Source organism: Loxodonta africana, chromosome 24 (assembly GCF_030014295.1).
Source record: "Loxodonta africana isolate mLoxAfr1 chromosome 24, mLoxAfr1.hap2, whole genome shotgun sequence".
NCBI classification, from domain to species: domain Eukaryota; kingdom Metazoa; phylum Chordata; class Mammalia; order Proboscidea; family Elephantidae; genus Loxodonta; species Loxodonta africana.
Window position 1 is genome coordinate 6,657,152 of NC_087365.1, and position 72,089 is coordinate 6,729,240.

A 72,089-nucleotide genomic window follows, 5' to 3' on the forward strand; every position below is an offset into this window, starting at 1 on the left:
TCATGGCCCAGCCAAACTGATACACACATTTTTGGGGGGACATAATTCAATTCAATTTTTTTTTAATTCAATCCATGACAGTTGTAAATCCTATCACTATGATGTTAATGAGACGGATTAGCACCAGTTATATTGATGAGATCTACAAGATTAGTGTCTAAAGCCAATCTCTTTTGAGATATAAAAAAGAGAAGAAGGCAGAGAGACATGGGGACCTCATACCACCAAGAAAGCAATGCTGGGAGCAGAGCACATCCTTTGGACCTGAGCTTCCTGTGCTGAGAAGTTCCTAGACCAAGGGGAAGATTGATGACAAGGACCTTCCCCCAAAGCCGGCGGAGAGAGAAAACCTTCCCTTGGAGCCGACACCTAAATTTGGACTTCTAGCCTACTATACTGTGAGGAAATAAATTTCTCTTTGCTAAAGCCATTCGTTTGTGGTATTTCTGTTATAGCAGCACTAGATAACAAAGACAGTTTCCTTTAAGCAAACAAGGAGGACTCCAAAAAGGAAAACAAGAAAACAATACCATTTACAATAACCCCCAAAATGATAGAATTCCTAGGACTAAACCTAACAAGGGATGTAAAAGACCTGTATGACAGAAACTATAAAGCACTACTGAAAGAAACTAAAAGAGACCTATATACACGGAAGAACATCCCATTCTCACGGATTGGAAGACTTAACATTGTGAAAATGTCAATACTACCCAAAGCAACCTATAGATACAATGGAATTCCAATCGAAATTCCAACAACTTTCTTTACTGAAATGGAAGAACCAATCATCAACACTACATGGAAAGGAAAGAGGCCCCAAACAGCAAAAGCAAAACAGAAGAACAAAGTAGGAGCTCTCACACTTCCCATTCTCAAAACATACTATACTGCCATAGTAATCAAAAGTGCCTGGTATTAGTTCACTGACAGACACATAGACCAATGGAATAGAATTGAGAACCCAAAAATAAATCCATCCATCTACGGACAGCTGATTTTTGACAAGGGGTCAGAGTCCATTCAGTGTGGAAGAAACAATCTTTTAACAAATGGTGCTGGAAAAACTGAATATCCATTTGCAGAAAAATGAAACTGGATCCATACCTCACACAATACACAAAAACTAACGCAAAATGGATCAAAGACCTAAATGTTAAAGCTAAAACTATGAAGTTCCTGGAAGATAACATAGGGACAGAACTATAGGAAGTAATTTCTTCAGAAACAGATTATCAAACACAACCACAGAAGCACAAACAACAGGCAACAAATTAGATAACTAGGACCTCCTAAAAGCTAAATACTTATGCTCATCAAAAGGCTTTATCAAAAGAGTGAAAAGAGAACCTACAGACTAGCAGAAAAAATCTTAGGGCAAGACATATCTAATAAGGGTTGTGTCTCTAAAATATACAGAGAACTTCAGCAACTCAACAACAAAAAGACAAACAATTGAATTAAAAAATGGACAAAGGACATGAACAAACACTTCACCAAAGGGGACATTCAAGTGGCTAACAAACACATGAAAAGATGCTTGAGATCATTAGCCATTCCAAAACCAAACCCATTGCCCTCTAGTCAATTCTGACTCATAGCAATCCTATAGGACAGAGTAGAACTGCTGCATAGGGTTTCCAATGAGCAGCTGGTAGATTTGAACTGCCGAGCTTTTTGGTTACCAGCTGAGCTCTTAACCACTGAAGAGATTTAAATCAAAATTACAATGAGATACCATGTTAGCCCTGCAAAAATGACACTAATTAAAAAATAAAATAAAAAAATAGAAAGCAACAAATTCTCATGAGGTTGTGGGGAGATTGGAACCCTCATCCACTGCTGGTGGGATTATAAAATGGTACCACCACTATAGAAAACCATATGGTGCTTCCTCAAAAAGCTAGAAATAGAAATACCTTATGATCCAGCAATCCTACCCCAAGGTACATACCCTAGAGATCTAATAAAAGAGACATGTAAGACATATGCACACTTATGTTTATTATGACATTATTCACAATAGCAAAAAGGTAGAAACAACCTAAGTGCCTATCAACGGATGCGCACTGAGCAAAATGTGGTACATATATAGAACAGAACACCACGCAACCATAAAGAATAATGGTGAGTCTTCGAAACATCTCATAATCTGAACGAATCTGGAGGACATTATACTAAATTAAGTAAACCAATCACAAAAGGACAAATATTGTATCATCACACTTTTATAAGAAGACAAGAATAGATACATATACATAAACCAATACTAATTGGTGGTTACCAGGAAGGTGGGTGGAAAGGAAGCACTATCGAGACAGTAGATACTTGTTACTTTTGGTGATGGGAAAGGTAGTATTGAATTTGGGTAAACTGCACACAGTTTAACCAAGGTAAACAATGTCACTAAGAGTGCACAAGAGAAAAGAATGTTTTGGTAAAGGATGTGACAAATATAATTTTGCAACAATGATATATAAATATATGAGTATGAATATATGGGTACATATGTGTGCACAAATAGAAGTATCTATAGGTGTGTGTGTACATGCATGTATATCCATATATAATAAACCACATAGGGGACACATGTGCAGATATTTCTTGGACATAACCAAACACCTCATGAGATTGATTTTCTGGGTTTGAAGTCTTAGGACCATAGTCTCATGGGACAATTCAGGTAATTGGGATAATATTTAGCTCATGGAGTGTAGGTTCTACTCCTAATGTGGTGAGTTGTATCTGGGGTCTTAAAAGTTTGTAAGTAGCCATGTAAGATACTATTGGTCTCTACTTGTCTGGAATAAAAAAGAAAGAAGGAAACCACAGACTCAGAGAAGAGAGTAGTCTATAGGACTAATAGTTGACACGAACCATGGATACATCTACCCTGAGACCAGAAGAACTAGATGGTGCCCGCTGCCACTACCAACCATTCTGATCAAGGCCACAGTAGATGGATCCTTACAGAACAGGAGAGAAATGTGGAACGAAATACAAATTCTTAAAAAGTTGACTTAAAACAAGACTAAATGGGCACAGTAGCCCAGGGACAAGGACAAGAAGGCAGGAGGGGACAGGAAAGCTGATGATGGGGAACCCAAGATCAAGAAGGGAAGAGTGTTGACATGTCATGGGGTTGGCCACCAATGTCACAAAACAGTATGTGTATTAATTGCTTAACAAGAAACTAATTTGCTCTGTAAACCTTCATCTAAAGCACAAAAAAAAAAAAAAGTTGACTCACTGGACCAGTTCTGACTGGAGAACTCCATGACACTATTGCCCTGAGATATACTGTCAACATTAAATGGAAATTATCCCTTGAGGCCACCTTTTAGCTAAATAACATATTGGCTCATAAAATTAAGAATATCACCCATAAGAAGTGAGCTTCTATAAGAAAAATCATTTATTGAAGACCAAATTGTCAAAAATTACTCTAAAGTGAAGATGAGAAGGTAAGTGGGCAGGGAAACTAGAGTACTGGAAATGGTACAACCAGAACAGAATGAATGAGAATTATGACACATTGTGAAAAATGTAACCGATTGGCCCTCATTGAAATTAAAAACTTTTGTTCATCAAAGAGTTTACAAAAAAATGAAAAGAAAAGCTACTGACTGGGAAAATATCTTCAGAAACCATATATTTGATAAGAATCTAATAACCAAAATATATATAAAACTTCAACAACTTAATATCAAAAAGACAACCCAATCATAAAATGGGCAAAGGACTTGAATAGACATTTCACCAAAGAGGACTTTCAAATGGCCACCAGACACATGAAAAAATGCTCAGCATCATTAGCCATCAGAAAGATGCCAATCAAAACCACAATGAGATTCCATTTCACTCCCATTAGGATGGCTAAGATAAAAAACAACAACAAAAACAGAAAATAACAAATGTTGGTGAAGATGTGGAGAAATTGGAACGCTTATCCATTGCTGATGGGAATACCAAATCCATTGTGTAAAACAGTGTGGCAGTTCCTGAAAAAACTAAACATAGAAGTACCATATGATTCAGCAATTCCATTCCTAGGAATATACCCAAAAGACTTGAAAGCAGAGAATCACAAAAAAAAAAATTGTACACTAATGTTCATTGCAGAACTATTCACAATAGCCAAAAGGTGGAAACAACCTAAATGCCTATCAACAGATAAATGAATAAACAAAATGTGCCATGCTACTGTGTGCATGGAGCTTGAAGGCGTTATGCTGAGTGAAATAAACCAATCACAAAAGGATAAACATTGTATGACCTCGCTTATATAAAAAAGACAAGAAAAGGCAAATGTACAGAGACCAAAGTTTATTAATGGTTACCAAGAGCAGGAGAGAGAGGAAAAAGAGGGGTTAACTGTGACGGAAAAATTGCATTGATTAAGGGTAGGGTTGCACAGCTGATTATTGTAATTGCTTTCAACAAGTTGTATACCTGTAAAAAGTTGAATTGGCAAAAGTTATGTGATAGATACATTTATAACACTGCCAAAAAAAAAAAGAGGCTGAGGCTGCTTATGTATAGCCAAACACCTCATGGGATTTTGTTCCTTGGTTTGGAAGTTTAGGGCCATAGTTTCACAGGATATCCCAGTTAATTGGCCTAATAATGTGTTTAGTGCTTCTGTTCTATCTCCTAGTTTGTTTGGTAGTGCCCGGGGTCTTAAAAGCTCGCAGGAGACCATCCAAGGCACAACGATTGGTTTCTATTCCCCTGGAGCAAGAGAGGAAGAAAGTGAGTCAGGAATAGGAGGAGGATATGGAACGTGTGGCTAATTGCCTCCACAAAGAACCACTTCCTTTGCCATGAGACCAGAGGAACTGGATGGTGCCCAGCTACCATTACTGAACTTTTTTTTTTTTTTTTATTGTGCTTTAGGTAAAATTTTACAGCTCAAGTTAGTTTCTCATACGAAAATTTATGCACACTTTATGTGACCCTAGTTGCTATCCCTATAATGTGACTGCACATTCCTCCCATTACTGAACATCTTGATCAAAGATTCCGTAGAAGAATCCTGATCAAAAGGGGGAAAATGCAGAACAGAATTCCATATTCCCATGGACTACAGACTTGCTGGAGTCATGGAGGGTAGATGAACTCCTGAAACTATTGTCCTGAGATAATCTTTAAAACTTAAACCAAAAATATCCTCTGAAGTCATCTTAAAACTGAACAATAGTTAAGCTTAACTAGTAAAAAAAAAAAAAGGTCTGCCTTGAGCATTATGCTCTTTTAAGATCTATATGGGATCAAATTGACAACAGCAACTTGAAAGATTAGATAGGAAACTTAGGGGGCAGTGAGTTTATATTAATGAGGGCGGAACAACTCAGAAAAGGACGGTGAGAATGATTGCACAACTCGCAGAATATAATCAATGTCACTAAACTGTACATGTAGAAACTGTTGAATTTGTGTATGTTTTACTGTGTATATTCTCAACAGTAGCAACAAATAAAATTTAGAAAAGGAATATAGCCAATGTAACTGAATAATTTGTGTAGAAATTGCTAAGTGGGAATCTAATTTTCTCTGTAAACTTTCACATTAACACAATAATACATTAATTTTAAAACAAAAACATACGGATCTCAGTTCTACGTATCTGAAACACATGGGATCGCCATAGCTGGAGCCATCTCCATGACAACAGGTTCACTGGTTACATGAGAGGCACCAACGCCAACCCAGAGGAATCTTGCCCTTCCCGGTACACTTGACTATTCTAGAGAAGGTTCCTGAGGGTTTGATGTGGATTCGGCACAGGGGAGATAAGGCTCTTCTGGAGCAGGTACTCTACAACATCCCTCCACTTGGACTGCTTCCAGCCCCATTCCTCAGTCCACCCCGACCATGCTGGTTAATCCCAAGACTGGAGGCCCCGGAGTGCCAACCACCAAGCCCATCCCCACCTCCTAGCAGCTCTCACTCCTTGTGTTTCCAACCATGCCTCTTCCCCTGTTTTGTCAGTGAAAATACTTCCTGTACTTTCCATCTGCCAGAAACTTGTTAGAGTCTCTCTTCGGCTCATCAGTTCCCCCTCCAGGCCTCTTTATTTTTATGAGTTTTGTCATGGATTGAATTAAAATAAATAATGTCCCCCAAAAATGTGTGTATCAACTTGGCTAGGCCGTGATTCCCAGTGTTTTGGCAATTGTATAATGTTGTGATCACTTCCCTGTTGAAATTTGATATGTGATCGCCCCATGATGGAATCTGCTGATTGGTACCGGCCAGGGTGTGGCTTGTACCACCTTTTATCTCTCAAGAGATAAAAGGAAAGGGAAGTAAGCAGAGAGTTGGGGACCTCATACCACAAAGAAAGCAGCACCAGGAGTGGAGTGCATCCCATGGATGCAGGATCACTGCTGCCTGAGAAGCTCTTCGACCAGGGGAAGATTGAGAACAAGGACCTTCCTCCACAGCCAGCAGACAGAAAGCCTTCCCGTGGAGTAGACACCCTGAATTGGGACTCGTAGCCTACTAGACTTTGAGAGAATAAATTTCTCTTTGTTAAAGCCATCCACTTTTGGTATTTCTGTTATAGCAGTACTAGACAACTAAGACAGTGCCAAGAGAGTGGGGTGCCGCTCTAACAGATACCCAAAATGTGGAAGACGTTTTGAAACTATGAATGCATGAAGTTGCAACAACGGCAGAGGACCAGGGCTGCAGAGAACGTGCAGATGCAGAGAAGCGGCAGCAGCAGAACCAGGAGACCAGCAAGAGATGACGCTGGAGCCAACCCAGGGAGCAAGAAAGCTGAGTGCCTGTGCACAGGAGGCTTCCTGGAGGACTGGGGCGCCTCTGGGCACTTCCTGGCGGAGCTACTGAGCTTTGGAACATTTGCCCCAGCAGGGCAGACGTGGGCATGAGGCCCGAGGAGCCAAGAGGCCAAGAAACCAGGAAACAGAGATGAAGAGACAAGAAACACAAGAAGCTGAGCAGCCTCAGTCTCAAAAGGTATGTCCATGACCTCAGGGGTTTCAAAGAGTGGAGCCATGGCCCCTGATGTTTCTAAGGGTGGAGTTGCCACTTGAGTGGACTAGGAGAATGGTGCGCCTACAGCCGAGGGAGTGGAGCTGCTGTCCCAGCGGGCCTGGAAGGCAGAGCTGAAGCCAAGGGCTGAGGGGCCTCCACTCAGAATCCGGAGAGTGTGGCCAATACCTAGAGTCGGGAGGGCAGGGCCATTGTGTGAATTGTCTCAGAGAACAGAGGATTGTTTTTAAAGCCTTGAGGGCTGATGTAATGTGTTCTGCTGACTTGCTTGGTCCCTGTTCTCTCTTCTTTCCCTCCAGTTTCTCCCATTTGTAACGGAAATATCTAGCTTGTGCCTTTTCTGCCATCGTACCTTTGGAAGCAGATAACTGGTATCCTAGATTTCACAGATGAAGAGGAATTTTTGGATTTTGGACTTGGAGTTAAGACTTTTGCTATGATCTGATGGGATGAATATATTTTGCATTTTGCAAGGATATGATTTTTGGGGGACCAAAGGGTGGAATGTCGTGGATTGAATTATGTCCCCCCAAAATGTGCATATCAACTTGGCTGGGCCATGATTCCCAGTGTTTTGGCAGTTGTATAATGTTGTGATCACTTCCCTGTTGAAATTTGATATGTGATCCCCCCTTGATGGAATCTGCTGAGTGGTACCTGCAGGGGTGGGGCCTGTGACGGCTCACCACCCCCTCAGCCTTCATCTCTCCACCTTCTGCCACCTACTTCCTTCCTGCTCACCTTGCAAATGTTGTTGGCTTGTTCTGGATCCAGCAGCTATCTCTTATCTGACCTCTGGTTCTTGAGACTTGAGCTGCCAGCTTACCTGTCTGTCTTGGGATTCACCAGTCCTCATGGCCTGCAAGCAAGAGTCCTGCTCCTCGATCTGCCAGTCTTGGGTTCACCAGCCCCTGCAGCTAAGTGACTCAGGAGAAACCTTGTGGTCTTACCTGCCAACCTTGGGGATTCCTCAACCATCACAGTCTGTGAGCGGGAGCCCCGCTCTCCCACCTGCTCATCTTGATTTCACCAGCTTCTGCAACTCCATAAATTGGGAAAGGACTCTATCCTGATCCAAGGACTTGGGATGTTCCAGCCCCTACAATTGCATGAGCTATTTCCTTGATATAAATCTCTCTCTATATATGTATACGTATTAATGGTTTTGCTTCTCTAGAGAACCCAGCCTAAGACAGGTTTATTTCTCTTTATTAAACATTTATTTCAATTGTATGTTGAGAGGCATAGGAGACAAATATATATGGTAGATCATTTCTTTTGATAAAAGGCTTGTGTGTGGTTAAGTAAAGCATACGAATGAATTTCCGTATATGTGATTACTTACTCCGATCATTAGTTATGATACCAAGCAGAAAAATTAGTGACAACTTTAAGCCCCCAAATGCTCACCTATTTGTCAGCAGATAGCATTATGAAAAACTTAGAAACATGAGTAAATAAAAACATTTCAGTACATTTTAAATCTAAAACACTGACCTGATTTATGACCTAGGCAACCCACATGACATTTATATTATCTATCTGCTAAATGGACTAATGATATTCATAAAAGTGACATGAAATTCAGGTACACTTTTAGTACTTTAAAATCCATTGTGTAAAAAGGTATTAATTCAAGAGAGACATTTAACCATTTGTTCCTGAAGATTTGTTGATTTTTTTTTATTGTATTCATAACTATGTTACCAGTTGTAGTCTAGTCGACTTCGGCTCGTGATGATCCCGTGTGTGTCAGAGTAGAACTGTGCTCCGTAGGGTTTTCAGTGGCTGATTTTTTCCAAGTAGATCGTGAGGCCTTTTTTCCCAGGTGCCTCTGGGTGCGTTCGAACCTCCAACCTTTCAGTTAGTAGCCACGCACATTATCTGTTTACACCACCCAGTGCCTCCAAATCTACATTAAAAAGAGAGTGAAAAGGAGGGGAAGAGACCGAATTCTTGTCTATAATATGAAACATACCTCTTTTGAATGCAGAGGGATTATATTAACTGGTGAGTGTTATGAAGGATAATAATAAGATGGCAAATTGGTAAAACTTTAGAGAAAATATTATGAAGCAGCATCACTTTAAAAGTTGGATTTCTCAGAGACTTACATCCAACATGGCACCGTAGAAGCACCATGCCGTCCCTCCACAGCAAAGACCCGAAAAACTAAGTAAAACTGAGACAAACGTCATTCCTGGAACTCAAAGTGTCAAATGAAAAGCTAAAGAACTCAAGCAAACACTGAATGGAATAAGAAACTGATAGAGAACAGAGAGCAAGGAAAGATACATGCAGAGGTTCCCTATCAGCTAACACAGCACAGATTCACCATCTTAGACTCTTGTTGGAGATCAGTGGACAGGGAGCACAGAAAAGCAGCATCACGGAACTCCCAGCAGGAGACAGAGCACAGTTTAACCAGTGATACGCCCTTTCCCACCCCCATCCGCTTCCTGCTGCTCTACCTCCATGCTTCCTGGCTGACAGCAGTGACTGGGAAGTGCAGCGGCTGTGCTGCTTGGATCCGCCCTGCCCACATCAGCGATCAGCAGACAAGGAGTGCAGAAAAGCAGCTTCACAGAGCTTCCAGGAGGAGACAGAGCACCCGGTAACCAGCAAGACACACTTTCCCACCCCTGACCCTGCCTCCCCCTTTCAGCCTTTGCTGCTTCCCAGCTGGCCAATCCGTGGCTTCCCAGCAGGTTGATTTATAGCTTTCCTAACTGCCACTCTTATTGACCCCAATTCAACCTCCTCTGCTTCCCACCAGCTGCAGTGTCTTGGCTGAAAGGCAACTGCTTCAGCGCTGGGCTGCTTAGATTTGCCCCGCCCACAATGGCCTGCTCCCTGAGTGTCATTTGTGTGTTGCTTATGTTGCTTTTTTCCGTTTCTTTTGGTTTCTTCCATACCTCCCACCACCTCCCCCACCCCTTTCTCTTGAACACCTGATGCAGTGCGCCATCTTTGTTTCTTCTTGAAAGGCTGTGAAGTGCTGCTCAACTGGGGAACCACTCCCCTGGCCCGCAACACCAAGATGGTGGGATCCCCAAGGCTTTTTTGTTTTGGGTTTTTTTTTTGCTTTGTTTTGTTTGTTTTCTTTTTCTTTTCATGCCTTGGGAGCCCCTTGTAGCCAGGCTGCATTGCACTGCTTAGGAGCCACTTCCCCAGTATATGCAGCCCCTGGGGGCACTTAATTTTTCTTTCTCTCTCTCTCTCGTTTTTTTTTCTTCTTTTTTCCTTTCTGTCTTTCTTCATTTCTCAATTCTCATCTCTCTATACTTACCTTTTTTCCTGTCTCCTGAATACCTGTTGCTCTGTGATATCTATCCCCCTCCAGCTAGGCTATACCGTTTTTAACAAATGGTGCTGGCAAAACTGTATGTCCATCTGCAAAAAAATGAAACAGGACCCATACCTTACAGTATATACAAAAACTAATTCAAAATGGACCAAAGACCAAATATAAAGCCAAAAGTATGAAGTTCATAGAAGAAAAAATAAGATCAATGCTACGGGCCCTAATACATGGCATTAACAGAATACAAACCACAACAAACAACACACAAACTCCAGAAGATAAGCTAGATAACTGGGATCTTCTAAAAATTAAATATTTGTGCTCATCAAAAGACTTCACCAAAAGAGTAAAAAGATAACCCACAGACTGGGAAAAAATTTTGACTATTGCAAATCTGACAAAGGTCTAATCACTAAATCTACAATAAAATTCAACACCTCTACAAAAAAAAGACAAATAATCCAATTTAAAAAAAAGGCAAAGGAAATGAACAGACACTTCAGCAAAGAAGACATTCAAGTGGACAGCAAACACATGAGGAAATGCTCCAGATCACTAGCCGTTAGATAAATGCAAATCAAAACTACAAGACACTATGTCACCCTGGCATTACTGGCACGAATCAAAAAAACAGGAAATAATAAATGTTGGAGAGTTTGCAGGAAGATCGGAAATCTTATGCACTGCTGTTGGGAATTAAAAATGATACAACCACTTTGGAAAACAACAAGATGCTTCTTTAGAAAGCTAGCAATAGAAATACCAAATGATCCTGCTATATCCTACTTCTAGGAATATATCCTAGAGAAATAAGAGTCATCACATGACTAGACATATGCACACCTGTGTCCATTGCAGCATTGTTCACAATAGCAAAAAGATGGAAACAACCTAGATGTCCATCAACAGATGAATGGATAAAGAAACTGTGGTACATACACACAATGGAGCATTACACAATGCTAAAGAATAACGATGAAGCTGTGAAGCATCGCATAACATGGGTGAATCCGGAGGACATTATGCTGAGTGAAATAAGTCAATCACAAAAGGACAAATATTGTATGGGACCATTACTGTACTGAAAAGGCTTACACACAAAAAGAAACAATCTTTGATGGTTACGAGGGAGGGGAGGGGTGGGGATGGGGAAACACTAAATAGACAATAGTTAAGTGGTAACTTTGGTGAAGAGTAAGACCGTACACAGTACTGGGGAAGACAGAACAACTTGTACAAGGCATGGTCGTGGAAGCTACGTAGACACATCCAAACTCCCTGAGGGACTGAAATGCTGGGCTGGGGGCTGTGGGGACCATGGTCTCAGGGGACATTTAGTTCAATTGGCATAGCATAGTTTATAAAAAAAAAAAATTGTATATTCTACTTTGGTGAATAGCATCTGGGTCCTTAAAACCCTGTGAGTGTCCGTCTAGGATACTCCACTGGTCTCACTCCTTTGGGAGCAAGGAAGAAAGAAGAAAGCTGAAGATACAAGGGAAAGATTAGTCCAAAGGACTAATGGACCACATCTACCACAGCCTCCACCAGACTGAGTCCAGTACAACTAGATGGTGCCTGGCTACCACCACTGACTGCTCTGACAGAGATCACAGTAGAGATTCCCGAACAGAGCTGGAGAAAAATGTAGAACAAAATTCTAACTCAAAAAGTAAGACTAGATTTCTTGGCCTGACAGAGACTGGAGAAACCCTAAGAGTATGGCCCCCAGACACCCTTTCAGCTCAGTAATGAAGTCATTCCTGAGGTTCACCCTTCAGCCAAAGATTGAAGAGGCCCATGGAACAAAACAAGATTAATGGGGCACACCAGCCCTTGGGGAAGGACTGAGAGGCAGGACGGGACAGGAAAGCTGGTAATAGGGAACCCAGATTGTGAAGGGAGAGCATTGACAGGTCTTGGGGTTGTTAACCAATGTCATAAAACAAGATGTGTACTAACCATTTAATGAGAAACTAGTTTGTTCTGTAAAACTACTTCTAAAATGCAATTTAAAAAATGTGAAAAAAAAATGAAAAAAGAATCTCATTATAAAAGCAATATCATTAAAGGATATTTGGAAAGGAAAATCATCACACTAAAAAAAAAGAAGTATGGTCACGAAAGGAGAGACTGGAAGGGCTTGACTCATTAGGGGGAGAGCAAATGGGAGTACGGAGTAAGGTGTATATAAACTTATATGCAACAGTATGACTTGATTTGTAAAAGTTCACTTGAAGCTCAATAAAAATTAATAAAAAAAACAAAGAAGTATGATTTCTCATGTTTTCATCCTATTTTTAAAATCTAACCTTATCATGTGTTAGAATGACTTTTTTTCTTTGTTTTGGTGAAAATATACACAGCAGAACATACACCCATTAGTCAGTTTCTACATGTACAGTTCAGTAACATGATTACATTCTTCACATCGTGTCAACATTCTCACTATCTCTACCCACATTGTTTCACCACCGTTGACTTAGACTCACTATTCCCTAAAACTTCTCATCTATGTGTTAGAGTTGCTGTTAACAATTTGATCTCATACAGAAAATTCTTCAAAAGAGCTCAATGCTCATGTCGAACATTTTTTACTAATCTAGCAGAATAGTTGTTTAAAGATGACTTCAGAGGATAATTTTGGTTTAGGGTTTGAAGATTTTTTCAGAGTGATAGATTCATGGGTTCCACCAATCTCAGTAAGTTCAGTAAGTCTGGATTCTACGAGAATTTGAAATCTGTTTCACATTTTTCCCCTTTTGATCAGGATTCTTCTATTGATTCCTTGATGTAAACGTTCACTAAAGGTAGTCGACACTGTCCATTTCTTCTGGTCTCAGAGCTAAGGAGACAAGTGGTTCATGGTGGCAGTTAGACCTGCAGACCATTCCTTCTCTGATTCCTGGGTCTCCTTCTTCCTGTGCTGCTCCAGGCAAATAGAGACCAATTGCTCTATCTTGTAAGGCCGGAGACAAGCTTTAAAGACTCCAGGCATTATGCACTAAACTAGGGAGTGGAACAGTAACTCTGAAAACAGTGTGAGGCCATTTGACTAGACAGACAGTCCGATGAAGCCATAACCCTGTACCTTTGAGCATCAGAACTAATCCCATGAAGTTTTTGGGTGTATTTAAGTAGTATCAGCAACTTTAGCCTCTATTTGTTATTGTTGTTGTTTGTTTTGGTCGCTGTTATTGTAAAATTATATATAACCCAATATTTGCCATTTCTCCCTTTTCATGATGTTGAACTTAGTGATATCAGTTATACTCTTCAAGTTGTGCAATTATCACCCTTAATTGATGCCCATTTTCCCATCACCATAAACTTAAACCCACTACTTTGAAGAGAATAATTCCCTCTCGCCTATCCCTTCCACCTCGGGTAACCAGTAATAGCCAATGGCCCCTATGTATTTACTTATTCTTGTCTTTTCATATAAGTGAAGTCATAAAGTATTTGGCCTTTTGCAATTGACTTATTTCACTTGGCATAATGTCTTCAAGTTTCGTCCATGTTGATGCATGTGTCAGGACTTCATTTCTCTTTATGGCTGAGTAGTATTCCATTGTATGTATGTACTACATTTTGTTTATCCACTGAGAATGACTTTTAATTAACAAATTGAGCTTTTTTTCTTTCAGTTTTCTTAGTCAATAGAGCATTTTAGCCATTAACCTGGGATGACAATTCACCCCAGAATCAGTAAAGAAATCACCTTTGGTCTATTTGATAAGGGCTGTCTCTTAGCAGGTGGGTGATCTAGCTAAGGTTGGAAAGCAGTGCCTACCTTCCTAATCAGGGGATCCCTGGAGGAGTTATTCCAGTCACTTCCAGGTTCATGAAAGAACTTTCTCTTCCTAGAGTCTTATGTCCTATGGTCAAGTTATCATGTTTTTTTAAAATAAAGATTTATATATCTGGAAGGAACCTGATAAGTCACCTCGTCCATGTCCTTCATCCTGCGACTCAGAGCAACGGAGGGATTTGATCAGCTTCCACAGGAGTTCGGCAGCACAGCAGGGCAGAGTCCAGACCACCACCTGTCTGTCTCCCCGGGTGCCAGTGTGGATACTTTGAAGGTCGATTAAGAGCTTTTTGAAAGCTGCCAAGTGGAAATATGTTACTGCCTCCTTGTTTTTCTGCTCTTGGATTAGGGCACATTGAGAAAATGAGCCTGGACATTCCAAAATGCAATCTGTTAACTAGATGATGGCAACGCACACAAAGGTAGAGCTATTTTGCCCAGCATAGTCTACAGTGAATGAGCTATCCATTTTTAAACTATGGGCTAGCACACATGGAAGCACTGAGTTTAGCCTCTCTTATCAGTTCCTGGATGGTTTTCAGTGCGTTTATAGCCAGGACTGTGTCGAGCTGACCCACACAATTTTAAAAGTTAAAATACTTTGTTTTTTTCTCCCATCATTCCCAAACCTTAATAAATTGTTGCTGACCATTTTGCAGAGAAGAAATCCAAAGCAGATAAATGGAGTGTGTCTCCTAGAATTTTTTTCAAACAGAGTCTCAATGTCATAAAATGGAGTTACTACACGCCTGGTCCAGGTTTCTAAGTTCAGGCTACTGTCTCTATTCTCCACTTTGGAGTAAAAAAAAAAAAAATTCTTTTACTTGCAATGCTTTTGATACTTTTATTGTCCCCAGAACTTCCTCAAGATCTCACAGGTAGTAAGAGGTAGAACCAGAGAGGCTAATGCCAGAACTCACATCTTTATACCAATGCTAAAATGCTGGGTGGAAGAAGCAATCATTTTTTATGGCAACCTTCTTTGGCAGGAAGTAAAAGACACAGGCCATTGGGATTGGGATACTGGTAAAACATGTTGGGAATTTAAGATGAAAAAAAAAAATTTTTTTTTATACCCTGGTGGCGTAGTGGTTAAGTGCTACGGCTGCTAACCAGAAGGTCGGCAGTTAGAATCTGCCAGGCGTTCCTTGGAAACTCTATGGGGCGGTTCTACTCTGTCCTATAGGGTCGCTATGAGTCAGAATTGATGACGGCACTGGGTTTGGCTTTTTGGTTGCCTATTAATCTTCAGTTAAGACTGAGAAACAAGCATTGCAAAAGCTGGAAGGGAAGATTGGAGCCAGGTTTGGAGAAACTTCAATGCCAAACATATCCATTAGCAATTGGATTCAGCAGCTATAACAAAGATCCAAATACAGTGGTTTAAATAAATTAGGGGATTATCTCTCAAGGAGAAGGAGCTGAGAGGTCAGCTCTCCAGGACTGGTGTGGCAGCTTCCAGGACCCAGACTCTGTCTGTTTTCTGCTTTCCCATCCTCAAGGTCACTTAGCAGCAGGAGTTCCAGCCATCCTGCCCGTGCTCTCGATGATCCAGCCTAGAGAAGAGGAAGAACAAAGGGTCAAAAGCTACATCCTTCTGGCTGAGTCAGCTCCCTTAAAAGACCTTCATTTTAGTTGCCCCAGTGACTTCCATATGTATATCAGAAGCCACCCCTGGCTGAAACGGAGGCTGAAAATGCCATCTTTACCTGGACATTTCTTCCTCAAATGCCGTCAGTGTTCTAAGACAGAAGTCAAGTATTGGGTAGGCAAGTGGCAGTCTCCACCTCTAAGGAGTGTGGCTGCTTTCTTCGGCCCTGGGAGGTTCGAGGTTTCTGAGGAGAGAGCTGAGGTGGTCAGGTCAAGAAGCCTAACTTGGCAGGAGCATGTGGGAGCAAATGGAGGGGAGCACACAGATGGCAAGGAGAAATATACTACGACCTACTCAGTCATATTGGAGGAACTGAGGCTATTTGATGGCACTTTTTTAAGAACTGTCTTCCCTGAAGCACTTGATGTAACAGGACTGACAGCTAACTGAATGCTTTTTAGGTTGAATATGGAAAACAATGTCAGCTTTCACACAATTAGCAACTTTATCTCATCATTACTCTGGGTGTCACATTTCTTCTTTAAAACAAATAATAATAATTCTATAAAGCTACCCTAAAACACTTTCTCCTATCCTCTGCACTCATTTTGACACTAACATAACATTTTACAATTTATTATTTCAAATTCTCTTCAAGTTGAACTATGTACAACTGGACTTGAAAATACTTGTCATCCTTAGCACACATTAAATTTAATCAAATTTGTAGTCACAATTGCCCAGTTATTTATATCAGTGAGATATTCACGAGCTTTAGGTTTTTAACTTGAAAAACAAATACCAATTACACAAAATAAGCATTGCAACAATAAATAAAGAATATGGACCGCTGTGCACATGTTTTACAATAAATCAGAAGAGTCCATTTTTGTTGATCTGCTGTGAGTTTTGAATACAGTCATTATAATGTTTACACACTTCTTTTAGATTTTACTTGGATTTGGAATGTTGGGATTTCTGAGATGTCTCAGGGATTTATGGAGACAATGGAATTAAGTATTTCAAATTAGAATTGTTCTATAAACGTCATTGGCTTCCTGCCTTGGCCATCCACATTATGAATATTTGAAATTGTAGGGTTTATGTTTGAAATGCCCAGGTTTTCTTTTATAAAGGGACATATAGGCAATGTGACCTCGTTTGTGGTTATCAGGCCTAGTTGTCGAAAGACTGGCACTCTAACAGGGAATGGTTTGAAATGGTGCGTTTCCAGGCCACAGAACCCTCCACAGACTCCCAGGGACATAAAAACAGGCAGCTCCATGTTGACCACTTAGAGAATGGCAAAGAATAAATAAATCCATGAGATCGCCCATGTTTGCCACCTTCTCGCTTCCTCCCTTTAGAAGGGCTTATTTGCTTTAAACCTCACAACACAGTGCTTTAAAACCTAGGTCTCTTGTGAAAGAACATAATTCCACTACCAAAATGCAGATGCTAAAAACTGATGTTCCCAACACAGGCATAGTGACTCTTCTCTTAGATGAGTTTTATTCTTAAATATAATTTTCCACCCTAAAGTCTGCATTACTTGCAAAGGAAAAAAAGCATCACGTGGCTATAAAATTCCACGTGACAGTACAGCATTAGTGATTTCATAACCTGTTTTTCAGGAATCACTTGATACGTTCCTCTTTCTCTCAATATAATACGCAAAGTCAATCCGTACAGCAAGAAGCTGTATCCCTTTATTTTGTCCCTTGATCAGAATTTACTTTCCAAAGGATACCAGATTTCTTGCTGCCATAGCAACTGTTTCTGCTACCTAAACCCTTACCAACGATACTGCCCAATGCTTAGGCGGGGCCTAGTGTTTAATGACTGAACATACCAAAATGCCACCAGTTGTTCTACCAGCAGAGGCTCCAGACATTGGGTCATCTCTTCAGCACTGTGTTTTTAAAATCTTTTTAACAGATCTCATCCTTCCAATCTAAACCGTAATCAACAGCTTTTCTTGACCCACGCAGAAAGCTTGGAAGTTGCAGAATACAGATAAACTCAATTCAAACCCACCAAACCAAACCCATTGCTGTTCAGTCTGTTCCGACTCATAGTGATCCTGTAGGACAGAGGAGAAGAATTGCCCCACAGCGTTTCCAAGTCTGAAAACCTTTGCTGAAGCAGATTGTCACATTTTCTCCCACAAAGTGGCTGGTGGGTTTGAACAGCCGGCCTTTCGGTTAGCAGCCTAGCACTTTAACCACTGTGCCACCAGGGTTCCTCAAACTCAATCCATGACTTCAAAATGTATTGCATTTACACTGTGGGGAAGAATTTTAGTTCAAATTGAGCCTTTGTCTTCTTTTTTATTTTCTAATTGCCAATATTAAATGTTTCTCTTTGTCAATGAGTTTCTGGCAAAACACCTGTTTTCATCCAGTGAACTACTGAGAATTATAAATTCCGAAATCTCTGCAGAACAGTTAATGATGTGATAAACATGGTTTCGCAGCCAGCCAGACAGAGGCAGTTCTATCGCAACAGCAGATGGGGAGGCAGGGGCTGGGCCTGGTCCCGGGGACTTATCAAAAACTGTAATAGTAAAAATGGCAAATCTTCATCTTACCTCAGAAGTGATTGTTATTCTCTCTAACAGAGATATAACCTGATTCGCCTGCAAAAATATTTAAAACAACAGTAGCAGAGGTCAAGTGATCGTTTAGTAGTTGATGGTCAAAGTCCCCTCTGGTTTTACGCTGTCCTTCCGCCATCATGACTGCCAAATTCTCCTATCTTCTGGGTGTCTTGTTCATAAGGAATGAGGGTGCCACTCCTTGGTACTTTAGCTTCCTTGTGATATCTATTGACCCTTCCGTAAAGCCATCCCAAATTAACATACAACCCAAATGAAATCAGGGGTGCTTGCCATACTAAGATAGCTCTAATACAAGCTCCTTAATCCCCCTTCCAACCAGATGGCTGCCCCTAAGCCCTGCCTGTGTGGAAATTTTGGATCAATCGCTGCTTAGAGGATTAAGTTTATCCCAAACTGAGAGAAAAGGCTTCTCTCTACATCACCACAAAGCTGGTACATGAACCTGCCTCAGGACCAGTCACTAGCAGACATCTGGGCAGCAGTAAGTCAATCGGCTCGCCTTTTGAAACCCAAACAGTGCCAGCTAGACTCTAAGAGCTTTTTCAGGTCACGAGCTGTTGTTTGCAGTGTAAGTGAAGAGTAAACCCTGCCTGAATCTGCTGAGGCAGCTAATGTAAAGGTTTGCTACCTGCCAGGGGTGGGCATCAAGCAGGGTAGTGGCCCAACCCAGCCCATGAGCCTCCGGCCTCAGTATCCAGAGGCAGGGCAAGGAATGGTTAATGTGGGAGATGCCAAGTAGACTTCCTCACCAACCTTCCCCTCGGTAAGTGGTGGCAGGGGAAATGCTGCGGTCTTTTCTGCAGTGAGCTCTTTGGAGAACAGTGGGAGTAATATACACAGGCAGAACCCCAAATACACGTGATGCATCTATTAGTCAACAAATACTAATTGGACACCCATCTGAGCCAGACATCCTGCTAGGTACGGGGTATACACTATGAATGGGAAAGGGCCCTTAACCTCCAGGAACTCATCGATGGAAAGAGGAGAGAGACGGCTGAACAGTGTGGTAAGATCAGATAAACCAAGGTGCAGCAGAAGCACTAAGCTGGGCCGTAGGAGAAGGCACATGGGCCTCTCAGTGTTCACCTGTAGCTGCAGGGGCAATTTCTAGGCACACTAACAGCTTCTTACCTCAAGCTCCTGCCTGCCTCTCCCTCTTCTCTGCCCTGAAGTGTCAGGCCCCCGAGGCAACATGGAGGTGAGTAAATGCCCTGATATCTTCCCTGCTCTGTGGGCACTTTCCAGGTGTGCTCCACATGGCCTCCCAGAGGTTCCCAGCAGGAGAGAGCCCCTTTCAGGAACTCAGTCATTGAAACACCATTTATTGACTTTTCACCTCACTTCACCCCTCCCTCACAGTCCTTGTTTCAGGCTCTGCCTTCAAGGAGAACCCAGGCTAAGGTAGATCTGGGACAGCATGACACTTTTGTCCACTGTTCCCCTGGAAGCTGGAGCCAACACCAAGGTGCACACTTGGCCAGTGGAGAGTGACCTGGACAGGATGCTATCCCCACTTGCTCCCTTGACCAGGCAACTTTGCCTGGGATTACATTAAAAAAAAAGTTTTTCATTGCAAAAAATAACATAAAGCAAGAAGATAATCACAAATACATTTGCAGCTTATATGTCAGACAAAAAGCTGATATTTCTAGTGTAGATAACCAAAAGTTGATCTAATAACAGAGATGAAAAAAGTCAACAACCCTGTACAGAGAGTTCACAGAGAAAGAAAGGCAAAAGGCTCTTAACCTTATGAAAAGATGATCAGCCTAACTCAGGAGCTGAGAAACGCAAATTAATACTGCATAAAACGTCCTTTCTCACCTATCGGTGTGCCAAAAAGAAAACACAACAAAACAAAAAGTGACAGCGTAATTTGTTGGTGATACTGTGGGTAAGCAAGTGCTTTCAAACATTGCTGATGGAAACCACAGGAAATGCAGAAAACTGTGCAGATCCAGAAATATTTAACTAAGATCCAAGAAAGAATTGAAGGCTTAGAAGCAGACTTTTCATAACCCACACTGCGTCTTTGGAGCACAGCCAGCTAGGAATCCACATTGTGCAATCTAGCACCAAGCTTTGACCCAGTATCTTCTGAGAAATTGGGCCATTTTAAACTCTTCCTACTGTTAACCTAGCTTGCATCCAGCTGTTTAAATTCCACTGTGGACTTTCAAATCATGAGGCTGCAAGGGATTAATCTCAAGTTCTGTGGTAATCTGTAGTTCCATGTGACGAAACATTTCATGATAAATCTCCAAAAATACCTGCTGCTTCATTAAAAGGAGATCTCTGTTTGGTGAGATATAACCCAGGCAGCTTAGGACAGGCATCCTATCCGGCTTAGGCACAACAAAGCTCCCACAGGTGCAGCAGTCGGAGCCCTTAAATGCGAACACCCAGTCCCTCAAAAGTGGCTTTATATGATTATGCCCCAAGAAGAAACAGATCAGACTTGCTCCTAGTATTGAGTCCATTTGTTTTCTTTTATTTTTTAATTGTACTTTAGATGAAGGTTTACAGAGCGAACTAACTTCTCATTACAAAATTAACGCACAAGTTGTTTTGTGACATCGGTTGCCAACCCCACACCTCAACACTCTCCCCTTCTCACCCTTAGGTTACCAATTACTTGCTTTCCTGTCCCCTCCTGCTTTCTCGGCCTTGCCCCTGGGCCTGGTGTGACCATTTAGTCTCGTTTTGTTTTATGGGCCTGTCTGATCTTTGGCTGAAGGGTGAACCTCAGGAGTGACATCATTACTGAGCTAAAAGGATGTCCTGGGGCCCTACTCTCAGTGCGTCTGCAGTCTCTGTCAGACCAGTAAGTCTGGTTTTTTTTTGTTTTTTTGCATGTGAGTGAGAATTTTGTTCTACATTTTTCTCCAGCTCTGTCCGGGACCCTGTCTATTGTGATCCCTGTCAGAGCAGCCAGTGGCGGTAGCCGGGCACCATTTAGTGTGCTGGACTCAGTCTGGTGGAGGCCATAGTATTTGTGTCCATTAGTCCTTTGGTCTAATCTGTCCCTCGCGTCTTTGGTTGTCTTCCTTCTCCCTCGCTCCCGGTGGGATGAGACCACTGCAGTACCTTAGATGGGTGCTCACAAGCTTTAAGACGCTAGATGCTACTCACCAGAGCAGAATGCAGAGCGTTTTCTTTATAAACTATGTTATGCCAATTGAGCTAGATGTTCCCTGAGACCACAGTCCCCACGGCCCTCAGCCCAGCAGTTCAGTCCTCAGGGAGTTTGGATATGTGTATGGAGCTTCCATGACCTTGCCTTCATCAAGTTGTGCTGGCTCCCCCAGCATTGTTTACTGTCTTACCCTTCACCAAACTCAGCACTTATCTATTGTTTATTTAGTGTTTTTTCCATCCTCATCCCCCTACCCTCCCCTCCCTCGTAGCCATCAAAAATTGTTTCTTTTTGTGTGTAAATCTTTTAATGAGTGTTTATAGTAGTGATCTCATACAATATTTGTCCTTTTGTGATTCACTTATTTCACTCAGCATAATGCCCTCCAGATTCATACGTGTTGTGAGGTGAGATGCTTCACAGGTTCATCATTGTTCTTCATCGTTGCGTAATACTCCATTGTGTGTACGTACCATAGTTTGGTTATCCATTCATCTGTTGATGGGCATCTGGGTTGTTTCCATCTTTTTGCTACTGTGAATAGTGCTGCAATGAACATAGGTGTGCATATGTCTATTTATGTGATGCTTCTTCTTTCTCAAGGATATATTCTTGGGAGTGGGATTGCGCAAGCATATGGTATTTCTATTTCTAGCTTTTTAAGGAAGCACCATATCATTCTCCAAATTTGTTGTACCATTTGCGAGAGTCCATTTGTATTCTGTGATTATCCACTGGATTCCTGGACACTGCAAACATTATCTACTTTTGGTGGACGTAAAATAGGCAAATAGGAATGGGGAGCATAGTGGGTCAGACTAAACCCAGCCACAGGCATGAGCAGTGACTTTGCAGTGAAGCTCTTGCAGTTGAAGACCACAGAGGCAAGGACTCCGTAAAGAAGGAAAATGGGTCAAACATTCAGTATTGGCTGACTCGCCTGCCTTGTCTTACTTCACTGCCTTCTAATTGGTAGTTCCTGGGGTAAACTGCTTACACTAAATGTTTTTCCCAGGGTTTGCTTCTCAGGGAACCTAATTAAGACAGTCCCAGAGATCCACAAACTCTTCCGAGCCCAGCAGTACGTGTAGGAGGCAGCTGGACTCTCTTCCCAGAAAGTCATGCTGGAAGCTGCGTTAGTGCCACCAGAACTGTGAAGACAGAAACAAGAAGGCCAATCATAACCTGGTGGCTGGGTTCTGCTGAGCCAGTTGCAGACGGAAATGGAGACTGCACATGACTGCAGGTGCCCGAGCGAGCCCAACAGAGATTGGCTGAGCCTGGCTCGGATTGACAGAACTGTAGACTCCTGAGCAATAACAAATAGTGGTGGCTTTGGCCCCTAAGTTTTGGAGTCATTTGTTACGCGACAATAGATAACTGCTACATGATCCTTGCTTTCTAATGTCTCTTTTAAATAACAGGAAAATAATTGCCACTTGGTGTCACCAAATAAGACTAGAAAACTGTAGAAGGATAGCACCATTGCTTCAAATGAGATAGAGAGTAGGGGAGGGGGATTTAGAGGTCTGCAGTTTTTAACTAGAAGCATAAAGGGTTCCCAACATCTGCTCCAAAGCCTTTATAAAGAGCTGTTGGTTGTGCTGGCAGAGGCTCACCTGCAAGTACCAGGCAGCACATTCTCTGTGATCCGCCCCAAATCTGCAGGCTGGGGTCCTGGGCTATTTAGGTAACTGTGTCACTGGCTTTAGGTGGAGGGTGAAGGCGGCGTGTGTAGTATCCAGGTAATGCTGGCACTGCACTGTGTGGCATATACAGGGCCCCAAAACCCTTGAGGTCAAATTCAAGGTAACCTGATGCTTCCATCTTATTGTGGTAAAAAGAACCAAAGGAAGTCTGGCCCGGAAAGGCAGCTCCTAAAACACCAGTGACTCCAGAATGAAAGACACCAGGCTGGCGGGGCCATCTGCACCCTCCCTTCTACGCCCCGGCAATATCTCCTCAGGTCTCAGAATGCATCAAGGTACAGAATGGGAGAAAATATTTGCAAAGCATATATCTGAAAAAGACTTGTATCTAGAATATATAAACAACTCTTACATCCCAATAATAAGACAAAAAACCCAATCTAAAAAATGGACAAAAGATTTGAATAAGCACATCACCATATAAGATTTAGAAATGGTAAATATACCCTTGTAGAGACGTTCAACATTATCACTCATTAGGAAAATGGAAATTAAAATCTCAATGAGATACTACTCCAAACCCACAAAAATGGCTAACTAGAAAGACTGACCATACCAAGTGTCAGCAAGGATGTGGAGCAACTGGAGCTATTCTCTACTGCTGGTGAGAAGTGTGAGATGGTACAAGCACTTTGAAAGACACTTTAGCAGTTTCTGAAAAAAGTTAATATACATCAGCCATATGATTTAGCCGTTCCGCTTCTAGGTATTTACCCAAAAGAAATAAAACCGTATGTCCATACAAAGGCTTATACGGCAAATGTTTATAGCACCTTTATTTGTAAAAGCCCCAAACTGGAAAACAGTAACAATAAATGTCCCCTAACCAGTGAGTGGATAAACAAATTAGGGTTATGCATCACTTAACGTCCATGATACATCCTGTGATGTAGGATGTCATTTGATTTGGGCATTGTGTGAACACCATATTATATACAGACAGTCCCTGGGCTACGAGCTCCAATTTACATATAACCTGTAGTTAGGAGCTAACACCTGTGGAGCCTATTATATTAAAAATCTGGGGTACATTCAATGGTTCATGATAACAAATGGGCACTACTTTGTGGTGTGCATCAAAGCCATATGGGATACCGTAGTGTACCTGTACTGTTGCTTGTGGGAAGCTGTGGTGTTCACTACATCCAGTCACATCCGCCATGTCCCGTTCTCCTGTTGGGATATTTGAATTCTATTATAACTTTATGGGACTGTGGACATATATGAGATCAGATGTTGCCTGAACAGGTGATATGTGGTGTATGACTGTGTAGTATACCGATATAATGAAATACTACTTAGCAATAAAAAGCAACAAGCTACTAATACACACAGCAACAGGGATGAACCTTAAAATCATGTTGAAAGTTAAGATGCAGCTGTACTGTACACACTACATCCTGTTTTCATGTTTCCACTTGTACAGAACAGTTGTTGTTAGTCACTGTTGAGTCAGCTTTGACTCAGGACCACCTTACTTAGAACAGAACACTGCTTGGACCTGTGCCGCCCTCACAAGTGTTAGTATGTTTGAGCCCGTTGTTGTAGCTATGGTGTCAAGCCATCTCAGGAAGGGGTTCCCTCATTTTCACTGGTCCTCTACTTTACCAAGCATGGTGTGTTTCTCCAGCAACTGGTCTTTCCTGATGATGTGTCCAAAGTAAGCCGGAGGAAGTCTTGCCATCCTTGCTCTTAAGGAGCATTCAGTTCCTCCAAAACCGATTCGTCTCCTCTTCTGGCAGCCCATGGTATAGTCAACATTCTTTGCCACCATCACAATTTGAATGTGTCGATTCTTCTTCTATCTTCCTTTTTCATTCTCCAACTTTCACATGCACATGAGGCGATTGAAAATACCATGGCTTGGGTCAGGCACACCTAACCTGTCAAAGTGAATCTTTGCTTTTTAACACTTTAAAGAGGTCTTTTGCAGTAGATTTTCCCAGTGCAATAAGTCATTTGGTTTCTCGACTGCTGCTTCCGTGGACATTGATTGCTGATACAAGTAGGATAATATCCTTGACAACTTCAATTTCTTCACCATTTATCATGATGTTGTTTATCGGACCAGTTATGAGGATTTTTGTTTTTCTGGGAAATGCAAAATCTGCTGTGACTGGAGGGCAGGGAGAGGGGAGGATTGTACGGGACATAAGGGAACTTTTGAGAATGATGGCTGTGTTCATTATCTTGATTGTGGTGATGTTTTCATGGGTGTATACATGTGTCAGAACTCATCAAACTGTATACTTTAAAAAAATAATGTCTCTTAAGGAAGATACAGGGGTGTAGCACCAGACACTTTCGGTGGTCCTGTTCTGGAAAGTTCTAGTCCCTACCAGCATTTTTACAGGGTGTCTGGCCAGGGCTCCAAATTGTCTTTCATAAGGCACAAAGAGTAGCATGTGGTCATTGTGCTGCATTCTGCTGGGGAGTCAACTGCCAGCCTCTGTCCTCAGCAGAGGAGGACCATGAAAGGCTATGTAGTTGGTCCAAGGTTACTTACCAAGCCAGGCCAAACCACGATGCAGCCCTCAGTTCCAGCTACTGCTTTGGGCTCAGGTCACCAGACTCCCAGTTTCCCAAGCCCCTCACAACTGTCCCTTGTTTTTCGGCGTTGCGTTTTCCCCTCCAGAGTGCTGAATTGAGACCATTTTCTCTGAAGTTGAGAATTTTAAAGATGCTCTTGGAAACCAGACTCATTTTTCAATTAAATCGTATTTCTCATTCAATTGTCTTCCCAGGTCACAGAAAAACAGTTCTTTAGTCCTCCTAAGACACTTCGATCATTTGTCCTTTCATCCCAGATCTGTGCCCAGTCGACCCCACCCTCTGGAGCCTATAGGAGCCCAGACTCTGTACGAGTAATCTGTGGGTCAGTAGGACACACATATGCTTAGCTGGAGTCATAAATGCCTTCATTATTCCAGACCACCCAGCTAATATTTTATTTTTGGTGTGAATGCCTGGCCACACAATGGCCTTGTTGTCCTGCATGCTTAGGCGGAGGCACAGCCCAGCCATAATCTTCGCTCATAAAGGACTGCAGGGCTCAGGTTAGCCTTTCTACTTTGGTGAGCACTTGCAAAATCCTTTGGGAATCCAATGTCACTTACAGCCGTGTCTTATGCCACTTGTTTCCAAGCCCCTCCTTGAATTCACAGGATTCCACACAGCCCAGCGCCTGCACCACACACAGTGTGGCTGCACCAGCACCACGCAAGACCACATGCTGGGCCTGACTGGACCCCACCTTTCCCTTCCTCCTCTGGCTTCCTCTTTTCCCCTTCCTGCCTCGCCTGCTCTCTCAAACAGAGCCTGGGCTCTGCACACATAGCAGAAACGCAGGAGGGCATGGGAAAGTCAAACCACCAATGGCTGCATGAAACCCTTGCAGCATTCACTGCTTCCCCTTGCTCCATTCTGCTTCCATACACCTGCTGGATAAAAGGAAAACAAAAACACACCCAGGCTGCTGATTTTTCCAGGGATAAAAATGCCTCTTTGCTGCTTCCAGGCTGTTGCTGAAAATCCTCCATTTTAGGAGCTGAGGAAGACCATCTTGTAGAATCGTCCACGAGCACCGTCCACGAGCACCTTGGTACTCAGTGGACCAGCAGGTCTGTGGACCAGCAGTGGCAGACAGACCCTAGGAGCTGGTTGGAAATACAGCATCTCAGGCCCTACAGAGCACAGAGTAGAGCTGTGCTCCATAGGGTTTTCAGTGGCTGGTTTTTCAGAAGTAGATCACCAGGGCGTTCTTCTGAGACATCTCTGGGTGGACTTGAACTGCCACACTTTCCATTAGCAGCTGAGCACATTCAGCATTTATACCATCCAGAGATTCCTCCCTTGGGATTAAACCAAACCAAAAAACCAAACCCAGTGCTGTCGACTCAATGCCGACTCATAGCGACCCTGTAGGACAGAGTAGAGCTGCCCCACAGAGTTTCCAAGGAGCACCTAGCAGATTCGAACTGCCGACCCTTTGGTCAACAGCCATAGCACTTAACCACTATGCCACCAGCGTTTTCACCCCTGTGATTAGAGTCTGTTAAATATCCCAAAGACAGAAAGTTAATCAGCCACCTTGAAAACAGGGCTGTTTCCCAGGCCTTTTGGGCAGTTTCCAGCATTCCAGAATTCCCTAAAATAGGTTGATTCCTCAGTGACCCTGGTGGGAATTGTTCTGGAAAATTCTCTCTAGTAAAGAATGTGATACAAAAGGGGAAATAAAACATGTGTTTGATATTTTCTTGGGTTGGGGGCAAGGGGCACAGTGAAAGCCACAGAGATGTCAGCCCTCTGCAGCATTGCTAACAGCCATCCCCAGGTCACCAGCCCACACAGCTCCTGCAGGCAACAACTGTTTTTATCAATCTTGATAAATCTCAATCACATGCCATGAAAACATTTCTATTTCAGATGTTTCCCTTTTGTAAAACTATTTTTTGTTCCTTCTCTTTTTAGTTCCATTTTTCCGTAACACACAAATACCCAAATGAACGTAGTCACCTGCAGAAAAATAGAATAGAGAAGTTTAATTCACATGGCATTGTCCCTGCCTAGCTAATTCACCCTGTGGGAAAAGCCAAGTTAATGTCATTTACACTGGGGGTTCTCGTTGGTCTGTTGTATTTTCTTATCAGTTCCCTCTAGAGCGGTGATTCTCAACTGGGGGGATGTTTAGAAATGTCTGGAGACATTTTTGGTCATCACAAAAAAGGTACAAAGAGTTTGTCGAAGAAATTAATAACAGACATCTTACTTTGATTTTAGGAGCCCTGGTGATGCAGTGGTTAAGTGCTTGGCTGCCAACTGAAAGGTCAATGACTCCAATCTACCAGCTGCTCCACGGGAGAAAGATGTGGCAATCTGCCTCTGTAAAGATTTACAGCCTTGGAAGCCTTATGGGGCAGTTCTATTCTGTCTTATAGGGTCAGTATGAGTCAGAATTGACTTGATGGCAGAGGGTTTGAGTTTGGGATTTCTTTGATTTTAAGATTTTTTCTTACCCACGAAACTAAATATGAAGCATAAAAATTCCTGACCCAAAATTAATCCTGCCTGTGGCTTCACTTTGGATCGGAATCAACTTGATGGCAACGGGCTTGGTTTTTTTGGTTTTGGTGGCTTCACTGGCCTGTTTTTCTCCCCCAAGTTGTCTAGTCAACTTATCTTTTCTGTTCAAAGAGCAGTCAGTAGCAAAACTATTTCAAAAGTTCTCATGGTTGCAGGTGGGTAAAAGGCAAAATATATTAGCAGCCAGGCCGGAGACCACCTAGTAATCTGGTATTAGTTGGTCTCAGTAAAAGGGGGAGGGCAGAGTTCATTCAATCGTGTTAATATTAGCCAATGGTTGATCTTCTATTCTTCTCCCTCTTCTTCTCTTTATAAGCCTGACCGTAACCAGCCTACTCCCAGCCATTTGCTCTTTTAGAATCAGCACTGCCTCCCATTGACATATAGAATAACCACTCAGAATAATGTTTCAATTTCTTTGAGTTTTGATTTTTTTTTTTAATAAGATGCTACTGGCATTTAACATTCCACAATGCATAGGACCGACCCTGCAACAAAGTAGTATTTGGTCCAAAATATGAAATATGTCTGCTCTAGACAACTCCTGGGGTCCTAGGGTTTGTGGTTGCTGATGCAAAAGAAAGAAATAGCTCTAAATCTGGTGGTTTGGCTTGTAAATGGAGAGAATGATGAGTAAGCTGTGGGAATTCTCTTCTTAGTGTTTTATGTGTGTAGAACAATGCTGACCGATTTGTAGCAACCTGAGAAGTTCCACTCTTACTAGGAGAAAATCTTATTAACACTCAAGAAAAAGATTCAAGAGAAACAAAGGTTTTATTTTGTAACAGTGATTTGCACAAACCCCAGGCTCCTTGAATGATTCACCAGCCATGTGGCCAAACAGCCCATTCCTTACCATCTTGCCTCTCGTCCCAACTTCTCCCCACCCGCACTGCAATGGAGACAACACTATGTATTTTACAAAAGACACTCAAGAATATTCCATATTAAGTACAATTATCCACCAGGTTTGGTAGAGATAAATTGAAGTTCAAGTATCCAAATGATTTAATATGATTTATTTTATTGGTATGGATGGAAATTTTAAATGTGGTATGTGTGGTAAGAATGTAGATCAGTACTGATCATTATAAGTCAACTATTTATTGACTGATTCCTGAGTACACTAGCCTCATCACTGTATGTGTGTAACTCATTGAATCCTCACAACAACCTTGCCATTTTATTGGGCTTATAGAGGCAAACTTGCCCAAATCATCCCACTGGCCAGTGGCAGAGCCAGAACTAGGGCCCAAGTCTGCAAGCTTATGTTCCCGATCTCCAAGCTGTCCCATGGCCCCTGTGGATTGAGGGAAGTGTAATTAAGATTTTCTCTTATAATTTGGGCACCCACGACCCAACAACACCCAAGTAGTAGCTTCTTCCTTCTCATGGTTCCTCAGCATCCCCACATTATTCAGCTGTGTCCCCACATTGCTTTGCCAGAAGCTCTGTCATGGAGAATAAAGTCTCCCTCCCAAGCAGATGGATCCTGCTTCCCCTCCCAGCTGCTTCTGGGGGGAACCACGTGAGCTAAGAGTTGGTCAGCATGTTGGGTAGAGTTATCAGAGTCAGGAACTCTCAGGGAAGAAGGGAGATTTCTGTTCCCTGGGCAAAGAGAAGACAGTACAGAGTTGGCTGTCTTGCCTTCAGGCAATAGGAATTTAAAACAGAAAGTAGCAGGAAGAGGAAGCTGACAGACAAAAAGGAAGAGTGTGCCATTGTTCTTTTGGCTCATCTTTGTCTGGTTGCTTTACCTCCATGTCAGTGGTTCTCAACTAGGGGGAGATTTTGCCAACCAGGAGATATTTGGCAATTGTCTGGAAACACTGAGTCACAACTGGGGGTGGGAGATGCTACTGGAAACCCCGGTGGCTTAGTGGTTCAGTGCTACAGCTGCTAACCAAAAGGTTGGCAGTTTGGATCTGCTGGGTGCTCCTTGGAAAGTCTACGGGGCAATTCTACCCTGTCCTATAATGTCACTATGAGTTGGAATCAACTCAACAACAAAGGGTTTGGGTTTTTGTTTTTTCTAGTGGATAGAGGGCTGGGATGCTGCTACGCACTCCAGCATGCACAGGCAGCCCCTATGGCAAAGAATTATCCAGCTCAACATGTCAGTAGGGCCGCGGTTGAGGAGCTCTACTCAATGTGATAAAACATGGGACTTCCCACACACAAATGGAATGCTTTCTAAGTATTTGGGATAAAACTGCAGTTCATCATCAGCTTTGAGAACTGGCCTCATTTTTCTGCCAACAAATGAACAGTGATTCAGAAATGTACAGATTCTTCTTGTGCTTCACCCCTAAATCTAGACTTCAAAGGAAGGTGATTTTCAATGCAACACTGATGTCCTCACAGCCCTGATACGTCTTGACAGTCATCCGTGAGCCACTCACTTGTTTACTCTTTCTTAAGGGAATGGGGGCTTCTGAGAGAAAAGCTCACCTGGAAAATGGTGAAAAAGAGACAATGAAAACATTCCAGAAAAAATGTTTCAGGGGAAACCTCACTGTGAGGTTGCTAAAGCAAAATGTACAGGTCAAAAAAGAAAAGTGAAGCCAGCAAACAAAAGAACATAGATATTGTCTTTGTAACCCTGGACGTGCTGCCACGGTTGTGAGGAAAAACTGTGATATTTATAGAGGAGTTTTTGCAGTTTGAGTCCTCTGAGAAGACAGAGACGGAGTTAGGAGTGCAAAGATTCACTGGGTAGTAACACTTGTGGAAGAAAAAGGGCGGGAGCGGGATTGGGCAGAGGAGCCTCAGAACCTGACGCGGACCTGGCTGCTGGACACCCTACCAGAGAAGCCCCACACTGGGAAGGACTGGCCAGGCCCTGTACCTGCACCTCCAGGAAGCATATCACCATCTGAGCACCTTTCATGAAGTGATACTAAGCAGCCCACCTTGTCCTTGTGTGAGCTCTGTCCTAGGGTGAGTTCCTCAGAAGCAAACCCCGAGACAGCACTTTTTCTGGGAGTGATTTATCAGGAAGCATTCCAGGATTCCTAGGAACAGGGAAATGGGCCAGAGATGAGAGGGAAGCTAAGCCAGGATGAGATGTCAGGCAAAGTCCCATTGCAGTGGCTTTGGCTCAGCCCCAGTGAAGAGTCCACCTCAGCATTGCCCAACCAGGGACAGCCACCCTGCTATCCTGTGGGTTCTGAATTTCCAGACATGTCTTGCTGTCAGTACGTGGGGGCAAGGTGGGGGTTCCTGTAGCTTCAGGACAAAGAGGTGCAGGTGCTGGCCATTAGGGGTGAAAGCACCCCAGGAGTAGGTGTGCTCGAAAATGACAACGGGGTCCTAGGGCACATACGTGGAGCACTGGCAACATCTGCTACAGGTCAAATCCCAAGAATCACAATAATCAATACAGAGATGGAAAACTGCAAATAGAACCCAATTATTTTAAAAGTTTGTACAACTATTCATTTAAAAGTCAACCCTGACTGAAGTTTGCATAGCATGACTGATGTCAATAAGCTGTACATAGGAAAAGGAATAAATGGGTAAATGCTAGGTTGCATACAGTTTTGCAATAATAACAACTAAAAAAAAAAAAAATTTGAAGGCAGGGCCTACAAATGCTGATACTAATTAGATGTAACCAATCACCTCATGGAATTAGTTCTCTTGGTTTGAGGGTTTAAGGCCATGGTCTTGTGGAACAATCCAGTCAATTGACATAGCTCTTAAAGTTTATGTTCTACCTACCAGTATGGTGAGTAGTGTCTGAGGTCTTAAAAGATTACAAGTGGCCATCTAAGATACAACTACTGGTCTTTATTTACCTGGAACAAAAGAGAAAGAAGGAAATCCAAGAATCAGAGAAGGAACTGGACTACAGGACTAATTTCTACATGAACCACTGCATCCTCAACCTTGAGACCAGAAGAACTAGATGGTGCCCATCCACTACTACTGAATATTCTGATCAGGAACACAATAGATGAATTAGATGAATCCTCATAAAAAGCAAGAAAAATGTAGAACAAAACTTCAAATTCTTAAAGAATCCAGGCTTCATGGACCTATTGAGCCTGGAGGAGTCTCTAAGACTATGGCCCTGAGTTGCTCTTCAAACCTTGAATTGACACTTTCCCCTGAAGTCGCCTCAGCTTTAAACTATGTAACAGTTCAGCTCAAAGAGTAAATATTGACACCCCTAAATATTGCATTACAAAAAATTATGTAAGACCAAAGGGTCAACAGCTGTTTCAAAGCATAGTTGAGAAGGTTGGGGGCCAGAGAGGCTGAGCGAAACGACCGCACAGAAATAACGAGAACGTTGACACAACGTAAAGGCTGTGTCACTGACCGTTGTGTCTAGAAACTGCAGGATGGGAGCACGTTTTGCTGTGTATATGTTCACCAAAAAAAAATTTTTTTTAAGTTAACCCTGACATTTGTTTCTTTAGAAAACAGGATTAAGTGTCATGAGGCTTTGAGTTGCTAACAGAGGAAGAGGAAACGCTGCCTTTTGTTTTCACTTTCACCAGAGCTGCCCTGCCCAGTGCTCTCTAAGGCTCCCACCTTCTCTGCCTGAGACATTAGAGGGGCTGTGATGACACAATGAGATGATTAGATTTTCCTTAGCAGGGTAATATCTACAGAGAGCAATTCGAACAAGTTGTGAAGCTACTTGCTTCCCCAAAGAAATTAAATGTATTTCTTTATAGTTGGCAATGAGTAACTTTGTCTCAATAAATGCTGTGGATCATGAAGAAGAAAGTCCATCAATGACTTCAACATTCACAGAGGAATCCGTTAAAGCCAATCAGAAGTTAGTCTCACAAATGCTTTACCACAGTCATATAGCTGGAGTTTGCTCATATACTCCCTTCTCTTCCTGCACCTGCCACACACAGACTGGGTGGGCTTTCACGACTTTGGAGGAAGTCCTGGGGCTGAGAAGTGAAGAGGTGCTGTGATGGAAGCGGTGGGATGTCTCTGTGTGCATGGGACTGTCCACTGCATCTGCATGAATATCAGAGGTGTGCCAAGGAGCCCAAAAATAGTCTGTTATACCAGGAAAGAGCAGATTTTGAAGGGTGGAGTGGAGGATGAATGAAGACACTTTCATTTCATTTTCAATTCAATGACTATTTATTGAGCATATATTATAAACAGAGTATTCCGCGTAGGTGTATGAGAGATAGACATGGAAGAGACCCCAAAAAGAGGGAAACCATGGTCCCTGTTCTCAGAAATTTTACATCTAGTAATTTAATGTAAAATATTACATAATTCAATTTGATTACCTTTCTTTGAAATGGGCACAAATATGGATCTCTTCCAGTTGGTTGGCCAAGTTGCTGTCTTCCAAATTTCTTGACATAGATGAATGAGTAAGTGCTTCCAGCATTTCATCTGTTTGTTGAAGTATCTCAGTTGGCATTCCGTCAATTCCTGGAACCTAGTTTTTCACCAATGCCTTCAGTGCGGCTGGAACTTCTTCCTTTAGTACCAGTAGTTCTTGATCATATGATACCTCCTGAAATGGCTGAACATCAGCCAGTTCTTTTTGGTACAGTTATTCTGTGTTTCTTCTATTTTCTTTTGAGGCTTCCTGTGTTATTCAATTTTTTGCCCATAGATTCCTTCGGCATTGCCACTCGAGGCTTGAATTTTCTCTTCAGTTTTTTCAGCATGAGAAGTGCCAATAGTGTTCTTCCCTTTTGGTTTTCTAACTCAAGATCTTCGCATATTTCATTATAATATTTTACCTTGACTTCTTGACAGGGAACTGACAGAAGTTCAAGCTGGATTCAGAGGAGAACATGGAACAAGAGATACCATTGCTGATGTTAGATGGATCTTGGCTGAAAGTAGAGAATACCATAAAGATATTTACTTGTGTTTTATAGACTATGCAAAGGCATTCAACTTTTGTGGATCATAACAAATTATGGATAACATTATGAAGAATGAGAATTCCAGAACACTTAACTGTACTCATGTGGGATCTGTACATGGATCAAGAGGTGGTTGTTTGAAGAAAACAAGGGGATGCTGCATGGCTTAAAATTGCAGATGACACCTTTCTTGCCAAAGCCCTACTGATAAAGGTAAAAGACTACAGCCTTCAGTATGGATTACACCTGAATGTGAAGAAAATGAAAATCCTCACAACTGGGCCCATAAAAAACATCATGACAAACAGTGAAGAAATTAAAGTTGTAAGGATTTCATTCTACCTGTATCAACAATCAACACTCAAGGAGAAAGCAGTCAAGAAATTAAATGATGTACACCCACTCCTCACTTACCAACATGGTTAGGTTCCAAAGACCAGATTGTTATTGGAAAATCAGCATTATGCAAAAATATAGGATGAACATGTCAAATCACAAAATGTCAGGTGACTACATCATTGCATAACTGCCAGATTACATTATTACGTAACTGCCAGATTACATCATTACGTAACAGCCAAACCTCTGAGAATCATGGCCCAGCTAATTTGACACATAACCTTAACCATCACGGCCAGTGTTATTCTCACCTCGAACCTCAGCATTTGTCACTGCCAGATATGTACGTCCTTAATGTGAAAAATGATTGAATAGCAGATTTTTTACTATTGTCGTAAATGCAAAATGTTGGATAATGAAATAGTCGATAAGTGAGGAGTAGGTGTATTGCATTGGGGAAATCTGCTACAAAAGAATACTTTAAAATCTTAAAAGATGTCACTTTAATGACAAAGGTACTCCTGATCCAAGCCATAATATTTTCACAGGCCTCATGCATGTGAAAGCTGGACAATAAAAAGGAACGTAGAAGAAGAATTGACACATTCGAATTGTGGTGCTGGTGAAGAATATTGAATATACCATAGACTGCCAAAAGAACTTACAAATCTATCTTGGAAGAAATACAGTCAGAATGCTCCTTAGAAGCAAGGATGGTGAGACTTTTTCTTGTTTACTTTAGACACATCAACAAGAGGGACAAATTGCTGGAGAAGAGCATCATGCTCGGTAAAGTAGAGGGTAGCAAAAAAAAGGGAGACCTTGAAGGAGTTGGATTGACACAGTGGCTGCAACAAAGGATTCAAACATAGCAACTACTGGGAGGATGGCACAGGACCAGGCAACATTTCATTCTGTTATACATAAGGTTGCCATGAGTTGGAGCTCATTCAACAGCATCTAACAATAACAACAACAATATCGTATAATATAATATGATATAGCATAGCACAACATAATATGATATAATATGACATAACATAATGTAATATAAACTGGCTTTGGTGTAGCCACACAAACCAGGTTTAGGTCTGCCATGTTCTACCTGGACAAACTTAAGGCACGATATTTAACCTTTCTGAGACTGTTTCCTCATTGGTAAAGTGCGATGACATTAGCTTACGTAAGTCTGTGTTGAGTATTAAATGAAATAGTGAACGTGAGGTACTGTCTTAGTCCTCCAGTGCTGCTGTAACAGAAATACCACAATTGGATGGTTGTCTTAGTTATCTAGTGCTGCTATAAGAGAAATACCACAAGTGAATGGCTTTAAAAAACGGAAATTTATTTTCTCATGGTTTAGGAAGCTGGAAGTCCGAATTCAAGAAGCCAGCTCTAAGGGAAGGCCTTCTCTCTCTTGGCTCTGGAGGAAGGTCCTTGTCTGTTCTGAGCTTCTGCTCCTGGGTGATCTTCATGTGGCTTGGCATCTCTCTTCTCTGTCTCTGCTTGTCTAATCTGCTCTTTTTATATTTTGTAAGAGATAAGACTCGAAACACACCCTACACTAATCCTGTCTCATTAACATAACAAAGACAACCCTTTCCTAAAATGGGATGACAACCACAGGCATAGAGGTTAGGAATTACAAGACACATTTTGGGGGGACACGGTTCAACCCGTATCAAGTACCTAGCACAGGGTCCAGCATCAGGAAAGCACCCAGTAACTGTTTGCTGCTGCTGTGGCTGCTGCTGAAGAGAGAGACAAGATATTGGCCATAGTCATTGTACAGATCTTCTTAAGCAGGCAAAAATCTTCTCTCTCACCCCTCTGCTTATTTCTAGTTACTTCTAGACAGAATTTTGAGGAAGAAAAACAAAATAGACCTAATACATTATTATCAAATAAATTATTTCTGGCTAGAGAATGAATATTCACCAAAAAGAAATCATTTAGGAATATTTCATACACATAAGTCCTATCTCTTTCCAAATTCAGCATTTAGTCATTATAGCTTTACAATCACAGTTGTATCAAGAAGCGGGCAATAGAATTTTTTTTTTCCAAAAATTATAAGCCTTATCACCAAAATTTCAGTTGTCCTAACATCCTCAATGCTTATAGTTTCCATCTTTAGTGTCCCTCTGTAGTTTCAAATCGGTGGCTCTCAGTTTAGACAGTGTATGTCTATATGTGTGTATATGTTTGTATATGAAAGAGAGAGAAAGTCGAAGGGAGAGAGAAAAAAGAAGGAGGCTACATCAGTTATGTATACCACAATGATGCTGCCTAACAAACTATCACAAAACGTAGTGCCTTGAAACAAGAAGCATTAATTTAGCTCACAAGTCTGCGGGTCAGTTATTTTGTCTATACTTAGTGGGCAGTTCTTTGTGGCTTTTGCTGGCTTTGTATCCTGCAGCTGGCTCCTGTTATCTGACCTTGGGACTTGAGCAGCAGCTTACCTACAGTCTTGCCTGCCGATCTTGGAATTCTTCAATCTTCCCAGCCTTTGATCAACAGCCCTTCTCTCTGAACTGCCAATCTTGGGTTCATCAGCCCCTGCGGCTATGTGAGTCAGGAGAAGCCTCCAGTCTGACCCAAAGACTTGGGACCTCCCAATCTCTACAACAGTGTGAGCCATTTCCTTGATATACACACACACATATTTGGAAACCCTGGTAACGTAGTGGTTAAGAGCTACAGCTGCTAACCAAAAGGTTGGCTGTTCAAATCTACCAGGCACTCCCTGGAAACTCTATGGGGCAGTTCTATTCTGTCCTATAGGGTCGCTATGAGTTGGAATCAACTCGACCACAATGGGTTTGGTTTTATATATATATTTTTTTTTTTAATTTATGCATACATACATACATACACTTTACTGGTTTTGCTTCTCTAGAGAACCCAGCCTAAGACCTTTGGTAGTGAGAGTGGTTCTAGAGAAACAAAATTGTAACAATGGGTTGTCTAAATTGGTTCTTAAGTCTGGTTAGTCTTAAAGATGTTGATGACTCTGCTTCCAGTAGTAAAGAGGGCACTGCTAATCCATAGACTGAGATGGCAATACAAATATGCAAAATATCACTAGCAATAGATCAGGTATTGGTGAAAGGTGAGGTTCTGAGTGATTGGGTATGTGATACCTTTCTACAATTTTTCATAATGAGAAATAGAAGGAAGCTGATTGGTTGGTCCTACTGTCGCTGGACAAAGTGGTAAAAGAAAGAGATGAGTTCAGGGCTTCAGAGTCAAAGCTCTCGTGCCACATAAGTGACCTCAAAGTTTCCACTTATGCCTTAAGGGAAGCCTTATTTCTTGTAGTAACAGAGCTAATACTGCTGAAAACCAAACCCAGAGTCTTATAGTAAGAGTGGCTGAATTACAACCTCAACTCAATTGCTAACCTCAAGAGGTGTTTGAAGTTAAAGTGAGGGCATTGATTGGGAAGAAATGGGATCCTGAAACTTGGAAGGGAGAAAAATGGGCAGATAATCAGGAAGCTGGAGACACCGAGCCCTAAATTTCACTGAATCACTCCTTCCAGCAGAAGCAGCCCTCTCACTCCCATCTAAAGAGATTACTCCATGTTTGCCTGCTAAACCACCCTCCCCAGTAAAATCATCAGCCCCTCCACCCTCATCTAATGAGATTAACCCAGCTGCATCTAAAGAGTCTTTGCCTGAGTCATTGCCTGGAGCATTACATAAGAATAATGTCTTACTAGACAGCGCTGAATGTTCTCAAAACATTTCCCTTCCAATTTTGGCTTCTAGACCTATAACTAGATTTAAGTCCCAGCGAGCCCCAAAAAGGTGAAGTACAAAGTGTGATCCAGGAGGAGGTATGCTACACTCCAAAAGAACTGCTTGACTTTTCTAATATTTCCAAACAGAAACCTGGTAAATATGTGTGGGAATGGCTATTATGGGTGTGAGATAATGGTGCGAGGAACATAAAGATGGATCAGTCTGAGTTTACTGATAGGGACCCACTAAGCACAGATTCTTCCTTCAATGTTTCATCTCAAGAAATTAGGAAAATTAGGAAAAGATCTAATAGTTTATTTCGTTGGGTCTCTGAGGCATGGATTATGCAGTGGCCTACACAAGTTAAAGTACCAGATCTGCCCTTGTATACTGCAGAAGAAGATATCCAAAAGGAAATTGGCATGCTAGAGTGGATTTATTAGGTTAGACTCACAGACCCACACATGGAGTGCCCACACGACACACTTTTTACCACAGCCGTGAGGAACAAATTTGTGAAGGGAGCTTCAGCATCCTTGAAGACTGCTGTGATTGCCATTTTATGTAAGTCAGATTTGACAGTGGGAACTGCCTTAACTGAATTAAGACACCTAACTACAGTGGGGCTGATTGGACCCCATGGTAGTAGGGGCCAAGTGGCAGCACTCAGTAGACAAAGAAAAGGTGGGCGTGGTTACCATAATGGACAGCAGAGTCAAAGCAGTAATCGTAATAGTGTGACTCATAGGGACTTACAGCGGTGGGTGCTTAGTCATGGTGTCCTAGGAGTGAAATACGTAGAAAATCTACTAAATATTTACTTGATCTGTACAAGTGGATGAATTCTAGGTCAAATGAACAGCAGTATAACTCGAATTGCCAGAACAGAGAGTGAAGACCCCTCAATCAGTTGCCAGACGAGTGAGTCTAAAGACCCAAAACCCCTTGAATGAAGGGGAGGCCAAGTCCCCTTGAGAAAGGACTCTAATACACTGCCAAAAACTTACACTGTTAATCTTTCTTCCAGCCTTCCCCAAAGGGATCTATGGCCTTTTCTGAGAGTGACTGTTCATTGGGGAAAAACAAATAATCAGACTTTTGGGGGATTACTGGATACTGACTCTGAACTGACACTAATTACAGGAGTCCCAAAACTTCACTGTAGCCCATCAGTCAGAGTGGGGGCATATGTAGGACAGGTTATTAATGGAATCTTAACTCATGTCCATCTCACAGTAGGTCCAGTGGGGTCCCCAAACCCATTCTGTAGTGATTTCCCCAGTTCATGAATGCAAAATTGTGATAGATATACTCAGCAACTGGTAGGACCCAATATTGTGTCCCTGACAAATGGAGTAAGGGCTATTATAGTAGGAAAAAGCCAAGTGGAAGCCATTAGAACTGCCCCTACGTAGGAAAATAGTAAACCAAAAGCAACACTGCATCCCTGGCAGGATTCTGGAGATTACTGCCACCATCAAGGACTTGAAGGATCCAGGGGTGGTGATTCCCACCACATCCGCATTCGTCTCACCTATTTGGCCTGTGCAAAAAAACAGATGAATCTTGGAGAATGGCAGTGGATTATCGAAAACTTACCCAGGTGGTGGCTGTAATTGCAGCTGCTCTTCCTGATGTAGTTTCATTGCTTGAGCAAATTAATAGATCTGCTGGTACCTGGTATGCAGCTATTGATCTGGCTAATGCCTTTTTCTCCACACCTGTTTCAAAGGACCATCAGAAGCAGTTTGCCTTTTGCTGGCAAGGCCAGCAGTGCGTCTTCAGTTGCCTACCTCAGAGCTACATCAACTCTTCAGCCCTATGTCATGATTTAGTCCGCACGGGCTGGACCTTGATAGGTTTTCCCTTCCACAAGACACCAGACTGGTCCATTACATTGATGACATTATGCTGATTGGACCTAGTAAAGAAGAAGTGTCAATGACTCTGGACTTATTGGTAAAACATTTGCATGCTAGAGGGAGGGAAATTAATCCCACAAAAATTCAGGCGCCTCCACCTCAGTGAAATTTCTAGGAACCCAGTGGTGTGGGGCATGTTGAAATATTCTTTCTAAAGTGAAGGATAATTTATTGCATCTGGCTCCTCCCACAACTAAAAAGGAGGCACAACACCTTTTTGGATTTTACAGGCAACATATTCTTCATTTGGACATGCTACTCCATCCTATTTATCAAGTGACTTGAAAAGCTGCTAGTTTTGAATGGGGCCCAGAACAAGAGAAGGCTCTGCAACAGGTTCAGGCTGTTATGCAAGCAGCTCTGCCCACTTGAGCCATGTGATCCAGCTGATTCAATGGTGCTTGAAGTGTCAGTGGCAGATAGAAATGCTGTTTGGAGGCTGACAGACCTCTACTGGTGAATCACAGCATAGACCTTTAGGATTTTGGAGCAAAGCCCAGCCATCCTCTGCAGATAGCTACTCTCCTTTTGAGAAACAGCTTTTGGCTTGGTACCAGGCCTTAGTAGAGGCTGAATGCTTAACCAAGTCACCATGTGGCCTGAGCTGCCTGTCATGAACTGGATGTTGTCTGACCCACAGAATCATAAATTTGGACATGCATAGCAGCACTCCATCATTAAATGGAAGTGGAATATATGAGATACAGCACAATACGCAGGCACCTCTTGGAAGTGGACAGTGGCAGCACTTCAGCCCCTTTCTGGGACCTCCCTGAAGGACAGTGGTGAAAGGAAATCCCCTCAAGGGGCAGAACATCGAGCAGTGCACCTGGTTGTTCACTTTGTTTGAAAGGAGAAATGGCCAGATATGCAATTGTATACTGATTCATGGGCTGTGGCCAATGGTTTAGCTGGATGGTCAGTGACTTGGAAGGAACATGATTGTAAAATGGTGACAAGGAGGTATGAAGAAGAGGTATGTGGCTAGACCTCTCTGAATGAACCAAATAAGTGAAGATATTTGTGTCTGATGTGAATACTTACCAAAGAGTGACCTCAGCAGAGAAGGATTTTAACACTCAAGTGGATAGGATGATGCATTCTGTGGAAACCACTCATCCTTTTTCCCCACCTACTCTCATCACTGCTCAATGGGCTCATGAACAAAGTGGTCTTGGTGGCAGGGATGGACATTATGCATGGGCCCAGCAACATGGACTTCCACTCAACAAGGCCGACATGGCTACAGCTACTGCTGAGTGCCCAATCTGCCAGCAGCAGGAAGGAGCACTAAATCTCCAACATGACACCATTCCTGGAGGTGATCAGCCAGCAACCTGGTGGCAAGTTGATTACATTGGACCACTTCCATCATGGAAAGGGCAGCATTTTGTTCTTTCTGGAACAGATACTTACTCTGAATGTGGATTTGCCTTCCCTGCACGCAAATCTTACAGAATGCCTTATCCACTGTCATGGCATCCCACACAGCATCACCTCAGATCAAGGAACTCACTTCAAAGAAAATGAAGTGTGGCAATGAGCCCATGCCCATGGAATTCACTGGATCTTATCATGCCGCCCATCATCCTGAAGCAGCTGGGTTGATAGAATGATGAAATGGCCTTCTAAAGACACAATTACGGCACCAACTAGGTGGCAATACCTTGAAGAGTTGGGGCAATGATCTCCGGGAGGCTGTACATGCTCTAAACCAGCATCCTATAGATGGTGCACTTTCTCCCATAGCCAGGATTCATGGGTCCAGGAGTCAAGGAGTGGAAATGGGAGTGGCACCACTCATTATTACCCCTAGTGACCCACTTGCAAGATTTTTGCTTCCAGTCCCCATGACCTTATGCTCTGCAGGTCTGGAGGTCTCAGTTCCAAGGGGAAGAATGCTCTCACCTGGAGACACATCACTGATTCCATTGAACTGAAAGGTAAGAATGCCATCAGGCCACTTTGGGCTCCTTATGCCTCTGAATCAACAGGCAAAGAAGGGAGTTACCATACTGGCTGGTGTGATTAATCTGGATTGCCAAGAGAAATCAGACTGATATTACATAATAGAGGTAGAGTATATCTGGAATGCAGGAGATCCCTTAGGACATCTCTTAGTACTACGATTCCCTGTGATTAAAGTCGATGAAAAACTGCAACAACTCAATTCCAATATGGCTACCAATAGCCCAGATCCTTCAGGAATGAAGGGTTGGGTCACCCCACCCGGCAGAGAACCACCACCAGCTGAGGTGCTTGCCAAAGGCAAAGAGAATAGGGAGTGGGTGGTGGAAGAAGGTAGCTGTGAATACTAGTCTTAACCAGGTGACCAGTTGCAGAAAGGAACACTATAATTGTTACTAGTATTTCTGCTTTGTACATATGTTTGTTGTATTATGTTTGGTATAAGTATGACTTTATATTTGTCTTTATTCAGAGATTATGATTGTTTAAGGAGATGTGTACAGGTGCCAAGTAGACAAGGGGTGGACTGTGATGGTTAAGATTGTGTGTCAACTTGGCTGGGCCATGATCTCAGTGGTTTGGCAGTTGTATAAAGTTATGATTACTTCCATGATGAGATTTGATATAATGTGATCGCCTCTATGATGGAATCTGCTGTGAGTAGCCAATCAGCTGAAAGGGAGTTTTCCTGGGCAAGTGATCTGCATAGAATATAAGTGGACATTCTGGCAAGGCTTGTGGGCTTTTACTTGCTCTGCATCCTGCAGCTGGCCCCTGTTCATCTGATCTCCAGTTCTTGGGAGTTGAGCTAGCAGCTTACCTGCTGTCTTGTCTACCAATCCCAGAATTCGTTGATCTCCACAGCCTATGAGCAACAGCCCTGCTATCTGATCTGTTGATCCTGGGTTTGCCAGCCCCTGAGGCTATGTGAATCAGGAGCATCCTCTTTCCTAACCCACAGACTTGGGATGTTCCAGCCTCTATGACTGGGTGAGCCATCTCCTTAATATAAATCTCTCTATCTATACATTTATATACTTTACTGCCTAGAGAACCCAGCTTAAGACAGCAACCAAGCACCATAACCATTTGCATCATCAAGAGGCTCCCAGTGGAAGGACTAGCATGACAAATAAGTACAATGCAACATAGCAAGGGACACAATAGATGAAAATGCTAACTACTACAGTGGCTGGGAGGGTATAGTCAGAGCCACTAGTTCTTCATGCTAAGGATTTGAGAGTAAAACCTTTTATTCATTCATCCATGTGTTCTTCCTCTACTTCAAAGCTCAGTTTAAAAAATTAACTTCAGTTTCTTCAACAGAAATAGTGCACAAACGTTGGCGGGGAGGGGTAACCCGTAGAATAAAAGAGACCTGAACATAACCACAATATGTAAGTCTTATTTGGATCTTGATTCAAGCAAACCAATATATACATATATGTATACACACACATATAACCCTTTGCTGTTGAGTCTATTCCAACTCATAGGGACCATATAGTACAGAGTAGAAGTGCCCCATAGAGTTTCCAAGGAGCGCCTGGTGGATTTGAACTGCCGACTTTTTGGTTAGCAGCCATAGCACTTAACCACTACACCACCAGGTTTTCCATATATATATGTTGTTTTATAAGACAATTGGAAATTTAAATGTTGGCTAGGTATCTGATGACATTAAAAATATTGATTATTTTAGGACTTACAAAGGAATCATTGTGGTTTTTTTTAAACGAATATTTATTTTGAAAGCCATATGCTGAAATAATTATGAATGAAATTATATAATGTCTAAAACTTGTACCAAATACTGTAGGAGCAGTGTGGATGGGGCAGGATTGGCCATGGGTTGCTGGCTGTTGGAGCAGGTGAGGGACACATGGGGTTCTCTACACCATTCTGTTGACTGTTGTAAATGTTCCAAATTTTCCAGAATGGAAAGTTAAATAAACTCATCTTCCCTAGAAAGGCTGTCAGGGTTAACCAACCAGACTCTGGTGATTTCCAGGAGCCCTGGTGGCGTAGTGGTTAAGAACTCAGCTGCTAACCATGGGTCGGTAGTTCAAATCCACCAGCCACTCCTTGGAAATCCAATGGAGCAGTTCTACTCTGTCCTGTATGGTTGCTATGGGCTGGAATCCGCTCGAGGACACCTAACAAAAGAATTTATAGTCAAGCCCAGGCAGCACCACCATTATCCATTGGTTCCTTGGTTTGTTATTGTATTTCATTCTTATTGGTCAGATATTTGATAAATGGTTCCATTTGTACAAAAGCAAAACGTGCCCCTAAATCCATTTTGGGTCCCAAAGAACCTGGTTCATCTCCCTCCTCTCCAGGGTCCCTTTGGGTGATCCCTGCCCTTACCCACCAACTCCTGCCCATCAAGATCTTGTCAAGAGCCCTGTGACTCTCTGCATTCCCTCTCGGTGATGAAGAGCCACAGAGTCTTAAACAGACACAGGTAAACATATATATGCAAACATGAAAGAAAATCAGACTGCCCTAAACTCCCCAGGGATGAAAGCATTCCTTTACAAATTATTGTCATAACTTAGATGCCTGGATCATCTCATACTCAAGGAATGCTAATGGTTTCCTATCTTGTATCCAGAAAATCTTGGACATGAATGCAGCCAAGTCCTTTTAGCTGCTCAGGCAATTGTCAGATTCTTAGCTTGAAACCATATATTTGGTTGGAATCAAAGCTGCTGCACAGCTCCAGGCTCCGTGGAACCAGAAGCAGACACTGCATCAGAGCTACTGTTGACAGTCTGAATGCTGCCTTTCCCTTCCATGTCGTTGATACGCCTGTCCCAGAACATGGGTTCCGACCCCAGGGGTGCAGTGGCACAGGGAACAACAAACTACCCTTTCCTGAAAAACACCCTCTTTGGCTACCACCAGGTTTCTCTAAAATGCTTTTTCCCCGACAAACATGTGTGTTCAGCTCTCTGGAGACAGGAAATCAAAGACTAAAATGAGGGATCGTCTCGTGTGGAGGCCAGTCTAGAAGCCGGGGATTGTTTTATGTGGAGAAAGCCTACCTGAAGTGCTTTGGGAGCCTTCTGGAAAAGCCCCTCTCACCCAGAATACTACCTTTCATCCTGAAGCCTGAATCACTGAGGTTTCATCATTAGATTCACTTGGGGAAGTGAGCTTTTCTTTCTTTCTTTTTTTAATGCACCCCCTTCTAACAGGGAAATTTTTCTGTAACTAGAGTGAAGTGACACATTCAGATTCTAGCAATTTGGGATGAATTCGTTTTTCCAGTTTCTTAGTGAGTTTTCTGAGCTGAAACATGACTGTCCTGAGCAAGACTAAAGGGACCTTGCTTCGATAGCTTCTGATCAGTCTATTCAGGAAGATGCTGCAGGTTGTGTCCTTGAGAAGCAGGCTCTGGGCTAGAGATTGGCGCACAGGACATTTATTATGGAGTGCTCTTGGGATGAGGGGGCCCTGGTGGTACAGTGGTTAAGAGCTCGGCTGCTAACCAAAAGGCTGGCAATTGGAATCTACCAGCTGCTCCTTGGAAACCCTATGGGACAGTTCTACTCCGTCCTATAGAGTCACTATGAGTCGAAATCTACTCAATGGCAGGGAATGTTTTGTTCTTGGGATGTGGTAATGTGGGAAAAAGGAAGGGAAGGAAACAAGGCAAGCAGAGGGAAAAGTTGGGCTGTGATGCAGTTGCAAAAAAGACCTCAGCCAACTCAGTGGAGATCTCTGGAGCTGGAGTGATCCTTCAGAGTTGTTATGAGCTGTGAGTAGGAACAGGTGGGCAAGGCTGTTTTACCCTCACGTTGACCAGGCATTGGATGCAGGAGGCCCCAGGGAAAGGGCTAGGACTTTGAGGGAGGCAGCTCTCTCAAGCTGAGGGAAATATCCAGAGGGCTGATAGCTGAGGGCTGGGGGCCAGCAGCACTCCTCCCCTTCTCTCAACCCCAGAGAACTGGGGGAATATGTCTTCAGTCCTGAAGGTTGATCTGGTGTATCTCCGCACCGTGGCTACCACAGATGATGAGATGCAAGTACCATGAATCTCACCAATCTCATGTGCTCATTCAACACTAATGGAGTTTCCTACACTGCTTGGCAAGTGAAGCAGACATAGCTCCTGCCTCTGTCCCCCTGCAACTTGCCATCTCATGAGAATAGTGCAAGGTGTTGCTGGAATATTGCAGAATATCTGGTCCCAGGGCACCACATAGCTAATTGCCAAAGTAATTGTGTAGACTTTCCTGATACTAGAAGCTGAAGACTTCAGGAAGGTTTCTGGGGCACAAAGTAAGAGTTTCTAACAGAAGCAATGGAGGCAGCCCTCAAGACAAGACTCTCCTACTTTAATGGGCTTAATTGTTGATTGATCAATCCCCATAGGATTTTTTGGAAGAAAGCAGCAGGAAAGGAGCAAGGGAAAAAAGGAGAGATGCCTCTCCCACCCATACACACATAAAACCTGTTGCCATCGAGTCAATTCTGATTCACAGTGACCCTATAGGACCGAGTAGAAGTGCCCCATAGGTTTTCCAAGGCTGTAAATCTTTATGGAATCAGACTGCCACATCTTTCTCCTGTGGGTTCAAACCAGTGACCTTTTGGTTAGCAGCCAAGTGCTAGGCCATTGTACTACCACGAGAGTGTACGTGTGCATGAGGTGTTTCCATAAGTCCCGGCCCTAGTGCTCAATGAACCTTTGCGATGAGACTGGCAGTAAATGTATACCCCTGCATAACATGTTTAGAGGATAGTTTTTCCCAGCCTATAGTAATGAGCTTGTACTTTCTTTTACATCAAGTAAATGTAAGGCCTTTCTCTTTTTCACGAAATAAGAAATTGGGTTTTCCTCATTCAAGTCTCATGCATAGTTGATTCATGTTCTCATGCATTTTAGATGTTACCGCTGACAAAAAGGCTGGAAAAATGCTCCTTCGCTCCTACCACCAAAGACGTCGAAGTTCAGGAGAAAGGGTTCCTCAGGAACTTTTGAAGATGAGCTACTCGTCTGTAGAGGGATGAAGAGCATGGGAATAGACCATAGGTGGTTTTTAAACCTGTAGTCTTATCACTATTGCCAGATGATTTAGCCACACGTGCCATCAAACAACAGCTGGACGTGGCTAGTAAAGCACCTGAGCAAAAGATGCCAGGGATGCGCTTGCAGGTGTCTTCAGGAAGCAGGTAAGTAACGTCTGGGAGTCAAGTGGCCAGAAGCAATTTATTACACGGTAAGAATGCACAGCCTTTGCTCAGGAAAAAAAAAAGTATTCTTTCTATTTTCTTGGAACACTTTACTTTCTGGATCTATCAATCATTTTACTTCTTTGAGGGGAGATAATGGGCATACAAATGATTTTATTTCCTTCTTCCCTGTTAGTGAAATAACAGAGCGAGTTGATAATTGGCAACTGGCATTTGGCCTAGACACAGGGAAGGTTGTAGGGAGTGGTGGGGACTAGGGTAAACTGGGGAGAGTGTGTTAACATCCCAAGGGCGTGGCCACTGCTCAGCTCACACAAGTTATTGCCACGTGGGGTCCAGCATTGCCAGGTCTTCCAATTGTTGAAGGAAAGCCAGATATTCACATAAAATCTCTTGATTTTTAAATTTTGAAAAGTTATTCAAATATATGTATGTATTTAATACGGTGCAGGACAAGCCAAACAAAAATCTATCTGTGGGTGAACTCTGGCCTATAGGCCACGAGTGTGCAACCTCTGCATAAACTAACAAAAAAAAAAATTAACTCTTGACCTTATTTTTTCCACATAAAAATGTTGCTGTTTGGTAATAGCACTTTCCCAAGCTATTTTGTGTTTGGTTTGGTTTTTTTTTTATTTGGTTTACGAGACCTAAATAAAAAAGAACTTCCTCATATGAACTTTTACCTCCCAAGCCAGGGACATAGAAACGACTTCCTGTTTCACAGCTGTAGTCCATGATTTATGAACCCTTTTCTTTTAAGAGTTTTCCTTTCTATCATTCCTTTGGGCAACTAGGTCACTCTGCTAAGAAAATTTGGCAGTGGTTTATATTTAGAAAAGTGTGGAGCCACACAAATTCCCCTATCTGCTGCACTGGAAACCATGGCCCCAGAGGAGCAGGAGCCAGCCTCCTGCTCTTCCTGCCTGCCCGCCCGCCCGCCCGCCCTTGGGGGACTTTTTATTAAACCTTAATCAGGCACCTCTAGCTTATATGTCCAAGGAAGTTTATAAGCACCGACTTAAAAGGATGTAATGAACACCTCTTTGTAATAATTAGAATTGCCTGATTTTACCGTTACCTTAAATGCAGGACATTAAAAAATAAGGTTTTTATGGTGAGTAGAAGGAAGTTCAGTGCCTTTTCTCCCACCTCAGCCAAGAGTTCATCCCTTAATCCCTTCTTCCTGCATCCACCTATTTTGTAAACAGACTTTATATGCTGTAATTCAATGTGTTTCATATTTCTAGCTTCTAGGAAAAGACAATTCAGTTGGGTTATCCTGAGGTAATGTGAGTCCACGAAAAGGTGAGGAACAAGGACAACGGGAGTCTTTAGGGCACCTCAGAGCGAGGCCTCACAGGGACTGAAATTCAGGGCTCACGTCAGAAGAGACCCCCAATCCTCCACCTTTGTGGCTCAGCTGCTTGGCCACTGCCCCCGCGGTGGTAGACGGTCTTGGCTGGAATGTTTCTAGCCCACGCCTGTGCTCACCCACAGCTTCTGCTGACTTCTCGAGGCTGCTTCCTCCTGGCTCCTTCTGGTGGGTGGAGCTCTCATCCCAACCTCCTTTGCAGGCTGCTGGGACGGATTCTCCATCCTGTCCAATTCCCTGTGGTCAAGAGGGCACAGGATATGCTTAGGAAGCCACTAAAGCTTTCTGTCTTGACATGATGCTGTAGGAAAGGGCACCCTTTAGAAAGCAGCATGTGTATATGTATGTGTGTACACATGCGTGTGTGCATGTCTGTACGTGTGCAAGTATGAAACATGCCTATTGGCCCAACTGCCCCACTCATTTATTCAAAAGCCAGTTTATCCTAGGAAGTGCAAACTAATCTGTAGTAACAATGAGGTAGGGGCTGGGGGTAGATGTAGGGATGGATTGCAGTGGGTTTGAGAAAACTTTGAAGATGATGGAAATGTTTGCATGTTGATTGTGGTGGTAGTTTTATGAACGTATTTAACTTTCAAAACCGATGAACGTACTCTTTACAACATGGATCCTGTTTATTCTACTAAATTAAACCTCAACAAAGTTGATTTTTTTAAAAGTCACCTTAGGTTATTTTCCAAACCCCTGAGGTAGGGCAAAGACACTGGAAGGCTTAGGCCAAGCTTTAGAGACAACTCAGAAGTCACACTTGGCTCAGTCAGTGACATTGGAACGTGCTTTCTCCATCTTCCTTGGCCTGGTGAACAATGAAGTCAGTAGGCAGGATGCCATTGCTGGGAACACCTGCCTGGTGTCCTTGTCAGCCCTGGCGAGCCAGATCAAGCCCAGGTACTGAGCGTCCATGGACAAGGAAGCCCAGGCTTATCACGGTGAGTACTGCTTTGACAGTGATTCCGACACCTCACACTCAGGGAGCATAAGAAAACACCCTCCGATTCCAACTTTGTTCACTTCCACTTTGTTCAGGAACTACATCTTCTCAAAATTCTAATAAAACATTGCTCCATTTCTACTTTGTACTGCAGGCTTTGCTATCTATAGCTACTCTCATTACAAGCGTTTAATGAGGCAATCATGATTGCAACATCCCCTGGCATGACTCCTGCTGGCATCTCAGAAGGGACAGGCCAGGAGCAAGCTGAGGCCTTGATTCCCTGTGTGGTTTTCCTGACGTTGAGTGGGGAAGATAGGGGGAAGCATTGTATTGCTACTAACTCAAAAACAACAGAGGTCAAAGATAGAGTCAACGTTTTAAGAAAAATGTTTAGAAAAGAGAACCAGAGGTTTTCACCAGATGCTCTTTGTTAATTAGCTTTTTAGCAAAGACTACCATAAGAACAGAAAATGGGACAAATTATGAATGAACAGTTCAATGAGCCTTCACAAATGGGACATGCCTGGGTCAAACACCCAGATCAAGAAAAAGAACATGAGCAGCACCCCTCATTCCACCTCTACTGCCCACACCCAAACCATTATCCTGACTTCTAAACAGCATTACATAATTTTGCTTGTTCTTAACTTTCATATAAATGTAATTATACTTTGGTATTCCTTTGTGTCTTGCTTATTCAATGTTACGTTTGCAAGATTCGTGCATGTTTTTATTTGTAGTTGTAGATATTCATTCTCATTGCTGTGTAATATTCCACTGTTTGACTATACCAAAATTTATTTACCCATTCTGCTCTTGCTGGGTGTTTGGATAGTTTCAAATTTGGGGCTAACATGAGTAGCACTGCTATGAACATTTTAGCTCATTTCTTTAGATGAACACATGTCCTGAATTCTGCTCAGTATATGTCTAGAAGAATTCTTGGCTCGTATACTCAGTTTTAGAGGATTGTTCCAAATAATTTTCTAAAATATCCATAGCAATTTTCACTTCCGCCTTTTGTGTAAGGAAATTCCTTTTGCTCCTCATCATTGGTAGCATTGGTTTTTTTCCCCACCTTTTCCACTAGAGCCATTTTGGGTGGCCAGAAACTCCTTTGAGGGGAAAAAAAAAAATTGATAGGATGGGAAGGAATAGTCACCATAAATATTTTTTCGACACTAGGCAATTTTATTTTATTTTTTACAGAACTAAGTGTATAAAAATGCCTTCTGGCCTCAGACTATCAATTGTATGTAACATTGGAAAACCCACAGCCATTGAGTCAATTCTGCCTCATAGCAACCCTTTAGGACAGAGTAGAACTGTCCCATAGGGTTTCCATGGCTGTGTATCTTTACAGAAACAGACAGCCACATTTTTCTCCCGTGGGATGGCTGGTGGGTTTGAACTGCTTACCTTTTGAGCAGCAGTGAGTGCCTAACCATTGTGCCAGCAAGGTTCTTTATAATGTTAGAAGACCTCGAAATATAATTAAACTTGAGGCTCAACCATGTTCTGCGAACAATATTGTGATGGTGGTGGTGAGGATGAAACCAAGACAGCCATTTAGGGGGTAATTTAGAAGCATCCACTGGAGTTTTAAATGTGTGTCAATATAGCAGTTCCCTCTTGGAAATAATAAAACAGAAATACCTAAGTGTATAATTATTTTTGTACAGGCATGCTCCTTGGACAATTGTTTGTGGTAGAAAAACTTGGAAACCACCTAAACACTTGTGAACATGGAGGTGAATGCGTAAACAATGGAAACCCTGGTGGCATAGTGGCTAAGAGCTGCAGCTGCTAACCAAAAAGGTCTGCAGTTCAGATCCACGAGGCACTCCTTGGAAACCCTATGGGGAAGTTCTACTCTGTCCTGTAGGGTCACTATGAGTTGGGATCGACTCAACAGCAGTGGTTTTTTTTTTTTTTTTAATACAATAAAATATTATTCAACCATAAAAAGAAATCAGGTTCTCATACATGCTATAACATGTATGAACCTTGAAAACATTATGCTGAATGAAACAAGTCAGCACAAAAGGATAAGTATTGTATGATCCCACTTACATAAAATAATCTAGAATAGGCAAGTACATACAGACCAAAATTTATCAGTGGTTACCAGGGCCAGGTGACAGGGAGAAATGGGAAGTTATTGCTTAATGGGGCACTAATTTTCTGTTTTTGTTGTTGTTAAGTGCCCTCCTGTCAGTTGCAACTCATAGCAACCCAATGTACAACAAAACAAAACGTACTGCCCAGTTCTGTGCCATCCTTACAATCGTTGTTACGTTTGAGCCCATGGTTGCAGCCGCTGTGTCAATCCATCTCGTTGAGGGTCTTCCTCTTTTTCGCTGACCCTCTACACTTTACCAACCATGATGTCCTCCACGAGGGACTGGTCCCTCCTGATAACATGTCCAAAGTACGCGAGACAAAGTCTCACCATCCTCGCTTCTAAGGAGCGTTCTGGCTATATACTTCTCCCAAGACAGATTTGTTCATTCTTCTGGCAGTCCATGCTTTGTACATTCAATATCCTTTACCAACACCATAATTCAAAGGCATTAATTCCTCTTTGGTCTTCCTTATTCATGGTCCAGCTTCCCCAAGCATATGAGACAATTGAAAATATCATGGCTTGGGTCAGGTGCGCCTTAGTCTTCAAGGTGACATATTTGCTTGAAAGAGGTCTTTTGCAGCAGATTTGCCCAATACTGTAAGTCCTTTGATTTCTTGACTGTGGCTTCCATGGGCATTGATTGTGGATCCAAGTGAAATGAAATCCTTGACAACTTCAATCTTTTCTCCATTTATCACGACGTTGCTTATTGGTCCAGTTGTGAGGATTTTTGTTTTCTTATGTTAAAGCATAATCCATACTGAAGGCTGTGGTCTTTGATCTTCATCAGTGACTGCTTCAAGTCCTCTTCATTTCCAACAAGCAAGGTTGCGTCATCTGCACATCACAAGTTGTTAACGAGTCTTCCTCCAATCCTGATGCCACATTATTCTCCTTTATAGTCCAGCTTCTGAGATTATTTTCTCAGCATACAGATTGAATGAGTATGGTGAAAGGATAGAATCCTGACACACCTTCTCTGATTTTAAACTATGTGGTACCCCCTTGTTCTATTGAAACAACTGTCTCCTGGTCTATGTACAGGCTCTGCAGGAGCACAATTCAGTGTTCTGGAATTCCCATTCTTCACAATGTCATCCAGAATTTGTTACGATCCACACAGTAGAACGCCTGTTTCTGTTAAGGGTGACAGAAAAAAAACTGAAGACTGATAGTGGTGATAGCTGCACAACATGGGGAGCATAATTAATGTTACTGAATGTACACATAAAAATGGCCAAAATGGCAAATATTTTGCTCTATATATTTTACCACAATGAAAAAAAAAAAACTAAAGAGGCTGATATTTTGTACTACCATGGAAAAATGTCCATTTTTAAGTGAAAATAAGAAAATAAAAGAACAAGGCATATGTTTGTTTGAAAGGAACAAACATAGAAAATAGTCTGGAAGAAGATACTACATACTGTTAACAGGGATATACTTCTTAGGAGTAGAATTAGAAAACTGTGATAAAGGAACCCCTTTTTATATTTTTGTTCTTTTGAAGTTTTTGCAATAAACAAATGTACTAGCCAAAACTCCTATTCCTTTTGATTTCTTAAAAAATATTATTTCATACAAAATGTTTTCACAATGAACCCATACATGAAGCCCATTCATAACTGTGATTCTCCCCTAGAGACTTTAGAGAGAGCTTGACTCTGCCAATGCCTTGATTTTTCCCTTCTAGTCCCCAAAGCTGTGGCAGAATAAATTTCTGTTGCTTTAAGCCACCCAGTTTGTGGTACCTTGTTATAGCAGAATTGGGAAATTAATACACACAAGAAGTTTACAGAAGTCAATGGCATATGAGGTCCTATAAAGTATATTTTTCAAACAAATTAAAAACACATCCTGATAACTTCCTCAGCCTAATAAACAGCATCTATGAAAAACCAACACCTAACATCATACTTAGTGATGAAAGACTGAAAACTGTCCTCCTGAGATCAGTAACAAGACAAGGATATCTGCTCTCATCACTTCTATTCAACATTATACTAGAGATTGTAGCCAGGACAATTAAACAAGAAAAAGGAATAAAATGCATTTTTATTAGGAAGGAAAAATTTAAAATATTTTTATTTGCAGATGACATAATCTTGCATATAGAAAACCCTAAGGAATTGACAAAAAAAAAACTATTAAAGCCAGTAAATGAGTTCAGCAAGATTGTTGGATACAAGATTAGTATAGAAAAATCAACTGCATTTCTATAAACTAGCAACAAATGTCCAAAAATTAAATGAAGAAAAAGCCCATTTTCAACAGCATCAAAAAGGATACAATATTTAGTAAAAAAAAAAATTAACAAACAAGCAAAAAAAGGTACAAGACTTGTGCATTGAAAACTATAAAACATTGTTGAGAGAAAATAAAGAAGATATAAATAAATGAAAAGCCATCCGTGTTCATGTATTGGAAGGTTTAATATTATTAAGATGACTGTCTTAGTCACCTAGTGCTACTATAACAGAAATACCACAAGTGGATGGCCTTAACAGAAAGAAATTTATTCTCTCACAATCTACTAGGCTAGAAGTCCAAATTCAGGGTGTCAGCTCCAGGGGAAGGCTTTCTCTCTGTGTCAGCTGTGGAGGAAGGTCCTTGTCATCAATCTTCCCCTGGACTAGGAGCTTCTCCACACAGGAACCCTGAGTCCAAAATATGCACTCTGCTCCCAGTGCTCCTTTCTTGGTGGTATGAGGTCCCCAACTCTCTGCATGCTTCCCTTTCCTTTTACCTCTTGTAAGATAAAAGGTGGTGCAACCAAATCCCAGGGAAACTTCCTTTACACTGGACCAGGGATACGACCTGAGCAATGGTGTTACATCCCACCCTAATCCTCTTAAACCAGAGGCAGAGATTATGATCTCAACTAGGAAAATCACAAAATGTAGGACAACCACACAATACTAGAAATCATGGCCTAACCAAGTTGACACATATTTCTGGCAGACACAATTCAATCCATGATAATGACAATAGTACCCGCACTGATTTACATATTCAACACATCCCCTATCAAAATCCCAGCTGACTTTTTTTCAGATTCTGACAACCTGATCCTAAAGTTTATAGGGAAATAAAAGGAATTCAGCATAGCTAAAACAATCCTGAAAAAGAAGAACAAAGTGGGAGGACACACATTTCTCAGCTTCAAAACTTAACTACAAAGCACAGTAATCAAGACTATATGGTACCATACTAGGGTAAGAATAAGCATACAAATCAATGGAACAGAATTGAGAGCCTGAAAATAAATCCATATATTCTTAGTCAAGTGATTTTTGACAAGGATCCCAAGATACCTGAATGAGAAGAGAATAGTTATTTCCACAAATGGTGCTGAAACAACTGGATATCCACATGCAAAAGAATGAAGCTGGAACCCTACCTCACACTATATGAAAAAATTAACCCAAAATGGATCAAAGGCCTACATGTAAGAGTTAAACAATGAAATTCTTAGAAGAAAACATAGATGTAAATCTTTGTGACCTTGGATTAGGCAATGATTTCTTAGATAAAATACCAAAAGTACAACCCAACCAACAATAACAACAAAAGAAAAAGATAAATTGGACTTCATCAAAATGAAAAACTTTCGTGCTTCAAAGGACACTGTCAAGAAAATGAAAAGAAAATCCACTGAATGGGAGAAAACATTTTCAAATCATTTATCTGGAAAGGGGCTTGTATCCAGAATATATATAAAGAACTCTTACAACTCAACAATAAAAAGACAAATAACCCAGTTAAAAAGTGGACAAAACACTTGAATAGACATTTTTCCAAAGAAGGCATACAAATAACCAACACGCACAGCAAAAGATGCTCAGCATCGTAAGAGAAATGCAAAACAAATCCATAATGAGATACCACTTCTGCCCAAAATGAGGCTATAATCAAAAAGCCTGACAATGACAAGTGTTGGTGAGGAAGTAGAGAAATTGTAATTCTCATCCATTGCTGGTGGAGATATGAAATGGTGCAGCTCCTTTGGAAAACAACTTGACAGTTCTTCAACAAGTTAAACATAAAATTTTTGTTATATATATTTCACCACCACGTTGTTCTTAGGTGCTGGAGAGTTGGTTCTAACTTATGGCAACCCTATGTACGACAGAAAGAAACACTTCCTCATCCTATGCCATCTTCAAAGTCATTGCTGTTTGAGCCATGGTTGCGGCCACTTGTGTCAGTCCATCTCATTGAAGGTCTTCCTCTTTTTCCCTGGCCCTCTACTCTACCAAGCATGCTGTCCTTCCCCAGGAACTGGTCCCTCTTGATAACATGTCCAAAGTATGTGAGATGAAGTCTTGCCATCGTGGCTTCTAATGAGCATTCTGGCTATACTTCTTCCACGACAGATTTATTCATTCTTCTGGCAGTCCATGGTATATTCAATGTTCTTTGCCAACACCATAATCCAAAGGCATCAATTTTTCTTTGGTCTTCCTTATTCATTGTCCAGCTTTCACAGGCATAGGAGGTGATTGAAAACACCATGGTTTGGGTCAGCCACACCTTAGTCCTCAAAGTGACATCTTTGCTTTTTAACTCTTGAAAGAGGTCTTTTCAGTAGATTTACCCAATGCAATGCATCATTTGATTTCTTGATTCCTTGCTTTCATAGGTGTTGATTGCGGATTCAAGTAAAATGAAGTCTTTTACAACTTCAATAATTTCTCTGTTTACTGGTCTGACAGGGATCACAATACAGGGTCCCAAAAAGAGATGGAGAAAAATGTAGAGCAAAATTCTAACTCACACACACACAAAAAAGACCAGACTTACTGTTCTGACAGAGACTGGAGAAACACTGAGCATATGGCCCTCAGATACGCTTTTAGCTCAATAATGAAGTCACTCCTGAGGTTCACCCTTCAGCCATGGGTTAAAAAAAAATTAGACAGGCCCATAAAACGAAATGAGACTAAACGGACAGACCTGGCCAGGAGCAAAGGCAAGATGGCAGGAGGGCACAGGAAAGCTGGTAATGGGAAAACGAAGAAGAGAAGAGCGTTGACATGTCGTGGGGTTGGCAACCAATGTCACAAAACAATGTGTATATTGTTTAATGAGAAGCTACTTTGCTCTGTAAACCTTCATCTAAAGTAAATTTAAAAATAAAGAATTTTGTAAAAAAATTATAATTTCTTGTTTATCTTGATGTTGCTTATTGGTCCAGTTGTGAGGATTTTTATTTTCTTTATGTTGAGATGTCACCCACACTGAAAGCTGTAGTCTAAACTTCCTCAGTAAGTGCTTCAAGTCTTCTTCACTTTCAGCAACTAAGGTTGTATCATCTTCATAGCGAAGGTTGTTAATGAGTCTTCCTCCAATCCTGATGCCATGTTCTTCTTCATATAGTCCAGCTTCTCAGATTATTTGCTCATCATACAGGTTGAATAAGTATGGTGAAAGGATACAACCCTGACATATATCTTTCCTGATTTTAAACCACACAGTATCCCTTTGCTCTGTTCAAAAGACTGCTTCTTGGTTGATCTACAGGTTCCTCATGAGCATAATTAAGTGTTCTGGAATTCTCATTCTTCACAATGTTATCCATAATCTGTTATAAACCACACAGTCGAACGCCTTTGCATAGTCAATAAAACACAGGTAAAAAGCTTTCTGGCATTCTCAGCTCTCAGCCAAGATCCATCTGACATCAGCAATAACATCCCTCATCCCATGTCCTCTCCTGAACCTGGCTTGAATTTCTGGCAGTTCCCCGTTGGTATACTGCTGTAACTGCTTTTGAACGATCTTCAGCAAAATTTTACTTGGGTGTGGTATTAATGATATTGTTCAATAATTCCCACATTCTGTTGGATCACCTTTCTTAGAAATGGGTACAAATATGGATCTCTCCCAGTCTGTTAAGCAGACTTCCAAATTTCTTGGCATACATGTTACCAAAATAAGATTAAAAAAAAAGTTAAGGGTAGAGTTACCATACCAGCAATTCCACTTCTATTATATACCTATAATAGGTATATAGCGAAGATAATTGAAAGCATATGTCCGTACAAAAACTTGAACACGAATGTTCCCAACAGCATTATTCATAATATCCCAAAAATGGAAACAACCCAAATATCTGATGAATGGCTAAACATAATGTGGTATAGCCATACTCAGTGCAATCGAGTCGATTCCGACTCATAGCGACCCTATAGGACAGAGTAGAACTACAATAGATTATTCAGTCATATAAAGGAATGAAGTCCTGATACATGTGACAACATGAATGAACCTTGAAAACATTATATTGAGTGAAAAAGCCAGACTTAAAAAAAAAAGCCACCTATTTTATAATTCCATTTACAAAAGATAGCTAGGCAAATTCCATAGAGATACAACAGTCATTGCCAGTGACATGGAGGAAGAGTGATAGAGTGGCTGCAAATGGGCATGGAGTTTCTTTTTGGGATGATGAAAATGTTCTGAAACTGGATAATGGTGACAGTTGTAGAACTTTGCAACTTTTTAGTATATTTTGTGAGTATACTAAAAACCACTGAACTATAGTCTTTAAAGGTGTGAATTTTGTGATATATGAATTATATCTCAGTGAAATATATATATATATCCCAACTTCATATTGCATCATGTCTGTATGCCAAGGCACAGGGGCCTTACTGACCACACCAATGACAGCCTTTTGTTGTCTGTATTAATTCTATGAGTTTCACATTCTTTCACCTTCCAGGTCTATTTACATCCCAGCACTCTAACTTTGGCACCAAGGTACTCTTCTGCTAAAAGGTCTTTTGTGCTTTAAAAACTAAATAAACTACATTCACTGTGACTAAGCTTGAATTCAATTCATATAAACTGATTTTTTTTTCTATTAATTGTGAGAGAGGTTGCTCTTCATCTGTTGCAATTAAATTTCTAGGTCTCAAAAGTGCAATCTTGGCCCATTTCCACATCAACTCCCATTCCAGAAAATATAAATTTACACATTTTATTCAGTATCATTTCTATTACCCTCTATCAGTCTATGTGTGCACACCTCCAATTAACCAAAAATACTCTCTATTAAGAAACAGGATTATTTTATTGAATTGTTTATCCCCCCAATGAAAAATAATGTAATTGTGTATTATAGCTTGATGGGACTTGTTTTGTATAAGAACTCTAAAAGCAATTATGTTGTTGTTAGTTGCCTTTGGGTCAATTTCAACTCATGGCAACCCCACTTGTGCAGAATAGAACTGTTCCTTGGATTTTTTTTATACCAATCCAGTTTTTTATTAAATATCTGTAATATAGGTTCCTTTATCCAAGTGCTTCTAATTGCCTTATTAAGGATAGTAAATTTTCTGTGTGTGTTTGAAGCATATTTATACTTGACAGTTCTGGAGTTCTGCTGTTTTCAGCTCAATTACACGTACAAAGAACAACATGGCCAAGTCTGTCTCATAAGCAGAGTCAATAGTCTCCTATATTGATGTGGATGCTAAAAGACTACATCTATCCCTAAGTATCTCTATAGTCTTACACTCTGATTAAAATTAATCCTTCAGTTAATGGCACTGCCTTTGTTTGAAATTACGTCTGTAAAGGCATAAGGGCCTTGGAAGGTGCCCCATATTTACTTGCATCCTGGAAAGAAGAAAGCCATAACTTGGATTCCCTAAAGACAGACCTGAAGCAAAATTTGTGTGCCAAGATTTTATCAGGAGGTGCAATCACAGGGCAGTAAGAATGAGGCGGAAAAGAGAAGTGAGGCCAGGACTGTGAGAAAGCAAATGCAAGGGTGGCGCATTACCAAGGTGAGTACAGCTTCATAAGAAAACACAGCCTATGAGTCAGTCTTCCTGACAGTCCATGCAGTACACTTTACCTCACCACAGTCTGTCGAGGGGAGGAAAGGAGAGCATTAGTTTGTGAATCCTCTCTATCGTATTAGTCTACGTATCCTTCACCAGATGATCACTCCCGTGCACATGTGGATGGTGTTACATGGACCTCTTGGGTACCCATTCCCAATTTTGGAGAAAGAAAAATCCTATGTACCTTAGAGTTTTAGTGATTTGCTGCTACATAACAACAACAAAAAAAAACAAGCCCAAACCCAGTGCCATCGAGTCGAGTCCGACTCATAGCGACCCTATAGGACAGAGTAGAACTGCTCGCTAGGGTTTCCAAGGAGTGCCTGGTGGATTCAAACTGCCCACCCGTTGGTTAGCAGCTGTAGCACTTAACCACTACACCACCAGGATTTCCCTACATAACAAACTACCCCAAAATTTAGTAGTTTAAAACAATAACAATTTTTTTTTTTTTTTTTACAGTTGTAGGCTGATGGGCAGTTCTTCTGCTGGCCTCACTTGGGCTTGTCATGTGGCCACATTCAGCTGGCAGGTTGGCTGTGGCTGGGCTCAGCTGGGACAGCTGGCGTGACTGTGCCTCCTTTTGTGGTGGTCTTTTATCCTAAGCTTCTTCCCAACACAATGGTCTCGGAGCAGAGCTCCAGAAGGGCAAGAATGGAAGCGGGCAAGATTGTTGAGGCCTCGCTTGGCAACTTGCGTATTGTCACTTCTATCAGACCAACACAAGTCACAAGACCAGCTTGGAATCACAGGGTGGGAAAATAGACTCAAGCTCTTCATGGAAGGAATTTCAAATAATTTGTGCCCACGTTTCACGTACTGCACAGTGTGTGTCTCTTCTTTGGACTCCAGTAGTGGCAGGAGGAGCCAGAGCTTCAGTGGGTCAGGTCAGACTGGACCTGGATGTCAGAGCTGCGGTAGTGACTGCCTTAGTTGGTGTCACGGTGGCCATGCTGAAGCCTGAAGCACCTGGCAACGTTAGGAGACTTGGAAATGGCAGCTGTGGTCATAGCTCTGCGTTAATCCAGCAGCCAAGTCCTGGACAGCAGGTGGAGATGAACATCTGAGAAGAAGATTCATGTACTGGATCCTGTGGGATGACATCAAGGACATCATCCTTGAAGAAAGCAAAAGATCACTTAAAAGACAGGAAAGAAAGAAGGACCAACATGGATGTCAGAAAAGAGTTTGAAACTTGCTCTTGAACGTTGAGTAGTTAAAGCAAAAGGAAGAAATGATGAAGTAAAAGAGCTGAATGAAAGATTTTAAAGGGTGCGTGAGAAGACAAAGTAAAGTGTTATAATGAAATGTGCAAAGACCTGGGATTAGAAACCCATAAAGGGAGAATACAGTCAGTATTTCTCAAGCTGAAATAACTGAAGAAAAAATTCAAGCCTCGAGTTGCAACACTGAAGGATTCTATTGAATGATGCAGGAAGCATCAAAAGAAGATAGAAGGAATATTCAGAGTCACTGTGCCAAAAAGGTTTATTCAATTTTCAACCATTTCGGTAGGTAGCACATAACCAAGGACTGGTGACGATCAAGGGAAGAAGTCCAAGCTGCACTAAAGGCATTGGCGAAAAACAAGCCTCCAATAATTTGAAGTATGTCTCATGTACTTTGGACATGTTGTCAGGAGGCAGCAATCCCTGGAGAAGGACATCATGCGTGGTAAAGTAGAGGGTCAGCAAAAAAGAGGAAGGCCCTCAATGAGATGGATTAACACAATGGCTGCAATAATAAGCTTAAGCATAATGATTGTGAGGATGGCGCAGGACCGGGCAGTGTTTCCTTCTGTTGTACATAGGATCACTATGAGTTGAAATTGACTCAAAGGCACCTAACAACAACAGGAATTGACAGGATACCCATTGAGATATTTTAACAAACTGATGAAACACAGGAAGCACTCTCTCATCTGTGCCAAGAAATTTGGAAGCCAACTACCTGGCCAACTGACTACAAGAGATCCATATTCGTACCCATTCCAAAGAAAGGTGATGCAACAGAATGTGGAAATTATTGAACAATAGCATTAATACCACATAGAATTAAAATTTTGCTGGAGATCATTCAAAAGCAGTTACAGCAGTACATCAACAGGTAACTACCAGAAATTCAAGCTGGATTCAGGAAAGGACATGGAATGATGGGTATCATTGCTGAGGGCAGATGGATTTTGGCTGAAAGCAGAGAATACCAGAAAGATGTTTACCTGTGTTTTATTGGCTATGCAAAGGCATTCAATTGTGTGGATCATAACAAATTATGGATATCATTGTGAAGAATGAGAATTCCAGAACACATAATTATGGTCGTGAGGAACCTGTACATAGAACAAGAGGCAGTCCTTTCAACAGAACAAAGGGATACTGTGTGGTTTAAAATCAGGAAGGTGTGCGTCAGGGTTGTATCCTTTCACCACACTTATTCTATCTGTATGCTGAGCAAATAATCTGAGCAGCTGGACTGTATGAAGGAGAACGCAGCATCAGGATTGGAGAAAGACTCATTAACAACTTTCGATATGTGGATGACACAGCCTTGCGAAGAGGACTTGAAGTACTTCCTGATGAAGATCAAAGATTACAGCCTTCATTGTGGATTACACCTCAGCATAAAGAAAACGAAAGTCCTCAGAACTGGACCAATAAGCAACATCATAATAAATGAAGAAAACATTAAAGTTGTCAAGGATTTTATTTTACTTGGATCCACAACCATGCCCATGGAAGCAGCAGTTAAGAAATCAAAAGGCACATTGCATTGGACAAATTTGCTGCAAAAGACCTCTTTCAGGTATTAAAAAGCAAAGACGTCACTTTGAGGACTAAAGTGCACCTGACCCAAGCCATGGTATTTTCAGTAGCCTCATATGCTTGTGAAAGCCGGACAACGAATAAGGAAGACTGAATAAAAATTGATGCATTTGAATTATTGTGTTGCCAAAGAATACTGAATATACCGTGGACTGCCTGAAAAACAAACAAATCTGTCTTGGAAGAAGTGCAGCCAGAATGCGCCTTAGAAGTGAGGATGGGAGACTTCTTCTCTTGCACTTCGCACGTTTTAGCAGGAGGGACCACTCTCTGGAGAAGGACAAGTCACCGCAGAGCAATTTATAAAGAGTGCAACCATTGCGTGCAGTGAAAAGAAGTGACACGTAATCAGGATAGGTAATGTTTGGCTCTAAGGAGCCCTGGTGGTGCGATGATTAAGAGCTTGACTGTTAACTGAAAGGACGGTGGTTTGAACCCACCCAGTGGCTTCGTGGGAGAAAAAACCTGGCAATCTGCTCCCTTAAAGATTACAACCTAGGAAGCCCTATGTGGCAGGTCTACTCTGTCACCTAGAAGTGCTATGAGTCAGAATCAACTTGACTGCACACAACAACAACGTTTCACTCTAGGCTGAAATTACTTAATTTGTCTGTGATACAGAGGTTATGTAGCAGTTGGCCCAAAGCTCTCTTTATACTGATAAACTTCCATAAAAGTTTCTGGTTTGAAAATCCTAGATTCTTGGACCTTACAGTAATGAATGTAGACTGAAGCCCCCAGGGCAAGAGTTATCTGGGCCCAGTGACAATACCCAACACATAGTGATGCCACTTAAACAGAGGTCCCAACCTGCAGAAAATTCCACTACCTCAAGCAGCTTGCTTGGCACACCCCATAGCTTTACGCTAAAATCCTGGTTTCCCTCTCCTTAACTGCTGCCCCAAAACTAGAGGAAATGGGCAGAAACTGGTTTAGGTGCCATGTTGACATCAAGATAACCTTTTAATTCATTAAATACCTCATGCATAGTAACCTCTCCACCTCTGGGTGGAGTTTAGCTGCCATTTTCTGATTACACGTTGCATGAAGTTATATGTAAACCCCATTGCGCCTGTGTAGTATTAAGAATGTTGCTGATGTGACTTTTACAAACTTTCTGCCTGTAAATCCCTTAAAAGTAAACTTCCCCCTCCTCGCTGAGCAGTCTTGGCAGCAGCAGCCTGACTCTCTCCTTGCACAATGAAATAAAGGCACCTTTCTACTGCCTCACCTCAGTCTCTCATTTGTTGGCTGAGACGAGTCACGCTGAGCAGAACCTGGGGTTTCCACCCAGCAACACCGCTATATCAGAGCAATCCTGCTCCTAGTTTATTGACTTTCTCATTGAGTTGCCGTAAGCTTTGCCTTCCCAAGACCGCCTGCTTGTCTAAAGGAAAGCAATGCCAAGTTTCTGGAGGCTGCTCCGGCATGGCTGCCAGTGAGCTGAGGTCCTGCCTGCAAGGGGACCATATTTTGCTATCTGAATCGGTTAATAATGTCTCAGTCCCGCTAAGGCCTCCCAGTGGCCTGACATGTGGCTCTGTAAAAATAACCACATGGTTTTAGCAGCAACGCAGGGTTTGCATTCATCTAGATGAGCTGTCTTTTCAGAGCATGAAAGAGAAGAGACAGGAAAGGGAAGGAAGAGAAGAATGTAGGGAGTTAGAAGTCAATCAGAAAAGGGCAAATATTGTATAATCCCACTTATATGAAATATTAGAATAGGCAAATGTATAGAGAACAAAGTTTATTAATGGTTATCGGGGGCTGGAGGGAGGGGAGAAGGGAGCCATTGTTTAGGAAGCACTGAGTATGTTTATGGTGATGGAAAATTTGGCAACGGATATTGGTGATGGTTGTACAACATGATTAATGTAATTGTTGTCACTGAATTGTACATGTAAAAACGATGAATTGGCAAATATACTGTGTTGTATATATATTTTACAACAATAAAAAGAGTAGAAAGAGAAAGAAAGAAGGGAATAAAAACAGAAAAGAATAAAGTTTTACAGGAAAGTGCCTCTTGATTAGTGCTTTGGCACAAGTAGATGCCCTTTTGAAATGGATATTGTCTTGGTTTGGATTCTGACCAAGAATCCTAAGATAAGGATTGGAGTATAAAGGGTTTATTTGAGAAGTAGGACTAACATGGCTAAGGGAGCAGAAAAGTGATACAAGGAGGGAAGGGCTGCCAGTCCAAGGCAGGTTATCAAGCCGTCTACCCTGTGGGCCACTGAAGCTTGGTACCTCTGGGGGTCTGGGGCCAGTGTAGACAGCCAGCTCAGAGCCATTCCACCCAATGGGCAAGGGCACTGGCATACTTATTCACTAACTTCCATTAGCCATTGTTTAAGGGTGCTCCTGGGGACCGTTATTCCCCTGTGCTTCAGACCTGCTACAACACAGCAACTGCCAACTGGAAGGGAGTTGTGTGGGCATGAGGTGGTGAGGCAGAGAAGAATGTGGACGGGGCACCCGGTCGGCGCAGTTTTTATTTTTAACCTTCTCCTCTTATAAATCTCCATCACTGGCATTTCAAAGGAAAACCATGCCACCATTTCTGCTTGACTTGAATTTGATTCCAACACTCTTACAAGGTTCCAGGCCAAGTGACCTGGTGAAGTCTCTCAGTGGGGATCTGTATTCCCACCAGGAGAGCAGAGCTGGGGTTGCACACCCCTGGGGATACAGCCAGGAGCTACTTCCTGCCTCTGGTAAACTGCCGGAGTTTCCATTCTCTTGGAGAAAAGAAGCTGCTCACTGTATTTCATATGGATGCCTTTCAGGAAGAATCATCACTGCTTGAGATGACTAACTGAATGCAGATACGGTAGTCCTAAGAAAATAAGTGTAAAGAATGCCCATACAATGAAAGCTTTAAAAAATTATATTCCTGTAGAGCAGGAGATTGCTTACAGTGGTTGTAGACAACAAAGTTCCATTTCTGAAATAATCAAACAGGATATTTATGTGGTTGTTGTTGTTGTTAGCTGCTACCAAGTCAGCCCCTGACTTATGGGGACCCCGTGCACAACAGGATCAAACCGTTGTGATCCATAGGATTTTCTCTGGCTGCTTTTCAGAAGTAGATCACCAGGCTGTTCTTAGTCCATCTTAACCTGGAAGCTCCACTGAAACCTGTTCGGCATCATAGCAACACACAAGCCTCCAGTGACAGAGGGGTGGTGGCTACGCGTGGGGTGCATTGGCCGGAGTCAAAACCGGGTCTCCTGCATGAAGGCAGGTCTTCTATCACCGGCCCACCACTGCCCTCCATCATACTGTGGTCTCACTTAAAGGTAATTCAATGGTGTGGATTTCAAGAGCAAGTTTAATGTATCTCTAAATACAATATGGCCTGATTGCAGTTCTCAAAGTGACTACTACATCACTTGTTGACAATATTCATTTGTTTAACAGTATTTGTTAAGAGCCTTATAGTAGCTGAACGTTATTTTCAATGCTGGGGATACAGCGGTGAACCACACACACTAAGGCCCCTTTCTTGGTGGACTTTGTTCTCTGACTGTGTGAAACAGGTAATACACAAATGAACAAAAGGCAGAGGATGTCAGAAGGTGATAAGTGCAGGGAGAAAGACCAAGCAGAGCAAAGAGTGAAGCACAGTAGGGCTGGCAGCTGCAGTTTTAAATAGCATGGACAGGCCAGGTAACCCTGAAGCCCTGTCTGGAAGGAGGTGTAGGAGGGAGCCATCCTCACGTGGGAGGCAAGAGCCTTCCAGCAGCAGGGAACAGCCAGTGTAAAACCCTGAGGTGGGGTTTACCTGACTGAGCTGCCCAGGGACGGGCCACAGGAGATTGACAGAGAAGGCCTTTTCAACATAATCAGCTTGATTGTTGAGTTGAGAATCAGCTGTGGGAGTGAGGGAACGCCAAGGGCAAGAATAACTGAAAACCTCCAACCTTGGTTTGAATATCTGAGTTTGCTCAAAATGGAAGGATCTTTGGACAGCTGGCCAGAGGAACAATTTACAAAAAGTCATGGACTCCTGAACATATTTCACAAATGAGTGTTTGCATTTGGTGAGTCTCCTCCACAGGCCATTGTGCACGGCCAAAGAGAGCGAGACGCTAACTTTAAAAGGTAGGATAATTGGCATATAAGGCTTTTTCATTAATTAGCAGGAAGGGGGAAATTCACATTCCATGAGCTGGCTCCGGCTGAGCGCTCACCCAGAAGTCGTTTCACTGTCACAAAAGCCTTTCAAAGGTTTATAAAAGCTCGGGTGGGGGGGGCGGGGGGGAGTACTTTGAGACTCCTCCCCCTCTCCCGCCCCCCATCTGGCATTCACCAATCCTGGGGAAGAGGGAAGAGGGACAGATCCAGCTGGTTCCAGTAGAAAATTTTCTTTGGATTTTATTTCTGTGAGCTTGGCTCTGCCTGGCCAAAAACTACAGTGAATAATGGGCAGATGGAAAAGTAAGCAAAAAGAAACAGAAAGAAACAAGGGGAAAAAAAAATGAGAACTTATTCAATAAATTCCGGTCATTCACTCCATGAAGTTTTATGCAGCCATTAAAAATAATGGCTATGCTGACTAGGCAGCAATGTAAGAAATGTTTTGGAGGAAAATCAAACAAACTACACAATGGAATACTGCCAGGGTTACAAATACACATTTTTAGAAAATAGACAAGGGCGGGGGGAGGGGGGGAAACAGTAGGAAGTCAAAACTACAATATACCAATTTACATTCACTTACCCTGGCTGAGCAGTCATTAAGTGCTCCTCTGCTGACCAAAAGGGAGGTAATTCGAATCCACCACCTGCTCCCTGGAAACACTATGGGGCCATTCTGCTCTGTCCTATAGGGTCGCTATGAGTCAGAATCGACTGGACAGCAATGAGTGTGGTTTTTGGTTATTGTAACTTAATATTTTCTCATACACTTACTAACTTACTTGCTTATCATTGGTCTCTTGCTTTGGCAGCACATGCCCCTCTTCTGTGCTGTTCACTACTGAATCCTCTACCTCGGAATTTTGCCTGAAACAGGTGGCAGGTGTGCAGTAAATATTTGTTACAGAAATGAACAAATAAATGAATTCTACAGCAACGGGTTTGGTTTTTTGGGTTTTTTTGTTTGTTTGTTTTGGGTTTTTTTGTTTTGTTTTGTTTTGTTTTTGGTTTAGGATGCCTACATCAAAGGAAAAAATTAATTACAGACATCTTACTTTGAAACAAGTTTTATTCTGAGAAGTTATTCTAGATGCGTATAGGGAGTCCATTCTGATTCTAAAAAAGCAAATGGCTCGATGTAGGCGAATTATAATGAAGCTTATAAAGTGAAGAGAAGGAAGGATAGAAGATCAACCAACCACTGGCTAATCTTAACATGATTGATTGAACCCTGCCCTCCCCCTCTTTACTGAGGTCAGCTGTTATCAGGTTACTAGGTGGTCTCCGGCCTGGCTGCCCCTTCCTCTATTCATCTGGACAAATCTTAAAGTGTAGTATGAAGGTTTTAAAATGACAAAAGGTACCTCATCGTTCAGGAAGCAAGGAAAATTACCTAAAGTTACATCTTTTTACCTTAGATAAACTCTGAGCTAGCTTATGGTTAACAAAAGTCTTTGTCAAAAAGAAGTTTGCAAAGATTTAATCACATTCTTATTAACACTTCTTAAAAGAAGGGGGAAAAAAGTTAATAGTATTTTTAACGATTTTGGGAATCAAGATTCTTACTATTAATTTTTGGTTTTGTGGGTAAGAAAAAACCCTTAAAATCAAAGGAAGATAACTATTATTATTTTTTTTCTTACCCACAAAACAAAAAAATGCTTAAAGTCAAAGGAAGATGACTATTATAAACTTTACAAAGCCAAAAATTAACCTTAAAAAAGCTTACCCAAAAGTCACTGAAGACATTGACTTTTTTTCCACCATAATCTGCTCTTCACCCTTACAAATTTGTCTTCTCTGTCTACAAAAGGGTAGTCAATAACAAAAGCATTAACCTCATAAATTAATGAAAAAAAACCATAGGATTTCTTAATGTAAATTTCAAGAGGTCTCATCGCTATAGGTGGGTGGAGGGCCAAATTTTTAGCAGCTACTTTTCTTTTTTTTTTTAATTTTTATTGTGCTTTAAATGAAAGTTTACAGATCAAGTCAGTCTCTCATACAAAAATTTATATAAACCTTGACATATGCTCCTATTTGCACTCCCCCTAATAAGAGCATAGTCCTCCTTTCCACTCTTTATTTTCGTGTCCATTCGGTCAGCTTCTGACCCCCTCTGCCCTCCCATCTCCCATCCAGACGGGAGCTGCACACATAGTCTCATGTGTCTACTTGATCCAAGAAGCTCACTCCTCACCAGTAGCATTTTCTTATAGTCCAGTCCAATCCCTGTCTGAAGAGTTGGCTTTAGGAATGGTTCCTGTCCTGGGCCAACAGGAGGTCTGGGGGCCATGACCACCAGGGTCCTTCTAGTCTTTCTCAGACCATTAAGTCTGGTCTTTTTATGAGAATTTGGGGTCTGCATCGCGCACTGCTCTCCTGCTCCCTCAGGGGTTCTCTGTTGTGTTCCCTGTCAGGGCAGTCATTGGTTGTAGCCAGGCACCACCTAGTTCTTCTGGTCTCAGGATGATGTAGTCTTTGGTTTATGCAGCCCTTTCTGTCTTTTGGGCTTGTAATTACCTTGTGTCCTTGGTATTCTTCATTCTCCTTTGGTCCAGATGGGTTGAGACAAATTGATGCATCTTAGATGGCAGCTTGCTAGCGTTTAAGACCCCAGGTGCCACTCTTCAAAGTGCGATGCAGAATGTTTTTTTAATAGATTTTATTACGCCAATTGACTTAGATGTCCCCTGAAACCATGGTTCCCAAACCCCTGCGCCTGCTACGTTGGAATTTGGATCTGAATTGCATGAAATCTATAGATCGCTTGTGGTAGAATAGACATTTTTACAATGTTAAGTCTTCCTATCCATGAGCAAGGTATGTTTTTCCACTTACATAAGTCTCTTTTGGTTTCTTGCAGAAGATTTTTGTAGTTTTCTTTATATAAGTCTTTTACTTCTCTGGTAAGATTTATTCCTAAGTATTTTACCTTCTTGGGGGCTACTGTAAATGGTGTTGATTTGGTGATTTCCTGTTCAGTGTTCTTTTTGTTGGTGTAGACGAATCCAGCTGATTTCTGTATGTTTATCTTGTATCCTGATACTCCGCTGAATTCTTCTACTAGTTTCAGTAGTTTTCTTGAGGATTCCTTAGGGTTTTCTATGTGTAAGATCATGTCGTCTGCAAATAGAGATACTTTTACTTTTTCCTTCTCAGTTTGGATGCTCTTTATTTCTTTATCTAGCCTAATTGCTCTGGCTAGGACCTCCAGCACAATGTTGAATAAGAGTGGTGATAAAGGGCATCCTTTTCTGTTTCCCAATCTCAAGGGGAATGCTTTCAGGCTCTCTCCATTTAGGGTGATGTTGGCTGTTGGCTTTGTATAAATGCCCTTTACTATGTGAGGAATTTTCCTTCTGTTCCTATTTTGCTGAAAGTTTTTATGATAAATGGGTGTTGTACTTGTCAAATGCCTTTTCCGCATCAGTTGATAAAATTGTGCAATTCTTGTCTTTTGTTTTATTTATATGATGGATTACATTAATTGTTTTTCTAATGTTGAACCATCCCTACATAAAAAAAAATTTTTTTTTTTTTTTTTACATACCTCGTATGAATACCACTTTGTCTTGGTGAATTGTTTTTTGATATGTTGTTGAATTCTTTTGGCTAGAATTTTGTTGAGGATTTTTGCATCTAAGTTCATGGTTCTAAGGTCTGTAATTTTCTTTCTTTTTTTTTTTTTTTGGTGTCTTTACCTGGTTTTGGTATCAGGGATATGCTGGCTTCATAGAATGAGTTTGGGAGTATTCCATCCTTTTCTACGCTCTGAAATACCTTTAGTAGTAGTGGTGTGAACTCTTCTCTGAAAGTTTGGTAGAACTTTGCAGTGAAGCCGTCAGGACGAGGGCTTTTTTGGGGGGGAGTTTTTTGATTACCTTTTCAATCTCTTCTTTCGATACGGGTCTATTTAGTTGTTTCACCTCTGTTTGTGTTAGTTTAGGTACATAGTGCGTTTCCAGGAATTCACCCATTTCTTCTAGCTTTTTAAATTTGTAGGAGTACAATTTTTCATAGTAATCTAATATGATTCTTTTAATTTCATTTGGGTCTATTGTAACATCATCTATCTCATTTCTTATTTGGGTTATTTGCTTCCTTTCCTGTTTTTCTTTTGTCAGTTTGGCCAATGGTTTATCACATTTGTTGATTTTTTCCAAGAGCCAGGTTTTGGTCTTGTTAATTCTTTCAAATGTTTTTTTTGTTTTCTATTTCATTTAGTTCTGCTCTAAATTTTATTATTTGTTTTCTTCTAGTGCCTGAGGGTTTCTTTTGTTGTTGCCTTTCTGTTTGTTCAAGTTGTAGGGGTAATTCTTTGATTTTCGCCCTTTCTTCTTCTTGGATATGTGTCTTTGTTGATATTAATTGACCTCTGCACACTGCTTTCCCTGTGTCCCAAAGGTTCTGATAGGAAGTGTGTTCATTCTCTTTGGATTCTATGAATTTCTTTATTCCATCCTTAATGTCTTCTACAATCCAGTCTTTTATGAGCAGGATATTGTTCAGTTTCCAGGTGTTTGATTTCTATTCCCTGCTTTTTCTGTTATTGATTTCTACTTTTATGGCCTTATGATCAGAGAAGATGCTTTGTAATATTTCAATGTTTTGGATTCTGCTAAGGCTTGCTTTATGACCTAATATATGGTCTATTCTAGAGAATGTTCCATGTGCACTAGAAAAGAAAGTGTACTTGGCTGCTGTTGGGTGGAGTGTTCTGTATATGTCTATGAGGTCAATTTGGTTGATTGTGGCATTCGGATCCTCCGTGTTTTTATCGAGCTTCTTTCTGGATGTCCTGTCCTTTACTGAAAGTGCTGTGTTGAAGTCTCCTACTATTATTGTGGAGCTGTCTATCTCACTTTTCAATGCTGATAGAGTTTGTTTTATGTATCTTGCAGCCCTGCCATTAGGTGCATAAATATTTAATATGGTTATATCTTCTTGGTGTATTGTCCCTTTAATAATTATTTAGTGTCCTTCCTTATCCTTTCTGATGGATTTAACTTTAAAGTCTATTTTGTCAGAAATTAATATTGCCACTCCTGCTTTTTTTTGATTGTTGTTTGTTTGGTATATTTTTTTCCTTCCTTTGAGTTTTAGTTTGTTTGTGTCTCTAAGTCTAGGGTGTGTTTCTTATAGGCAGCATATAGATGGATCATGTTGTTTAATCCATTCTGCCACTCTCTGTCTCTTTATTGGTGCTTTTAGTCCATTTATATTCAGCATAATTATGGATAGGTATGAATTTAGTGCTATCATTTTGATTTTTTTTGATGTGTTGTTGACAGTTTCTTTTTCCCACTTAATTTTATGTGCTGAGTAGATTACCTTTTTTATTGTCCTTTCCTCATATTCATTGTTGTTGATTTTGTTTCTGCTGAGTCTGTATTTTTTTCTCATGTTTTATTTTGATGTGTAGAATAGTTTGTCTCCTTTGTGGTTACCTTATTATTTACTCATATTTTTCTAAATTTAAACCTA